Here is a 71,120-nt window from a genome sequence, read left to right as displayed (position 1 = left end):
GGCCATCAGAGCTATACATGTACTGTGGTAATGTCTGTTCTTGTATAGACTGAATCTCAAAAAATTGGTGGTGCTTCCACCCACAGCTCTGCTGAGTGACTAATTAGGCTAAGTGGACTGCTGCGCTATGGGAGTAAATGCCAAACTCAAAAGTATGGAGCTTCATGGAGCTTTCCCTTCCAGTGGCATTTCTCTTAAAAATGAAGGGAGTATCTACTCAAATTGGACTCTCAGGCCAGAAAGGGAGCAATGTCTAAATGCAAATACAGGTAAAGACACCTGGAACAGCCATCTGGAACTAGTCAGCATCAATTCAGTCAACATGACAGAGTTCTTCCAGTCTGACAAAGTGTTAAGTACAGCCATATTCTCTGTCAAGATTTACCTTTAAATGGTTCCAAGTGTAGCCTGAAGTGAACTGCAGCACAACTGTGCTGATGAAGCTGAGGCAGGGATGAGAGCAGCAAGCTTTTCAGCCAGGAGGAAAGAACACAGCTACATAGCCAGATGCCAGTAAGAACACCACAGTCACAACCAGAACACATGGTCATCACAGGCCAGCCAGGTGTCTAAACAGTATAGAAAGCACTTCATGAAAATAATCATGCTATCAAAAGAGCACAAATCATATTTTCTGTTTATCCCCATGTACTGGTTTGAAGGCAAACCAGCAGGAGGAATTAACTCCACACAAATATGTTGTGAGAGATTCCAAGTCAGAATGACAATTTAATAGAAAAAATTACAATAAAGGCAATAGCACAGAAACAGTGGCTTATACCAACAGAATCAGAATACGACCTAACACCCTGTTGGTCAGGGTGGTGGCAGCAGTCCGATTGGAGTGATGGACATGGTCCTGTTGAAGCAGTGATCCTGTAGAAAGGTCTGGTCCTTCTCTGGAGGTCCAGTGGTGGTTATTGCGAGCTCTTCTCCTCTGGGAATCCAGTGGTGGTATGTGGCATATAGGTAAAACCTTATAAAATTAAGGCCTTGTTGTCTTTGTAAAATCATGGTCTATTTCTGTTACTTTGGCTAAGTAGAAAAGGATTCTGGATAATGACTCAGCTGAATTAGGGGTAGAAAAACATGCTTCGTGACCATCGTGTGCTCACATCGTGGTGTATGGTGGGTGATTGAATTATGCTTGTTATGCTTTAAAACTATGTAAACAGGTAACTGGCTAAGTGCTTTAAAAGGCCAGGTTTTTGCAATAAAGTGCTGATGCTTGCCACCATCTTCAGCACCACTCTTTTGTGTCCACTGTCAAATGGTTGATAGAGTTGATATAGAGGTATGGGAATAAGGGGGGTGTTTACTGTGCTGAAGATCTATCAACCAGGCTCTCCTACCGTATTCCTAATCACTGCTGCATGTTCAAAGTGTATTAATCTCAGAATCTGCAGTTCTGAATGTAATATAGATTGGAGAGAAGTATTTTAAAAGACTAAAATGGTGATGAGGTGTTAAATACCATTATCTACCAATATTATCTTAATTTTAAAGGGTACACACATAGGGACTGTAAGAATCCCTTTGCCCTTGGAAAGAATTGTAACTTGCTTTAACATTACAGGGATTTTCTTAATCTCTCCTCAAAGCGTTGGAGCAATCCTATAAATTTCCTGACTTATCTTGCAAATTAATTCTGCAAATACAACTCTAGAGGCTGGTTCTCCCTATGCCTGCGCTCTGTTAATTTTGCTCAAGGAATAGCAGCAGCAGCTGAGGACAGAATGCTGCTGTTCTCTGCTAGGGAAGTGTTCACCATCCCTGCCAGCAGGAGTAAATGCACTGAGGGTGCTAGGACAAATGGGATCCAGCTGCTTTAATGCCCCCCTACAAACCAGCTGGATAGGGCACTGCAAGTGGAGTGGCAGGTCCAGATACTTTTGTTCTCTAGTTATTTCTAAGTCTTGGAATAACTCGTGGAGAAGAGGCAAATGTTGTTAGGTGCCCCAAACAGTTTGTCTGACATTTTGGAGCTTGGCAGAAACCCACATGACTAAAAGCTATAATCAGCATCTTGTCATTGGACCATCCAGTCATTACATTTGGGCCCATCAGACACCATCCCTGTGACAGAGCTATGGGCACTGTAGGAGCAAAGCATCTTTTCTGATGCAACTTGCAAAGTCACCAGAAGTTTTAAATTAAGAAAACTTCTGTTGCAGGTCATCTTCCTCCATGGGATTCTGGGTCTTCAGCCTGATCTGTAGTCTGTCCCATTTCCCTCATACACAAAAATTTCAATTGTCCACATTGATCTCCTGTGCAATTTGCCTGCTGACAAATCACCCTTTCATATTAGTGATGGTTAAACAACTTCACCTGCTTCCGACAAAAGCAGATGACTGTTTTTCTTCCATGTGTTCAGTTTTTTTGGCTGCCTGGCTCCAATGAAGCCTTTTACAATCACCTATAATTTTGCTTGTTTGACATCCAGAGGCACAAACTAACAACAGGTGCCATTCTGCATTTAGATTTTTTAATTGACTGAATGGCTGCTGAAAATGTTTTTAGCTTAAGTTCTTCTCCTGATAAAAAGCGTAAGATGAAACACTGAAGCGCACAGCTTGCTTTTTTTTCTCCCCCCTGAATATAAATAATTTGCTGTCAGTACTTTTTCCCCAAAGGAAAAGAAAGCCCAACAAAGAATTAAGGTCTGAAATGTGAAAGCACAGCAACACATTTTGGAAAGGCATTTTTCTGATAGTGAGTAAATGAATATGAAGTGTAATCTTGGTGTGAGTTACTATGGTAGTGTGTTGGGGTCTCCTCTCCCCACTGTGTAGCCCTGGGAGAGGGGCCCTGAGGGGACAGACACGGGGTTTCCCTGTCCCTGCTCAGCCTCGTTCCCATTGGTTGGTTTGTGTTCCCTGCGCGGGCAGAAGGACCCTTGGTCCCGTGACTGGAACAGTTCCTCGGCAGAGCCCCGGCCATGCGGCTGGAGAAATAAACATCTCTGAAACAGCTATCAAGAATCTGTCTGTCCATATATATTTCCTTTCCACGGGACTCCTGGTTTGATATATGCATGTTGCAGTATCCCCACTGCAACAGTAGTGTATTACTAAAAAAAAAAAATACCTTAGGGTATATTACTGTGTCCCGCAGCCATACGGAGGAGGAGAGAAGATCTAGCAGGCAGGAATAGTCCCGGAAATGATGTTCTTGCAAAGAGGTGCTTACAGCTCCTCTATGACCTGACAGAACCTATCAACTGGCTAGTTTGAATATTGACAATTTTTTAAGGCACTTAAAATTTTGACCGTCTCTGTGGTTGACATTTAAGAATGGACAAAGGCCGGGGGAGGTCTTTCTCGTTTCCGGCGCTGGGACAAGTAGCTGCAGGGCCCGTACAGGGCCCGGCTGGGCCAGGCCGGGCCACAGCCATCCTGGAGTCGATGGGCCCTGTTCCACCCATGGCCCTCCCACAGCCCTGCTACGTGCAGACGATGTGGCCCCCCCCCTCCAGTGCGGCTGAAGATTCAGCTGAAGCTGCCCCGCTGTCCAGCAAAGATCATGTGACCAAAAGCAATAAGCAAAATTCCAGCTGCAAGGCCTAGGTGAGATTAACCCTTTTAGTGCTGTGAAGTGCTGAAATCCTGAGGGAGGAGAAAGAGGAGATGCTTAAAAGCTGAAATTCTGTTGTAAAGCTATGGTGGTGATAGACTATGCTATATCAGAGTACCCATTGTAATTTCATGAAAGCATGGGGGGTGGAGCATTCAAGCTGTACTTGTGAGCAAAAGCACCTGTGCTGGAATAAGCAAATGCTGAAGCAGCTGTAATTTGATGAGAAATTTGAACAGGGAGAGATGGAAGCAATGAGGACTCTTGCTCCAAATTGGAAGGAGAAGACCTCAGTTCCTAGAGATGCTTCCAGAGATAGTCCTAGAGATGAAGATGAGGAGGACCCTTTGCTCCCAGGGAAGGGGGAGGGCCTCTATTCTTAGAGATGAAAATGCTCCCAGAGATGGGTGAAGAGAACTTTTTTCTGAACAGCTCAACCTTAAAATAGTACCCCAGTAGCTCAAGATAGGACCCTCGAAAGTAGTTGTGGGAACAGCTGTAAGTCAAGGGAAGGGACTCTCACATGCGAGCAGAGAACCAAAACAGGCGGCTGTCTTGTGATACTTGAAGCCATGAGAGAACTGCTTGTGGAGATGTCTCCATAGCATGAGCAAGAGAGATTCCTCTCCCTAAATGAACTGAACAAGGTTATTATGGAAGTGGTAAACAGACTGAACATCTCAAGGGTTGTCTTTTTACAGTGGGAGAAGGGAGAAAGGTGGGGGAGGAGAAGAGTTCTGAAAGTGTGGTATGACTTTGGGTTTTTTTCCCTTCTTTTAGGTCTGTTAATAAACTTCTTTATGTTCTTTTAAGTTTTGTGCCTGCTTTGCTTTCTCCTAATTCTTATCTCACAGAAGGTAAATAGTAAAGAGTATTTTGGACCAAACCACTACACTAAATTGGTGTTTCTTCCCGGTTACAAACTGAATCCACTACAACAAGCCACCGGGCTTTCATCTGCTTCATGAAAGCCCCTGGTTGTTTTTCTTTTCCTGAGAGAAAAGCCAGCGCCATCTTGTACTGCGTGTCATGAGCAGTCATTTCTCTGGTTTTTGGGTCTTTTGTCCCAGTGTGTGCACGTGGGGTAAGGTCTTACAGTTTAATATCTAATGGTTATTTAACTTTTTTTTCCCCTTGTCTTGTGGGCATCCTGTTTCTTAATAAATCGTTGTGGTTTTTTTCACTTTCATCTATTGATATTCCTTTCCTATTGGTGGAAAGGGATTACTGGAACCCTGTAGAGGAGACGACACTCCAGAGTGTCCTCTTTTAAATTGTCTCTCAAACTCAGACAAGTGTAAAATTCAGAGCAAAATCTGCCCCCACTCACTAGCTCCTATTTGCTCAGTTTTCTCCTGAGGCCAACTGTAGTTCTCCTGTCAGCCAAATTCCTATAGCTCTTTTGCAGACAAGTAATTTGATTTCCATAATATTTTAAAAAGCTCCATGTGAATACTGTTTTCATAAAGAATAATTGGGGGGGGGGGGGGTTGCGTGGGGCAAGATTATCTTATATATGGCAAATACAATTGAACAATACTCTTCTAGATCAGTATGTCCTTGTGCGACATATTCAGCCCTGCATTTAATTCACACAGTAGTTGTTTTCTCCTATAATAGTTCTAGAAATGTGTTGTCAAATCATTGGCATTTACATCAGAGAATCTCAGCAATTTGTCATGCTACCAGGGATTGAACAATGTTTCTTCTACAAGTATCCTGTCATTGCTTCACAGCTCATTCAGGCTGATTGCAGAGGCCACTGATCATTTCCGTAAAGAAATCTCTTTTGAGGGCTATTTCAATAGAAAAATATAATTTGAAGCTTTGAAGGGCCATTAAGAACTTAAAGAAAACAGCTTCTGCAAATTTCCTTCCACAATCTTTCAAAAGCAAAAGCAGTTGCTTCTGCATATTGTCGGAACTGAACTTGATCTCAGGGACAGAATACTGTGTGTTATCATCCCAGGCAAAATAATTTTAGAAGGAAAAGTACCTGAAACATTTAGAATCATACAATCATAGAATAGCCTGAGTTGGAAAGGACCCACAAGGATTATCAAAGTCCCAACTCCTGGCCCTGCACAGGTCAGCCCCAACAATCACACCATATGCCTGAGATTGTTGCCCAAATGCTTTTTTCAACTCTGTCAGGCTTGGTGCTGTGACCACTTCCCTGGGGAACTTGTTCCAGTGCCCAACCACCCTCTGAATGAAAAACCTATTCCTGATATCCAACCTAAATTGCTCCTGACACAACTTCAGGCCATTCCCTCAGGCCCTGTCACTGGACACCACAGAAAAGAGATTGGTGCCTTCCCCTCACAAGGAAGTTGTAGACTGCAATGACGTCTCCCCTCAGTCTCCTCCAAGCTGAACAAGTGACCTCAGCTGCTCCTCACGTGGTTTCCCCTCCCCTTCCCTTCACCACCTGCTGTGGGGCCAAACTATTAGAAAATAAATGTTAAATCATCAATGCTTGCTTCCTGCTACGATGCAGCATTTGCCAAACTAAGAACTTACCAACAGATTCCTGTGTTGATCAGTGTTTGCCTGATTCAGCATATCATCCAAAACTGATACCTCCTTCTCTGATATTCCAGATCCAAAACCGTGATATTCCAATCCAGAAACTTTATTTGAATGTTGGTCTCCGAGGCATTGACAAATTTGACCTTGTTTCACTTACACTGCTTCCCAGCTCATCTCTTGTGTCCTGTGGGTAATGGAAGTCAACCACTTACCATTTGCACTCACACCAGACCAAGGGTTGCTCAGACCTCCCTTATTTTCCTCCACTAGCCACAGACTTGTAATGCAATTACCTGAGGTTCCACATTATTGCGGCTACTACTGCCTTCCCAATGCAAACTGGTCAGGCTCAGTTACTCTCTAAACCCTGAACTTGTAAACCTCTCAGTCTTAAATATTACCACCACTGGAATGATCCATGCATTTTAAAATGAGAAGGCAGCGAAATGTGTAAGTTAAACCACAGTTACCCACTAAGTCAATAGCTAAGTGAACAAAAAAGACTTCTTTTAATTCCAGTCCCAAACTTTACATATGAGAACCCAGAGATTATCGAAAATACAATTTCTGCAACCTTTAAATTCTAATACTAATGGCAGAACTAACAGCATGGCCATCTGAGCCTCTGTTCCGTGCCCTTAACCAGATACTGGATTCATACATCAAGCCACAGAGTAGCAGATTTTTCTAAACTTCCTCTCCTTGTTGTGCAGACTTTGGAATTTATTTGGGAGGAATTTTTGCCTCATAGCAAAATTACATGCCAGATTACAATAACATCAAGTAATTGTGTATTACTGAGCTTCCTTTGAGATTTAATCATGTTTTTTGTTACGTCTATCTTGAGAGTAACTATTAATTTCCAAGCATCACAATTCTTCCATCAGAGAGTTTTGTTACCTGCCTATTTTAATACTATTCCTAAGCCCAGCATATACATGTGACTTCACGTCGGCTTATCATCATAGACATCAGACCAGAGAGCACAAGAAACTGCTTAGGAACTAAGAAATACCTGAAATTTTCTTGAGCCCGCAGACAATGGAATTCAAATAAAATCCACCTTTTTGAAGCACACTTCTCAAAGCAACTGTTTTAGCAAGGGTGGTTTGCTAGACAAAAACTCAGATCCATCCAAAGGAGGAAGAGAGAGATTCTAAAGCAGGGCTGGAAATTCACATTTGATACATATTGGAGGTGTGGAAGTCTTCAGTCATTTATATACAGTTCCATCCAATTCACTGAAATGATCTATCAGGAACTAAGTGGTATTATCACCTAAAAAGTAAAATTTGACCTTTAGGAAATAGATTTAAATGTTGGATCCAGTATTGACAACTTGCAAAAACTTACAGGAAATTCAAGGGTTTGGAGTTTTTTACTGTTTAGGTATTTGGTCACATACAGAACATCTGAATCACTCTTGAAATCCATTGCTTGGTATTTGCTGGAAAAGAGTAGAAATGAATTTTCTCTAAATTCTAAAACACCAATTTTCTTTTTTAAGACAGATCTTGTCTCTTCCTGTGATGGGCACTGTGTGACACTGGCATTGACAGACAGTGAGAGCTTCAATGTGGTTTCAAATACATCACTCCATAATATAAATTTAACCACGACAAACATCATGAGTGCTTCAAACAGAAGAGCCCCTTTCCACCTCCCTCTACCCCAGCCATCTTAATGGTGCCTCTTTTATCTGCCAGTGTGAGTTCTAGAGAAGTTTATCATCTCTGAGTGATCCCAGACCATCCAATCAATGTGATTAATTTTTAATCTTTTTCAATAGTTTACCTTTACAAAGCAAAAACCACCAGTTTTAATGACTGGCAATTTCTGCTGCCTGTCATTTTAATTGCAGAATTTGTTTCAAACTCTTGCCTGTCAGTGTCAAGGCTCAAGCCTTAGACCACCCCACCAGCACCAGGAGATGTTCTTTCAAAAGCAGCAGGTCAACATTATCATAGGGTGGCTTTGTTCTGAACAGACCTAAAGAATAAGAAGTGGCACTGGTTTTAGGACCTGTTATTAGTAGAGCTGAGGGTTCTCAGTATTTTCTTGTCATCTCCTGCTGCCTTGCCAGCTGTATCTAAATACTTTCCTGGGGCTGGTACAAATACAGCTGAGGAGAAGCTTCCATACAGCTGAGGAGGAGCTTCCATTCCAGGGAGCCGACTTGGCGCACTTCCATCTGCCTGGTGTTAAATTTCCTGACTTAAATCACTTTAGTCAGGTATACAGGAGCTGAAGGATGCCAAGTCTTACTGTAAAAAACTGCCAGACACTTGAAGTCTTCTGGGTAGCACTGGTTCTTTGACTTTCAGAGCATGTTTTGAAATTGCCCTTTCTTAGGTGGGGACACAAGCAGGCTCCTTGTATCCCACAGATCTCCTTCACACAGCGTTTCACACCATCATGTTGGTACCTTTCTCACTAAGTGGGCTGAAATAAATTTACACATGGGGTAGTTTTCTGTGGGCTTTAGCAAACGACCTCTTAATCACCCAAACAGAACAAAAACACAAGCAAAAAATGTTCTTTTGTCCAGGAAACCAATACAGAAAGCTCAGGAAAATCCATTTGCCTTGGCAGAAAGAACATTTCATAATGTCCCTGTGTACTAGGGAGGGGGTGACTTGTCATCATCTTTCCTTAAAGGCTGTCTCAGGTTCAACAGGGGGCTACAGATCTTGAAGATGCAGCTGGCTCCAAAAGCAACAAAAGAAAATAGTACGGTAAAAATCTCCAGTGGTAATGGATCAGGTATTGGATAGAAAATAATCTGACATGATTTCAGACAGCATTTGCATGAGAAATGAGCCTCTAAAAAACCGTCTGAATTGTACTCAAATATCCAGTCTGTCCTCTGTTGCTGTTGTACCAGGGACAGCGAGAAGAACGACACAGAATTCAAGTCCAAGGAGAAATGGGCTTATTTAATTAATTATAAATCCATTTCTATAACTCGGTTCGCAAGAATGGCATGATATTATTGGTTCCTTGATCAACCACCTCCCAGAATGATTGGTTGAGACTCTACAACACCCATTTCAAAATAACTTTCCAATGTACCATAACAATACTGGAAAACAAGTTTGCAGGTGTTAGATGAAGTCTTGGTTTACAAAAACCTCCAACTGTTTTCAGCGAGCTTGCGTGAGAAAGGAAAACTTCACAGGATGCTGCAGAAAGTTGGAAAATTCCTCTTCTAGCTTTTCAGTATCCACATGCCCTCCTTTTCTCTTCCAAGTGAACTCCCTGCAGCAAAAATACCTAAATTAGGGTACTGGAAAACTGTAAATTTTTTAACTAGTGTCTTTACAAGTGCATTTCCTGGTGGCTAATAACAACAAATCAGTTAATAAAGAATTTGATTTTAAAAGGCCAGCTGGGATCAGATTAAATATTTCTTCTGGGAAAACTTTGGTCTTAAAATTTAAAGCTCATTTAAATGAAAGTTTGCTCATAATAGTGGGAGAGAGCAGGCTGCCCATCAGCAAGCCATCCTGCTGCATCCATAGCATGGGAGCTAACTCCCAGTCTGGAAGGCGTGATCTCCCTTGCCTCCCTCTGCAGTCATGTGGACAGAAACACCCCCAAAGGGTCTCTCACAGCAGGTCAGTTATGCACTGGTTCACAAACAGCATTAGATCCACTATCCTGATGTAGTGGTTTAGTTCAAAATATCCATTACTTACTTATTTTCCTTCTGTGAGATAAGAATTAGGAGAAAGCAAAGCAGGCACAAAACTTAGAAGAATATAAAGAGGTTTATTAACAGACCTAAAAGAAGAAAAAAAAGTCAGACTAAACCTTCAGAACACTTCTCTTCCCCCCGCCTTTCTCCCTTCTCCCACTGACAACATGAGAAGACAACCCTTGAGATTTTCAGTCAGTTTACCATGCTATAATAATCTTTTTTTTCAGTTCACTTAGGGAGAGGAGTGTCTCTTGCTCATGCTATAGAGACATCTCCACAAGAAACAGTTCTCTCATGGCTTCAATGTTACAGCAAGACAGCCACCCGGGTTGGTTCTCTGCTCGCATGTGAAAGTCCCTTCCCTCAACTTACAGCTTTCCCCACAACTGCTTTTGAGGGTTCAATCTTTAGCTAATGGGGTACCATTTTAAGGATGAGCTGCTCAGAAACAAAGGTTCTTTTCACCTATCTCTGGGAGCATCTTCAGCTCTAGGAACAGAGGCCCTCCCCCTTCCCTGGGAGCAAGGGTCTTCATCACTTTCATCCCTCTCTGTTCAAGCTTATCATCAAATCACAGCTACTTCAACATTTGCTTGTTTCAGCACAGGTAGTTTTGTTCATGATTGCGGTTTGAACGCTCCACCCCCCATGCTTCATGAAATTACAACGGGTATTCTGATGTATCATAGTTCATCACCGCAACTTTACAACATAATTTCAGCTTCTAAGTTTGAAGCATCTCCTCTTTCTCCTCTCTCGGGGTTTCAGCTCTTCCGTCTTCACTGACTTTGGTGTCTTTGTGGTGTTTTCTTCACGTGCCTTCACCTTTCCTCTTCCTCTGACTCAGGAGAGTATTGATGTCTGCAGGCTTCATCTGTTCTGGAGGAATCTTATAGCACTAAAAGGGTTGATCTCGCCCGGGCCTTGCAGCTGGAATTCGCCTCTCACTGTTGGTGACGTGATCTTTGCCAGGCAGTGGCCTCAGATGAATTTTTGGCTGCACTGGAGGAAGGGAGGGGGGCCGGCCTGGCCGAGACGCGCCGCGGGGCCGCCTGCACGGAGCAGGGCCGCGGATGGAACAAGGCCGCATGGCTCCGGGGTGGCTGTCTCCCAGCTGGCCCAGCCTGCACTGAGGGGGCTGGGCCGGGCGTCCAGCAAGCAAAAGTGGCCGAGATCTTCAGCCAAGCTGTGCCGCGGCCGACTCGGCCAGGGCGTGCCGAGCAGGGCCTGGCCCAGGCCTGCTGGGCCACGCTGCGAATCCCTAGTGACCTGTCCGAAAGCAAGAGAGCTTTCCCGGGCTTTGCTCGTTCTTAAATGTGGATCACAGAGGCGTGTCAAGCTTCTTAAGTGGCTTAAAAGAGTTGCCAATTTTCAAACTAGCCAGTTGATTGGATCTGTTGGGTTATAGAGGAAGCTGTAAGCACCTCTTTGCAAGAGAATCACTTCTGTGGCTGAAGCCCGCTTTACTAAAAACGCAAACTATGCTAAACCATGACACCTGGCCTTTGTGCATTACATGCCATGTGATGACTTTTTCCACAGTGAGCTCCTACCAGTTTACTTTGGGATCAGTAGTCAAGAGATACAAATGACCTCTGAACAGCTAAATTTCTTTCTAAAAAATTCTGGAGATTGTATTCTAGGCTGATTCATCTTTTGTCCTGGTTTTGGCTGGTATAGAGCTCATTTTCACCTTAGCAGCTGGTACACAGCTGTGTTTTGGATTGGGATGAGAATAATGTTGATAACACACTATTTTGGTTGTTGCTGAGCAGTGCTTCTCCTGAGTCAAGGACTTCTCAGTGTCTCCTGCTCAGCCAGCAAGGAGCAGCACAAGTGAGGGAGCATGGCCAGGACAGCTGACCAGAACTGGCCAAAGGGATATTCCATACCACAGAGCATCATGCCCAGTACATAAACTGGGGGAAGTTGGCTGGGAGGGGCTGACCACTGCTCAAGGACTGGATGGGCTTTGGTCAGCAAGTGGTGAGCAGCTGTTTTTCTTGGGATTTAGTTATCTATTCTTCTTGCTGTTATTGTTGCTATTATTATATTTAAATTTGCTTCCATTATTAAACTGTTCTTATGTCAACCCACTAGGTTTTTTATTTTCTTCCTGATTCTTCTCCCCATCCCACTGGGAGGGGGCAGGCAGTGAGTGTCTGCATGGCGCTTTGTTGCCAGCTGGGGTTAAACCATGACATCCCCAACGCTGAGAGATACGAGTTTGGCGGAACAGTTAATTCCTCCTGAGCTAGTTTTGTGGCACTGTGTCATAGCCCCTGTACAGGGGGTCTTTTAAGAAGGTCACAATTAATGGGGTTTGATTTCATAAAGGCCATTCCCTGCCAACTTTGGTCTCTACCAAATAGAAACAATTTTAAGTAGGTCCCATAGAAAAGGCTGGGACTTAGCGTGCATTTTATTCCTCAAGGACTTGCAATTCTGGAATTGAGGGATGCCCATTCCCACACAGCTGTAGCCATGCTACATTCTCCTATTGCCTCTAATTTGTTCACATAATTTCTAAATATTCCAGGAAAAGAACCATCACTGCTAATTCATTGTGATCCCAGTAAGCAAGGCACTCAAATTTTGTAAATTATCACCTAAAATGTCTTTCATTACAGCTAATATGACAAAGAGGAGAGCATGGATAATCTTACCTCCCTCAGGTGGGACCCTTGAGCTGTACCTTATTCAATGGGTCTCCAAGCACACCATCCTGGTGGACATCCATAGAAAGGTTACCCCACTTTGGTGTGTCAAGCTTTGACAGGATTTTCTCAAGTCCTACTCATCAATCCTACTATCAAACAAAAAGGATTTTTACACAAGAATTTGTGGCTGCACTTTTAAAGACAAGAACACATGGGGGTATAATTGTGTGGCCACTGTGACCACCAGCAGAGAGAAGGAAGGGTTTTCCTCCTCACCACTACCAAACGGTAAAGAGGTTCCTTTTGCAGTGTGGGGGCTTTGTCACTCCTGCCCCAAAGTATTTAGCTCAGTCTATGTATCACACCAGAAGGGAGATGCTGAGCCCTTGGCTCTGACATCCATGCCCCTGAGCTGTCCCTCTCAGACAAACCAGCATCTGTCTCCTTTTGACTCTAAATAACCTGTATTCCACAGAGTCCTGGACAGGAGCCTGTTCCACCACACTGCCAGCCACATGGTCAGCAGTCAGCCCTGGAGTGCCTGGGGGGACACGGACTCCAGCCCAAAACATGTATGGGCATCTTCTGGCATGGATTTGCTTCATCTCCACCTAGTTTGGGGAGCATGGACATGCCTTTCATCTCCTGTTCCTTCAATGCTACTCTCAGACTTCAAAAATATGAGAAGCAAGCTGATCAAGCCCTGCACTTTTGACAACATTATCGGAAGTACCACAAGGCCTTTTTTAATGTTAGAAATAAGGTGACACCAGCTTTTCATGACTCATCCTGACACCAAGATTGTGTTTTCATGCTCTGAGTAGCTTCCAATGAAACTACCATTAAGCATTATTCTGTTGAATTAGAATTCAAGTGTGTACAGAAATAACCAGCAATATCTAATACCTGCAACAAGGTTTTCACAGAATATTAAACTCTTTCTCAGATTGATACTGAACTCCAACAGCCCTTTAAATCTCAAATAACTTGGCAGAAATAAAAGAATTTACAATAAACCACCAAAAACTGTCTCAGGCAGTAGAATGGGACATGAGTTTTAAATACTTCATATCTTGCTACAGGAGAAGCTGAGGACCTGGACCTGCCTCCATGTAGGCACCAGAGCCAACCAGACCTCTCTGAGTCATTGCTGGAGGTAAAAATGCTCATAGTGACTGTTTATTTATGCTGAGATGGTAGAGATAATGAAAAGAAGGGTTATTTTTAGGTAAAAATGGGGTTATGGGAACTGCAGAGAGAAAATCTTGGAACCATTCTGCCTGCCATGGTGAAATACCAAATCATCAATGAAAAATAGCAATGGCAGATCCACCACAATATTCCAAAGGAGAGATGTGAAGGAGCAGGATTCTGTCTGCAGCAGAGAAACAGAAAGTAATGATCACTGAATACAAAGAGCAGAATAAAGGAGATGCTGAAGTGATGATAATACAAATTACATGGCTTTGTTTGTAACAAAGAACAGCAATGGCAAAGGAAAGGGCTGACAATTGAGCTTAAATTTGAGACTGTAGCTGGAATGGATAACACTTAAATTTTTTAATAATGCAGCATTCAATTTTTCCTACTTAGACCGCCGAAGAAGTTGGCAGGTTTTTGGAAGGATATATCTCCTACTGACACACTTCTAGTAAAAAGCTGCTTCATTTCCAAAAGCATTCCAAAGCTCATAACACTCACTGAAAGAGAAAATGAACCAAGTGTTTCTCTGAGTGAAATCCAAAGTCAACAAGACTATCTCTGAAAATCCAGAGCAGTGACAAGCCTGAATGAGATATTAAGCTCCTTTTGGATGTTTCTAAATTCAAAGGCTTTTGAAGATGGGGTCTGCATAAACCTGTTCTTGAGGAAGAAGCCAAATGCAGACTTCAAATCTGGATCAGAGATAGTAAAATAAGGAATTTAAAATAGGACCATTAGTTCTGTGTAGTGCAGCTAAGAAACATTTAATAATTTCATATAGAAGACATGAGCTCTACATTAAAAAATTTCTTTGCCATCAGGCCAGGAAAGCATTTTTCATAAATTATTTGTATATATGTAACACAGCCCAGAAACAGCAGTATGGATTAGATGATAATCCTGAGATTTCTTAACATTTGCTTTTCAGAGGCCTCTGCTCAAGAGAAGGGTTTGTGCTAACAGATATTTGCTCTAAGGCAGGCAGATTAAAAAAAAAAAACAAAAACAAACACACAAAGCCTAAAAAATACATCCCAAAACCCAAAGGAACAGTTAATAATTAAATAAAATGTTGAATGTTCAAAGACTGATATGTTTTTCTTGTGGTCATTCATGTCATATACTGTGGCATCAAGACTCATGCACAGTCTGGCTGGTCTTTGTTTCCCACCCTGCCTCAAATACCATCATTTTTGCTTCTCTAGTGAGGGTGACAAGTGCCAGTCACAACATAAGCTTCTTAGAGCTATTTCTACGTATTTCATACACTGTTGTTGAGGGCAGGGGGTGCTTCTCACAGAATGGCATGCTAAGCTGAAGTGAGCAAAATAAACACCATTTTCCTACACAATCACAAAAGGATGAACAAAGATGAAGAAAATGAGAAATAGACACTGATAGAGAATTATAAAGTGGGGAAAAAACCCCGCAGATAAGTGAAAACAAAGGAGCTTCTACTTGGAAAAGTAGATTGCCCCTGGGTCACCTTGCACATGAAGTAAGCTCTGAGCAGCTCAGCTAAATCTTGGTGTCATTCGGCTGTGAGAGCCACCTGAATGGCGTTGTCCACAGAAACCTGTGCTGCTCTGAAAGGGAAAGACTTTTTGGATGAAAGTGCCACATCTGCTGTTCTAGCAGTGCTGACAACCATCTTGGCAGTGTCACTGTGGTTGTTGACAGCCTGCTCTACGGTTCCTACACATGCTTTGTGCCTTTTCCCAAGGCACAAAATGATACATGCTCAGTAAGGACGCAGAAAAAGGTGGTAAGAGGAAACTAATATGGTTTCATAATCCAGTAATAAAGTAAAATTCTTCTCTGCTCACTCCTTTCCAGGACATTTCCACATCCCAAGTCACCATTGGAACAGCTGAGTAGGGTGGGATTCCTTCTGTGTGGCAAATATTTTTGCCAAACTCTATTTAAAAGTCACTTTCCTCTTGTGCCACAAGGCATATTTCCATGTATTAAAAGTATATATATATACACTTAACTTTCTGCAGGCAAATGTAGTGTTCATTAGTATCAGTTACAGACTCTCAGATTGAGTAAAACCCCTGAGCTGAATGTCTGGTGGGAATACTGAGCAAAAATACACATGGTTGTAATCCATGTGTGCTTGCACCATCTGTTTGCTTGTTTTCCCAGGAAATCATAAGTCTGATGCTTTGTCCCACTTCACTGCCTGATTTATATTAGCAACCTTTGGAAAACCCCATCTATACTTTATGCAAAGCTTAGGTAAGTTTAATTACCTCACTCAGAAGCAGGAGCTCAGAACTTCTGAACAACGAATCAATACGATTTCGCAGAAGACCTTTACTGTTTACATTACATTCTACTTATGCATTTTGCAACCACTGCACACAACCCTCTGTCTTGTCCATGTGCTCTGCACCCACTTTTCAGAAAATATGATTGCTTCTAGTCCAGTGCCGCACAGTCCTTCTTTTTCTATTCCATGCTGTCTTGGTATTCTGCTTCCCAGCTTCTTCTTACCCAATCCAATTTAGTACAGTTTACATTTCAGTAAGCTTGATGAATTCCTGGGGCACACTGTCAGGGTTCACATACATTACAACACTCAGAGTCCAATTTATTTAGCAATTAGGAAAAACTAGACAGTAGGTAGTGAGTTTGCTGTTTTGAAATGTAGGGCCAGAGTCCTCAGGTCTGTTCCCAGGCTAAATGCTGGTTTTAGACCTTCATGATTTTAAAGTCTCCAAACAAGTACTTTACACTGCAATTGTTTTTGCATCACTCAACCTCCAAATGACCTCCCTGTTCAACCTGTGAGCATACTAATGACCAAAACAAATAAACAGGAATGTGAATCTTTGTCGTGGTTTGATGCTGGCCAAATGCCAGGCACCCATGAAAGTTGCTCACTCACCCTCCCCTGCCACAGTTGGGCAGAGGAGAGGGAAAAATTTGATGAAGGCTTCATGAGTTGAGATAAGGACTGGGAGAAAACACACTCCAAGGGCAAAACAGGCTCAGCCTAGAAGTACAAAGTGAATTTATTACTAACAAAATCAGAGGAGGAAAATGAGAAGTAAAACAAGCCCTTAAAACACCTTTTCTTCCCCCAGCCTCTCCCTCCTTCTCACCAACAGTGCAGGGAGACAGGGCATGGGGGTTTTGGTCAGGTCATCACCCGAGTTTTTCTTCTGCTGCATGGGGAGAGGAGTCCTTCCCCTGTGAGTCCTGGGGTCCCTCCCACAGGAGACAATTCCTTCTCCATGGCTCCAGTCTCACGAGCAGTCCTCCCAAACCTGCTGCGGCGTGGGTCAGTCTTCCGCGGGGTGCAGTCCTCCAAGGACAGGCTGCTCCAGCCTGGAAGCAGTGGCCCCCCGTCTTTCCACCGGGTCTCCCACTGGATCACAGCCTCCTCCAGGCATCCAACCACTCTGGCGTGAGCACCTCCCCCACGGGCTGCAGGTGGATCTCTGCATCCCCCATGGGTCCCCATGGGCTGCGGGTGGATCTCTGCATCCCCTGTGGATCCCCACGGGCTGCGGGTGGATCTCTGCATCCCCTGTGGATCCCCGTGGGCTGCGGGTGGATCTCTGCATCCCCCATGGATGCCCATAGGCTGCAGGGGCACAGCTGCTTCACCATGGTCACCACCATGGCCTGCAGAGGAATCTCGACTCTGGCACCTGGAACACCTCCTCCCCCTCCTTCTCTATGAGACCTTGGTGTCTCCATGTTGTTTCCCTCACATGTTCTCACCTCCTCTTCTGTGGCTAGGAAAAAACCTGTGCCCCTCTTTGTTTTGATTTTCTTCTTAAATAAGTTATCACAGAGGCGTTACCCTCATCTCTAATTGGCCCAGCCTTGGCCAGCAGCATGTTCATCTTCAGAGACATCAGGGATTGGCTCTGCTGGACATGGTGGAAGCTTCCAGCAGCTGATCACGGAAGCCACCTCTGTAGCCTCCCCCACTACCAAAAACCAGGCCGTGCAAAACCAACACAATCTTTTACATGATAGTTTTCAGTACCAACTTTTCTTTCTCAGCCTGAATTTATCACACTGGTAACACTGGTCTCAGGAACTGCCTTGTGAGACTGTGTTGAGTGTTGTGACACCACTGGGGAATCACCAGTTAACGTTATTAACGAGAAACCTAGTCCTCTGCAGAAATCGTACACCAGAATCATGTGCATATGCTTCCGGCATATACCCCTTGGATTTGGAGCCCTTAGACTACTACCACACCAGCCCTTGCTGCAGTGGGGCAGGGTACTGGGACAGTCATTGAGGCGCTAGGTCCACCCCTGAACTTCCATTCTGCCCAAGGACTGGTTTTGTTCTTTATTCAGTGACTCCCAGTCCACAGCTACAAAGCACTGCCTTGCACAGCAGTAAATCACATTGTTTCACAATGCTACTGGTGTTTTCTGAGAATCGCTTGACACATACAGCACAATTCCTTGGAGCACAGGAGATGAACTGCTGTACAGAAGCTCACACTGAGCATGCAGTGTTCAGTGAAAAACCTTGGAGTTATCAAGGTTCTGATGCGAACTTGCCTTGAGTCAGTCAATGGGGAGAGAGAGTTCTGCAGCAGATGAGGTTTTGGCCTAAAGGAATATAAATATCTGGATATCATATTGCTTTATTAGCTCACTAGATAACTTCATGTGAGACAGCTAAATAAAGTCTTAAAGAGATCATGAACATTCTGAATGCAAAACTCCCTTTAGTGTATCTTTTCTTCAGGGACATTTAAGGTTTATGTGGCCCATTTTAGGGATCTTTTTGACATGGTTCTGATGTACACACTCAGTTTCCTTTGTCTCTCTCTCCATACTTACTATATTTATATTTTTTGTGACAGAATTTAACAGATGAACTGGTTCTGATTTCATCATTGTTCATCTGGTTGCACCCTTTCAGGAGATTAAAAATCCCTTAATGTATTTTCACCAATTACACTGGCTGTTCAAAACAAAGCCAAGCGAAGTATTTACTGGGAAATTCTTAACGCTCTGTGCAGACATTGGGGACTTTCTGATCTTCAAGTTTTCTGGAAGGAATGCCACAGACATCTTTTATCCCAGACATATTTTATACCCACAGGTTTCTTTCCTTACCTTCTTTTTCCAGAGCTAAGTGCCCACCAGCTCACAAGCTGTGAATGTGCATTGATGGCATACCATTTTTTTCTGCAAACCTCCTACACTCTTCATGACGTCTGACAGCCTTTGATGGTCTCATCTGCTAGGGACTATGTAATGTATCCCAACTATGCACCTTGGAAAATGTCAGCTAAGTGAATAAGTCTGGAGGTGAAGAAGAGGAGAGTCATGTGCCACACATTTCCTTTCCTTCTGGAGAACTGCTCTCTCAGGTGTGAGTGCTTCAGAGCAGTGAGAAGGCAGCATTAACAAAGGACGCCAAGTCTTTAAGGATTCACTGCCACTTTTCTGCACTGAGTAATTCCTTGAGAGGGCAAGGAAAGCTGTGAGGGGTCCTCTGATTTATGGCTATTCACTGTGTGACCCTCCTTCTTCTGGAGCTACTGCAGCTGCAGTCCTAAAGACAATAGCCGGAGAGAGACACACAGAGAAAGGTCCCTGGGAAAGCACATCATCCTCCTTCCTCCCCCTCCTTTCCAGTGGGAGGTTTGTATTTTGCTTCTGTGTCACATCAGGTGCAGGCAGCTGCTGCCCAGCACAGGCAAAACCCAAAGGGCAAGGGCAGACTGGGGTTTATATATTCCATGTTCAAGCTTGCTAACAAAGCCACTCTGCCAATTCCATGCATTCAGAGGGCTTAAGGCAGAGGAACCCCAAAAGGGCTGTGCTCTATTGTCTCCAGATCGCGCTGCCTCTTTAAAATCAGAAATGCATGGACAGCGTCAAGGTGCCTCCCACTGAGCAAAGGCTTTAGATGCAGGCACAGAGACAGCGGAGCCATCCTCCGCTGAGCACAGGGCAAACCTGAGTGGGAGGGAAATGAGCGCTCAGTGGAGTCCTTGGGCTACTTCCAGTTATCCTTTCTCTCCTCCGGTAAGAGCAAGACATGTGCAGAGGAGAAACCTGGCGGCTCTCCGCAGGGTGCCTGAGACCTCCAAGAAGATGAGACCAACTGCAGGTATGCTTTGCCAATAGTGTTATGTCAGTTTGTGGATGGTTGTGTTGTCTGTATTTATTTTATAGCTCTCTTGGTATTTAGCAGTGAAATCTGACACAGATACTGCCCCTTGCTTTGGCCAACAGACTTTGCATCCAAGTGTTTATTTAGCACTTCTCTTAAATGAATGTTTACCTTTCCAGGCAGCTGTGGAGATGTCTCCTAAAGCAGTCCCTTGTCAGAACTGTTTAGTTTCAGGCTTTGGCTTTCTGTTACTCTGTTCTGCAATGCTCAGTTTGAAAAACAATGTGGTGACCAAAGTTGTAAAACAGAGTTCCTGTCAGATATTTGTTAAGTGTCAGTATATCAGGGTCTGAGGGTGGTTCCAGGGAAAGAAGGGAGCAAAAGCTCCATGACGCAGATTATCCTTTGTAGCCAAGACTGCTATTGTTCAGTAGCGTTTGACACCCTGAGGACTTACTGTTGCAGGGCAGAAAAAGCAGTAATGCCCCCCGATCCTCTGCTGGAATGAGGTGGGACTGTCCTGACAACGAGGAGTCTGACGTGAAGATTCCTAGATAGACCATGGGAAGATGCCCTCTCAGCATTTTGATACAGAGAAGCAAAAATAAGGAGTAGATGAGATTTTTTTTTTCCCTCTGTGTGGGAAAAAATTAATACTTTTTTAATATTTGGTACAACTGGCAGTACAAAGAGGGGAGCCTGCTCCTCCCCAGCATCAAAAATTCAAGGCACTCTGTCTTGTTTATGGAAGATTTTCCCTTTCACCTTAAGAGCCTGTCTGTAAAAACACTTTCCATGTGAATGGCAGATTTGCCTTCACAGCTAAGCTCTACAAGCTTGTTCATGGGACAAAATTCATGTCTCTGCAAATTGGCAGAGCTTCACCTGTTTGACAGAAGTGATAATGGATTATGCTGGCAGAAAATTTTGTCCTGTATTTAATTAACGGCTGCCAAAAGTGAAGTGCTGGCTTTAGTATTTTCTTGGGTCTTTGCAACTCTTACTTCATTAAGAAATGTATTTAGAAGCAAGGACATCAGTTCTCTTTTCGTTCTCCTCTACCAAATCACTCTGAAACAACCAGAATAAAGCACAAACTTTGTCCAAAAGCACATCAGATGTGCTCAGCACACTGAGTTGTCATTTTAGTGTCTTTTACCTTGCACAATGATGACAGCACCGTGGATTTGCAGGCCAGTGGAGGTTTAAACTAGATTTTACATTCCTTCTTTATTTTCATTTCACTGCCTGATGAAAATTTCATTGTTGGTAAATAAAACTGCTGGTGTAACAACCAATGCATGAAGCAACTCAAGGCATTTATTTTGTGAGAACAGAAGCATCCCTTCACAGGGTATTTCTTCCTTCCATGCACATGCAGCAACAGAGCTGTGGGGCAATAAGGTGGCTATTTCTTTCCTTCAAGGTCAGTACTTTTGCTGTCATTTCCTTTCAAGAGACATTTTCCACTTTTTTTTCCCACAGAAGGAGATAAGTGAGGCTGTTGTCCTATAATCTTCTGGGGACAAAGACAAGATTACTCACTGCTCAGAAGGAAGCTTTGGGTAAGGTCTCTCACCTCCCACTCTCGTGCCCTGCCACACTGCGCTACTCTAACACAACACCAAGGGCCAGCCAAGCTGCACATGCCAAAAGAAGACAGACATGGCCACGGAGCAAACTGAACGCAACCTAAATGCTACCGCCCGCCTCAACTTTGCTGCAATCTACAACCTCCATGATGGGGATTTCACCTCTTTGCGAAACTTCTCTTTCCCTTTCAATTTCACTTACAGTGATTATGACCTGCCACTGGACAGTGAGGATGACATGACCAAAACCTGCACCTTCTTTGCAGCCAGGATTGTGATCGGGGTTGCTCTGGTTGGCATCATGCTGGTCTGTGGCATTGGCAACTTCATCTTCATTGCTGCTCTCGCCCGCTACAAGAAGCTGCGAAACCTAACCAACCTACTGATTGCCAACCTGGCCATCTCAGATTTCATCGTGGCCATCGTGTGCTGCCCCTTTGAGATGGACTACTACGTGGTGCGGCAACTGTCCTGGGAGCACGGCCATGTCCTCTGTGCCTCAGTCAACTACCTTCGAACCGTCTCCCTCTACGTTTCGACCAATGCTCTCCTGGCTATAGCTGTTGACAGGTAAGTGGGATGCTACAACTGCACAAAGATGTGGCCACAGCTTCCGAGGTTCTAAAACATGTCCTCAAATCCACACTTTTTGTAAACTATTCCCTGGGCAGCTTGTTTCGATGCCTGACCATTCTTTCAGTGAAGAAATTCTTTCCAAGTGTGCTGGAGTCCTGAGAGACTGCCTGCCTCTTACTCCAGGAATTTTAACAATATAATTTAATTGTATCCTTTCTCATGCTGCTTCTCTCAGTCTCATGCACCATGGACTGACAGGCGAAGGCACTGAGGATCAGCCTTGTGCTGACATTAAGTCTGACATGACTGACTCGCAGAAGGCCAGAGAGCTGCTCAGTAAACTCTTTACAGAAAGGCCATCATCGCAAGCCCTCTTTCATGTACAAACATAATACACATCTCTGTAGACCCTTTGCATATATATATGTGATTCCCACCCCTCCTTCCTCTTCTTTCCCCCAATTTCTCTCATGTGCCATTTCAAACTTTAGTATAGTGTTGCAGTTTTCAGTCCTTAATGCAAAAGTCAGCTCAGGAGTAGCTAACCTTGCTGAAGGGTGTACAGATACAGCTTGTGGGGCTGATTCAGCAGTTCCTGTTGTCAACAGAAGTCTGTGAAAAGACTCTAGAGAAGTTCAGAGATGTTTTGCCTAGCGTGGGCAAGGGAATGATCAGCTCCTACAAAACAAATCCTTAAAAGCATCTAACAGACTATCCTTTCAACAGCAGCTGAGGACTTGGGGTAAAGCTTCTAAACACTACCATGTATGCATTACCATTTTCTATCAGTTTTTCAGCTCCTACAAGGTTTTCTTGGAAAGCTCTGCTAGTGCATCCCAGGTTGATGAAGTAACATGGGTCATGGCGCCCTTATGTCTGCTAAGAAATCAGATTTATAGCATATCTTCCCACATATCTTTAAAAACAAGCCTGGCAAAGATTAACCACTGAAGCTTGTTGTAAGAACACACTGTTATAGTTTCATTGCTTTCGTTTTTTCTTGCAAGCTTTTGACTTGGTAAACAGAGAGAAACATCATTGTTTAACAATCACCTATTCCATGCTGGTTATGTCATACAGATTGTTGACTTCTGTCTCTAAACAGAACAGGCTTTTAACAAAAGTCTTCCCATGTTTAGATAATTTAAAAAAAATCAGCCGTGAAAAGCAGGTAAGTCTGTTCCACTGAGGGTTTCCTTTACAGAGGGCTCTCTTTTTTCTTCCTTCATGTCTATTCACATGAAAAAATAGGAATTTCAGATTTTTAAGGCCACACCTACACCAGAAAAAATACCATATCTGAAGAGGAAGAGCGTGTGATAAGGGTCCAATGTCCACACTGCAAATATTTAGCTGGGTCCCCTGGACGAACACCCATGGGCACTTGGTGTGTTTTATGTACACTTTTGGAGCACATCTTCCTGGACAGTTTCATCTGACTTCATTCACAAACTGCAGGACCACTCTACGGTAACAGCCCACGTGTGGTAAGCAATGACGATCAGGAAATCCACCACAAAAGCTCCCTCCTGACTCTCTTGGACAGATTGATCCCATCCAGTCAAATGTTCTGCTGAGCAGATATGCTCAGATATATATATATAAATACATACACATATATTATGCCACAACATGCTTCCCCAGGATCCAATCTAAAAATGTTCACCTATCTGCTCCACAATGAGGCTGACTCGTTCTGAATTTACCCTGCACTATTAAGAGCCATGAACAATTTATCTGCTTCCAATATCTGGCTGATGAAAAGCGCTGCTGACTTTTTAACTTTAGAATGAATATCTCTTATGAATGCTATTCTATGTATTGAATATATAGAGATGGAATATATTCCAAAGGAATGAGAAATTCCACTTTTTGAAACAATTCTTTAGGTTAAATATGGTTGTACTGGGACCTCTGATAAAAATCTCCTCCTAGCAGGAATACCACAACCTTGCAGCTTTATAGTCCTAAGCAGTACAAATACCTAACTTGAGTTTTCTGCTTTGCCATATTACTTAATACTGTATATTTAAGATGAATAAGCAATAGTTACCTCCAGAACACACACAAAAAAGGTTTCTATGGGCAGAAAATAGATATACACTCCTCTAAGGTGTGTATCTATAAAATAGATACACATTCTTTTGGTGGCTTAAAATCATGTTTACCTGTAACCATACATTAGCATCATCTTCAGGTCTTTGGTTTTCTTATTTCTGTGGTTATCATGGGGTGCACTGTGATGTATATTTGACCTCTTTGTAAAAAGAGCTATTTAAGTAGCTCTCTGCCTAAGGAAAACATTTTCCTGCTTCTACATGTTTGTCTTTTCTTTCCTGGACCTGACTAGATGCATAATACTGCACTTTTCAAACTCCTGCTCCTGTTAAAAAGGAGAAGGTGTGATACAAAATTATAACTAACTCAGCTCCAGGCTGCTACTTCACAAAATGTTCTTACAGATGATTATGTTCTTACAGACGAATATTGTCAGGCTCTCCCCTCAGGAGTGACAGCAATTTCCTCCTGCCCAATTCTGTTTGCTTGTAGTCAGTGTGTTCTGACTAACAGTGTTTTCAGACCATTTTGAATGTATTTTTCTGTTCTAGGTATCTGGCCATTGTTCACCCACTGAAACCACGCATGAATTATCAAACAGCAACCTTCCTCATTGCCTTGGTCTGGATCGTCTCCATACTTGTAGCTATTCCATCTGCATACTTTGCTACTGAAACTGTGCTATTTAAAATTAAAAACCAGGAGAAAATTTTCTGTGGCCAAATTTGGCCAGTTGACCAGCAGATGTACTATAAATCGTACTTCCTCTTCATCTTTGGCATTGAATTTGTAGCACCTGTAATTACCATGACCTTGTGCTATGCCAGGATCTCTCACGAGCTTTGGTTTAAAACCGTCCCAGGATTTCAGACGGAACAAATCAGAAAGAGGCTTCGGTGCAGAAGGAAAACTGTTATGGTACTGATGTGCATCCTGACTGCCTATGTTCTCTGCTGGGCACCTTTCTATGGCTTCACAATTGTCCGGGACTTCTTCCCCACCATCTTTGTGAAAGAGAAACATTATCTTACTGCCTTTTACATAGTTGAGTGCATCGCCATGAGTAATAGCATGATAAACACCATGTGTTTTGTAACCGTGAAAAACAACACCATGAAGTACTTCAAGAAGATCATGCTGCTCAGATGGAGGTCAACATATAAGGGAAGCAAATCTAGCACAGATTTGGACCTGAGAACAAGTGTAATGCCAATCACAGAGGAAGTAGACTGCATAAAACTACAATAAATTTTCTGCAGTTCTAATCTCACCTTTTTTGGAGAGGGGGTAAAGAGGAAATAATACCTTCTCAGAAGCTTCTCCCTTGTCTGTGGGAATACCCACCACTGGTGAGAGCCCTCAAGAAGCAGCCTACTTTGCATTCCCACCAGAACTCTTCTCACTGGACTACTGGATATTCCCCCAACTTGAACTGATGCTGTGCTTCAGTTCACACAGCTGTAAATTTGGGATGTAGACACTTATTTTAGAGTTGTTTAAGAAGAACAAAGAAGTCTATGAATGTATTAGAGCATATTACAATGATGGAAAATTTGAGTGCTGACTCTAGCAGTGATGCTTCCTTGTTTCTTAAGAGAAACCTCTAAACCCCTTTGAGCTTATGACTTGTATATTTAAGCTATTTGGTGTCCTTTTCTTTCTGCTCAGAAGAGAAAGGATGGCAAAAAAGCCCATTTTGCTTCCTGTCTCTCTTTAACCTCTCAGTTTAGCCCCTCATGATGAAGCTTCTTGAAGTCTACAGACCACCAGCTTTCTATTGTCCAGTGCACAGCATGCTCTTCTGAAAGGCACATGCTCTGAAAGCTAAAATCTGCTTCACAGTCTAGTGAAAACCTCAAGTCTCTTCCTGTGACACCTTGTTTAAGAATGCTTTATCAATATTCCACTCTTTAGTTTGATGGGGAGTGTTACTCTGTTATGTATTTGGTAATGCCACAGATGCATATGAAAGGGACCTCTTCCCTCACCTCCAGGCACCCTACGGCCAGCTTCTGCTGCCTTGAGATGCTGAGCTCATCACAGAATCAATCGCAAAATTGTAGAAGTTGGGAATAACATCTCCACATTGTCTAGCCTACCCCTCTGCACACATTGCCCAGGATTGTGTCCAGCTGGGCTTTGACTGACTCCAGGGAATGCTGACAGTCTCCCTGGATCACCAGTGTCAGTGTTCAACAGCTCTCACACAGTGAAAAAGTGTTTTCTTATGTTCAAATGGAATTTCATGTGTTTTAGCTTGCTTGTCAGTGGGATCCATATAAAACTACAGCGTGGTGGTGGGAAAAAACCGACCAGATATCATACCAAGTCTGTGTGCACCTTCACAATAAAGGACAAATGAAGCCAAAATACCAAGGAGATCCCGAGGTGATCCATCTTTCTGGGAGCAAGACAGGCTTAGGCTTCAGTGAGCCAGCCTCTGGCTGAGTTGAGTAGCTTGTTGTCTGCTTAGACATGAGGCAACAACTCTAAATGAATTCTGCATTTCCTTCTGCAGTGCTTCTTTTACTGTTCTGATTTAGTGCAACTCCAGTTTGGATGTTTCTTAACTGATAATTGTGACAAGGCAGGTGACAGTAACAGTAATACCTACTCATTTCAACTACACATATCATGGACTTCTGTGTATGGAAATCAAATCTTTTCTATTGTGATGACAAATGCTTCCTGTTTTAAAGTATGTGGTTGTGCCTACTTTTGGAGTAAATGGTTTTGGTAAATAACTTGTCTGATCGTGAATTTAAAGTGAACCGCAAATCCTGCCAATAAAACAGTAAACATGGGCTCAGTATCAGCATTCTGAATTATTTTTTGTCTTTTTCCCTTAGCCATCACTTTCTTACCCAACTGAGTAATGTGAATGATCCCATTCCTGCTGAAGAAAAATTGACCAATTAAATTTAAGGGCAAAAGGATATTCAAATCCATTAAAGTGCTCAAAACCTCTCATCATTAGCTGCTCTTAAATATATGTTGGAGAGTATTTCATCATTTGCTGTTAGGCAAAACAATTACTGAAATCATCCTTCAAAATGTCAGTTTTGAACAGGGCTACATTTGTTTTCCAGCTTGCCACAGAAATTTAAAAAAACAGAGAGCTGAAGTATTTCACCATCAAAAAGCTTAATCTTGTAATCTTGCCTGAAATTTTATGGTTCCTTCTGAAACTATGCTCCCATATTTATCTCCTGAAACCTGCCCTACTTATTGGGGATTAGCTAGCAATACTACCTGTTATTAGAGTGTGTTGATACTCCTTCCACCTGTTTTCCCTACATGATTTTGGTGCAACAAAGTCAACTGATAATTTCCACACTAGGGAAATCCATCTATGGGTGAGTTAATAAAAAAATCCTTCAACCTCCACCAAGAAATAGAGTACTAAGCAAAATCTGGGGGAAAGGATTGCTTTAAAACTCTGGAAATCACTCTGAGAGCTTCAAGAGAGCTCTTCTGGTCTGGCCTGACCACTGTTCTCACCCCCGTGGCCTGACAAAAGTATCAAAGCAGCATCCTCCACAGCCCCTGCTGAGTTTAGGTTTTGGGATTGCTGTATTTTTGACATTTTGAGGTCTTCCCAACAGCAAAGTGGTGTTGCTGCCTGAACCTCTGGATAGGGCAGGAGAAGTCATGCTTTGCCCTCAACTGAATTTGTTGTGAATAGCATCCACAGAGCATCCACTGAAGAAGAGTGACAGTTCTGTTCCCTGATCCAAGCACAGATCCCACATTCCCTAGGACTTAAGTAAGGTGTGCAGGGAAGAAAAGAACAGAAAGACTTTTTTGTACCCACACAGCTTACTAAAGGACAATATTTAGAGAGGGAATTGAATATGAACTGCACCTATCTGGAGCTCTGCTTGCAAGAGCCATGCGTAAACAGAGAAAGACAAGCACAAGCTGGGAAGAAGGCAGCATCTGTCTCAGAGGAGAATCAGGCCTTTCCAGCACAACTCCTGCCTACTGGAAAGCAGGAAAAACTCCAGCAAGACCTCTGTGGCCAGCAGCTACCTACTGTTAGCTCTAGGGGAACAGCTGCAATAAGGGATCCATCATGCAAGAATTGTGGGATGTGTCATGGATGAGGAGTGGATGGGAGTGAGGCATCCTCCTGAGAGCCTTTGGCAGCAGTTAGATAACCACGCAGTGAATCAACCAGATGCCACCATGTCTTGGTTGTGGATAGCTCCAATTTTTACTGCCAAATGCAAAACTGGTGCTACCACACCAGATCACTGCTTAGCTGTCCTCCTGTAGCACAGCTCCAAAACCATAGGCTCACTTCCTTCTACAGCAGCTTCTCCAAGGATAACTTGAGGGTAAAATCCAGTCTCTGCTCCTTCATACTGAAAAACATAAACCCAGGTACACCTGGAAGCTAAAATAGTGACTCCAAATGGCTAAGAGAGCAGTAAGAGACGAAAAACAGCTATTGTCAGCAACAGGCACTGAGAAAACAAAGGCTGTGTCATTAAAGCAATTGTCTCTCTACAAAAGGGGGATGACCTGCAAGATCCCAGGCCAGCGTACATCAAAGTAGCCAGCACAGAAAATGTCCTTGAAGACTGACTGACTCATTTCAGGAGCCAAGACTTTGCTTTGGTCCTTCTTCTCTGAGCCTCTCCTGTGGCAACAGCACCCTCCAGCTGCTGCCCATGCAGCACAGCATCACCGAAAACTGCATCAGCTCATGTCAAACACCTTGGGAATGACATCATGCAGATAATCCCAGGATTCCCATTACTCCAACAAGTAGCAACAGATGCTTCAGCATTTGACAGCTGGGTACCCAGGCACTTATCCAATGCTTGTAGTGTCTGCATTCTCCCTCTCCCTGTGTTGGCAGGGCTGTGAATCGTCCCAAACCGGGCCAGGAGACACTTCAGAGACAGAGTCAGAGAAGTGGGTATTTGCTTTATTCAGTGCACCGGGTGTGGGGGATCGCTCCTCCAAACACACACACACAGACAGCACTTCCTACAACACAATATTATGGGTAAAATTCATGAATAGTCATCACATTCCTTGGGATAGGAGTGATTATACAAATTAGTTCTTGGAAGTCATTAATACCATTAGCACATGTGTCACAAATGCGTGGTGTGTCCTGGTGGTTGCACTGAGGAAGGCTCCTCTTCTTCCTCGGGGGTCTTTCTGATGAAGATCAGTAGTCTTCATCACAATACACTTTTCACCTTTCTTTCTGGGGCATGCATAGTCCTTTGTAGGACAGCAGTTTCTGTGTTGGTCTCAAGTAAATTCTTGTTCCTCTTGACAAGATTAAGGTGAATCCTGCTTCTTAGGTTTTGTGATCAACATTTGCTGTCTCCCAATAGCTAACTGTGCTTACATGAGTTAACTATTGATCAGTCTTATCAGCTGTGACACGCTGTGACACCTGTTGGGTGCTTGGGCTGTTCCTCTTCCAAATACTGTGTACTTCCTGTGGGGAAAACCACACACCATTGAGCAGAAGAAAGCATAATTGAGGCAGGATGGACGCTTGTCCCTCAGACTCACAGAGATCTCTCATACACTCTATTAGGATCCTGTCTTACAGGCTGCACCATAACACATATTGCCAGGAAAAGCCCTAAATCACAGAATCACAGACTCAATTAGGTTGGAAAAGACCTCTGAGATCCTTGAGTCCAGCCTTTGGCCAAATACCACCATATCAATAGACCACGGCACCGAGTGCCAGTCTTTCCTTAAACACCTCCAGAGACAGTGACTCCACTACCTCCATTCCAATGTCTAATCATCCTTTCTGTGAAGGAAATTCCTCCTAATGTTCAACCTGAACCTCCCTTGGTGCAGCTTAAGACTATGTCCTCTTGTCCTGCTCCTGGGAGAAGAGACTAACCTCCACCTGACTACAACCTTGTTTCAGGCCATTGTAGAGAGTGAGAAGGTCACCCCTGTGCCCCATCTTCTCCAGGCTAAACACAACCAGCTCCCTCAAAACCACCGATGAAGCAGGAATTCCTGCAGCTTCAAAAGTGACCTTCAAAATGCCAACCAGAACAAAAGAACATGGTACAAATCCCAGCATAAAAACCACCAAAAAACGATGGATACTAAGAAACATCCCTGAGCACAAAGTTGCTCAAAGCATAAAGTCACCTTCTTCAAAACCAAGACTAAGTGACAGAGAACACTAAGATGGTAACATTTCCTGGAAAAAGGTACCCCTGAGCTAAAAAGGAACATCAAAACTCCATGAAAACTCCTCTACCTGCTCATCTGTTGATTCAAGAAGAAAAAAATGTGCAAGCTAACACATGTAAGGCAATCACAGGAAGCAGGTTGAGGCAAAGCAATAGAATCTGGGCACATAGCACTCTGGAAGAGCCAGGGATAATGCACTGCTCCAGGATGGCTCTGTAAAGTGCTCCAACATATGCCAGGCACTGTAGAAATCAAGGAAAAAGCCACAGGGTGAAACGCCCCTAGGAAAGGTGGAAGCTTCTCAAAAAGCCAAATGGGAAAGCACTCCAAAAAACCAAACAGGTGTGAACTCCTCTGGAGCCATGTGGTGACACTCTCCAAAAAATACCAGGTGAAGAGGAAACCGGAAGAGTCAGTAAGCAGTATGCAGTGAAGGACTCCTCTGTGAGGCTGTGATTAGCAACTCCAGTAAGAGTTGGGCAGTGGCGTGGTGAAGGAATTGAAGATAATTCAATATAAGATTCCAAAAATATCTGGGCCTCGTGGCAAAGGGATCCTGAGGGTCAACAAGGAGAAGGGCTCCTGTGGGGCTGCAGGCTAAAGGGCTCCTGAGAGGTGGCACTGTAAAGAACTGTGGGACTGCACCGTAAAGGGCTCCTGAGGGTTGACAAGGGAAAGAGGTTCCTAAAGGGGGGCATGGGGAAGACCTTCTGTAGAACAGAACATTGAAGGGCTCCTGTGGTGTGGCAAAGAACCGGCTCCTCTAGGGTATAATGAACACAAGACAATAAACACAAAATCCTACAATGCATACAATGCAAAATACAATACAGTACTGTACCATATACTACAATAGCTAGACAAGAAACCATGATATAATGCAGTACATACTCTGCAATACATTTACAATGCATAAACTATAATAAACATGACAGCACATAACACATGTAGCACCATAATAAAATGAATGAGAGGGATGTGTCTTTCCAAACTAACTGTGGGCCTGCTGGTAGATAAAGCCAGATACTAATAGGTGAAAGAAGCAGTGAGAGGAACCATAAATTCCAGAGGAATTCCTCTAATTGACACAAACTGTTGCTCACCCAAGACTGTGCTAAATTCCTGGACTTAGAGAAAAAGAACATAGATACAAAGAAAAACGGGGGTCTGTATTAGGTGATTCGGGAACTCTGTACCTCTCAAACACCTCAGCCAAGGGGGAAGGAGAGAGGGAAATGCGGGGAAGTTAGGATAAAAAGGAGGCTGCATCCTCCAGCAATTTGAGAGACCCCAGAAAAAATGCCCGGGAAAACGGGCTGTGGGAGGAGTCTTAGCACATAAATGCAGTTAACTGCGCCGCAATACCCGCCCCCCCCCCCCCGCCGCCGCCATTTTTTGGTTTCTTGGAGGGAGGGTGGGCTTGCTCGGAGATTCAGCTCGCTCAGTCCCCACCCCCTCGCCTTCTTCTGCCTTCTGTCCTGCTTCTTCCCTGTCTGCGCCTGTCCCTCTGCCTTGATTTGCCGCTTCCCCGAGGCAGCCCGTCGCCGCGACAATCTGCTTCGCCTCCGCTGCCGCTTTTCCCGCGCTGTGCGGCAGCCGGCCCGCAGCCGTCGTTCGCCACCGCCGGACACCGGCTGCTCGCCGTCGCTTGGAAGTCGCGCCCAGCCGGTGAGAAGAGCTGCGCAGGCTCGCCGCACGCCCGCTCCATCTGCCGAACAGACGCCGACGGGGCGCTCCAGTGTCCTGGTGGTAATGCTGTCGTTGTCTTCCATTTCTCTATCCGTCTTTTTCCCTCTCTGCTCTCTTTTCTATCCCCCTCCAGCCGGGTCCATATCCTTTCTTTATCAAAAAACAGTTCTCAGATATAATATTGCCGCGTTTGAGCTTTATTTTTATCCGAGAAATCTAGCAAAAAGAATCCTTCCCAACTCCTCTTACAGCGGAACTGGAGAGGATCAAGATTACCCTTCAAGTTTCCAAATGCCAAGGGGGTGTGTGTAATGAGGTTTTTTTGATGTAGAAATGGGCAGCAGCTGATGTCCACTCCCAGTGCCCAGCCTCTGAACTGCTAGGAGCTCAGGCTCTACAGCCCCAGCTTGCCTCCCATAGCCTGGAGCACCACTCTTCCTGGGCCCCAAAGGAAAGCGGCTTCTCCCCTTGCCAACACCTTGGCACATGAGGCCAGCTCCCCCTCCTCCTCTTCCTCCAGAAAGCCCCGCTCCAGCCTGTGGCAGCTGCATGCACCTGCTTGTGGAGGTGCCTCCTGGGCAGGGCGCGCTGAGACAGTTCCTCTTTGACACAGCCCAGCTCCAGCCAGGTCCGGGCTCTCCTGCCTCCTGGCCATGAGGGCAGCTTCCCTTGAGGCCAGCAGCTTCCTTCACAGAGCAACTTCCCTGCCCAAGACAGCCCCAGCCTGGTGGGAGCAGGAGGTCTCAAGCCTGCTGAGAGGGCTTAGCCTGCACACAGCTCAATGCAGCAGTGGCAAGGCCCAGGCAGTGCTTGGCTTGACTCCCCCTTGGCAGTTTTTCCTATAAGAGGAACCTCTTCACAACAAGACAAGCATACAAGTTGAGTCAAAAACCAGGGCATGGGTGTTGTAGAGGGCACATCCACAAAGTCCTGAAAAGTCTGTAAAACCAGCTGCAGCATATTTGGATGCCTACATGAAGCCACACAAGAATGTTTCCCCTGCTGAATTTCAGGCCTTTGACCAAAAAACGTGCCAAATACACAAGGCTTCAGTCATCTGTCCCAAAATATAGTAAAACATTTTAACTTGCTTTCCAGGAAGCTCAGGGGAGTGATGAGCGCACTGAAGGCAAGATTTTCAAATGCCTTTAGAAATCACACAGTTACATGCTTTTTCCACTGTATGTTACAAGTTTAATTGTGCAAAAATACAGTCATCAAGACTTCAGCTTTGCTGAGAATTTGACAAAAATGGCTTAGACTTCCCTAATGCCAATATTTCTTTTTCAAGCATAGGAAGATGAACTTTTAAAAACTTTAAAATTGTATTTCAAAATACGAGCCACCAATGTGTTCTAAAAAAAAAAAAAAAAGCAGAGAGAGAGGAAAAAAAAGAAAAATCAACCAAATATTTTCAGGGCTCTATCCTCTGGGTCCACGACTTAATAAAACAAACACCACACCAGCCCCAAAATAATACATGTGAACAAGAAAGGCATTGCAGAATCCCCTTGCCCCCATTAATATTTTCCTGTAGTGCCTATATCATGGAGAAATTTTCAAACAATTCCTCTCCTTGTGCAACCATGTTTTAACACAACTACACTGGATATTCATAAGGCTGTTCTGAGCAGCTATTTTTTGACCCTAACAAATCTACGTGTTTCTTGCACAAGTGTCTCAACATCTTCGTTATCCTTTTCTTCTGAACTTGGTTCCCAGTCTGAGTCTTCATCAGTAGGTTCGCACTCCTCCTCCTCCTCTATGAAGCTGTCATTGAGGTCATATTCATTGGCTTCACCATCATTGACACCATCTTTCTCCACAGCCCTTTTTCCTGTAGGGACAAAAATGCCATGTGTTCATGAATAATAAATACAGAGCTCAAGATCCCTCCCAGAGCCCACACAGTTAAACCTCTCTTCTCAAGAGGAGAAAGAATCACCTAAACAACACATCTATCTTCCAGTTAGGCCTCTAGCTATTGCTAGATGGCTACTTTAACCCTAGATTTTCTTCCTCCATCCATCCATCCATCCATCCATCCATCCATCCATCCATCCATCCATCATATTCTTAGTCTGTGGAAGCTGATACGACTTTTAATTCCTACTCACTTCTTTCTGAGCTTCACATTAGAGAAGGAAATCTAGATCACTCACCTCCTATGTTCTCCACTTGCATTCATGCTAGATAGTCTGTGTTTCCCTTCTGAAGGTCATTTCCACTGCATTTTGGCAGATGTGTGTAAGCCTTGCTCTCAACATCTGCGACATCTTTTCTTAAATGCCCAAAATTCCTAACTAGCCATGGCCTCTTAATATCCCAGTCATGTCTTAATTCTGTCCTTAAGTCACATCTCTGAGTAAAATCATGTTCATTCCTCTTCCTCCCACCCTCCCATTTTTGCATTCTTACCTTATCTAGAAATGGTATCCGTTTAGGTAACTTTTTTGTTGAGCAGTTGTCTCCAGCTTTCATATGAAACTATGAGTATGCATTTTTTCTTTAATTACAGAGCACAGTCCAAATCCTAACTCTATATTAACCATAAGCACTTCTCAGCAAACTCTTGAAACCTCAGGTCAGAGCTCCAGGTACAAACACCACCACCAGTATGTCACATAGTCAGACTACAGCCTCTATCAGGCTGTCACACTTGCCTATGAGTGGGAACACTCCTATTACAGAATTACCTTCCTTTTTATGCTTGCTGGCTTATTGTTTAACAGACTTCAGAGTAAATTAATCATGCCCATGTTAGCCCATAACCAGCAGAATTTCTTAGCAGAATCACAGACTATAGTCCTGCAGAATTAATTTTGTCTTGGAGGGGAGGGGTCAAAATGAAGATGCTGAATACAGTAAGAACAAAATCCCCCTTCTCAGACTAAGGTTATTAGAAAAATAAGCCCAAGAGCTGCTTATCAAAAAAAAGCCCTTTGTCACTTTCACAGCACTGTGACTTCTATTTTACAACAGAAGAAGGAATTCTGGCAAAACACTGATGACTTTCATATTCTTCCTACAAATGTAGGAAGGGCATACTATGTTCTCCCTCCCCATACATCAATTCTTTGATTTTAGCAGTGAGTGATGCACTTCCTTTTATGCCTTTCCTCTCCACTTCTTTCCATTTAGTTTAATTCCGTCCTAAAGCTGATGATTAAGCTCAATTTTGCCTTTTCTCTAGCAGCGTATCTATAAAGATGACCTTGAAACTTTCTACAAAAGTAGCTTCTTGATGTGGGGAAAACAAGCTTGCTGACCGCTCCTTCCAAAATGTTCTATTTTGATGTGAGCTGATCAGCTTGCTAGAAAACCTACAAAAAAGTGTGTAGGAGAATACTGCATATTCCATGGTTACAGGGTGTTATTCATCTCAGTAGCAACAACTTAGTGAAGTCATTCAGCAGTGACAATTTAATGACAGCATAACACTGACTTTTTTTTCAATTCCTTCCCTACAACTATTCCCCAGTAATTTGTGTCAGATTATTTCTCAGAACATTCTCTACAGGCAATTCTGGCAGCAATTAGACTTAAAAACTGAACATGTTAAATGTCAGGTGGAGGGCACCCCTCTTCTCTTGGCTGGTGGAATTTAAATTTAAACTTGTAGGGAATTTAATCCTGCTGTGTCTAACGGTGCAGTTGTGCCAAATATGATGAAATAAAAGTTAATGGAGCCCTGACTGTCTGTCTGACCCTGCAGGACCTGGTATGATGGCCTCAGGTGTGAACTTGCTGAGCACCACGTTTTATAATCTTTGCCCTCCGCAGAGCTAAGTAAGCCAGTCAACAAGACATTAAAAATCTTTTTAAAAATAGTAAATATAAACAGAACTTAATAAATTCCCTTCTTTCCTGTATGTGCAGAATATAAATTCTTTCGTGGTTCTTACTTAGTAAGAAGAGTTTGACAGATTGAATTTCACTTCTGTGTGCAAGTTTTACATGCTACAAGAGCAGCACTTTTTCCTTCAGTCACCCCTGCCTGACCATCAGCTGCACACACAGCACCTACTATTTTGGTAGGAAGGTGCTCTTATGAGAGCTACAGCTACAGTTTAAAACCTTCAAGAAAAGATTTAGACTTTTAGATATGCACACAGCCCAGCCTGCTACATTGTAAAATCTTCACCACTCAATGCATGCCTCAACACTTTGTAACACAAATTTCTAACCCGGACCTCTGATCAAGATGGGTACTTGTATCACAGGATGCACCAAAGCACACAGGTAACAAACATGCCTCAGAATATGCTGGTGCACAGATACAGTATACAGATAGTAAATATTTGGTGATAGCCAAAGTGCACACAAACTTGATAAGGAAATGGTATGGGAGAGAGATTTCTCAGTAGAAAGTTTAAAACAACCTCCTGCATTCACCCACAACAGAAATGAAGGCTGAAAACACTTTGCCTAAAAAGCTAACTACAGCTATTTGCACTTTTATTTATTTTCTCTAGAAGGCAGATCTGTTTTGAAGATTTCTTTAGGAAATTCCCAGCCACTCCTTGGTGATCTCAAGGAAGGCAAGCCAGTTCCCACTCCCACTCAAAATGCAGCAGTTCCACACCCTCGTGCCTTACTCTGGCCACTGAAAGTGAAGACTGCACAGCATCAGACTTTCAGACTGCTCTTTAAAGCTCCCTTTTAATTTTAGAAAGTATAGGAAGCTTCACATTTGGAACATGAGACACAAAAGAATCCTGGAAGCAGACCTAATCATATTTAAAACTTGAGTCTATGCACCCACAACATATATAAACTTCTACACTTCCATCCTAACACGCTCTGAAACATCAATACCTCACTGTAAGTTTAAGAAAGTTCATCAGCACATGCAGATTATCACCTGAAAGTTATGTAAAGGTCAATACAATGCAGAGGGAATTATCTCCCATGTTGCAGGAGTAATCACTCCTTATAGGGCAACCTTAACTAGCTGTGCATGAAATACTGGATTCCTTTCATCCTATTATGGCCCCTGTGTAAGGAGTGAAGATGAAGACACCTTTTAGCCATATGGGTCTCTTCTTAAAATACGTTTGCTTTCTTGTCTGCTTCTAGGGAACTACAGATATGATTATCCAGGAAGACTGGCACAAATTCAATGGAAGCACTATTACTTGTAAGAAAACAAGAAGGATTTTACTAAAATAACTACTACTTTCTCCTCAGCTAAGTATTATCAAGCATCTCCAACACTATTAAATGCCAAAAGAGCCACAGCAGACCAACTGCGTCCCAGGCTGATGTGCCCACTCATAACTTTAGAATACACTCACCATTGCTTGAAGTTCGTTGTTGTGTTCCTCTTCCAGTTACTAAAGAAAGGGAAGTTGTCAGTCAGGACAGAGTGAACTCTGCCATAAGGGTTATTCTTAGAGCTGCTACAACAGAAAACTGACCTATTAAACAAATGCTGCAATGGTTGTGCTGTACTTACAGATATAAAAGCTACTTTGCTGCCCCAAAAAAACCATTTTTGTCTTGAATCATTCCCAACAGATTACCCAGATAAACTGTTCTTAAAATTATTATCCCTGCCATCTGTAGACAAATGATGTCAATTCTGATTGAGACTTTTTAAGCAGAAAATTGGAATATTTTAGGGCATTTAAATATTTTACACTACTGTTTCCATAAATGCTATTCCTTCTTAATAATGTCATAGCCTTGCAACTTCAAAGTAAAATGCATTATCATGTCATTTCCATAACTGTTCTGCTCTAAATTATCGTTTATTGCATTGTGATTTCATGTGGAAAAACTCAAAATCCAATAACCAAGAGAAAGCACCCCAAAAAACCAAAAACAAGAAGTATCTCTTTCAATTCTTTAAGAGCTGACAAAATGCAAACAGCACATTCCCCTGTATTTTTTCACCAAGTCAAGTTAATGGAATATAAAAAGACTACAAAATGTTAGATTGGGAACTCAAATTCAGTTTTAGTTACATTCCCTTCAGGCCTCAAGAGAACATATATGCAAAAATTAGTTCTCACAGTAAGAAAATCACTGATTAAAAAAAAAACCAGCACAAAAAGATGACAGACATGGTTGCAATATTTTGTTTAGAGCATCAAAATACTTCAAAATTGTATCTTACCTGAGAACTTCTGATTAAAAAAAATCCCAGAAAAAAAATAATCCCAATACAAAGGAAGCTATAAATGCAACATTATTCCCTTAAAGGAGATTAAAGCATTTTACTGAGTTGGACTTGATGATCCTTGTGGGTCCCTTCCAATTCAGAATTTTCTGTGATTCTGTAATATTGAACAAATTGGCCCACCTGGAGGTGCACTGTGCTTGTATTCCAACTTGTGCTGGGGGTTCTTCCTGCAAAGAAGAAAAAAGTAATAGCTTGATTCATCACCTTGTTGCCACATTTAAAAAGTGCAGAATTCCCTGGTATTTTATGGATAATTTTCAAGGCACAGCATTTAGATCAGTCAAGTAATAGCCAACAGATAAGGACAACAAAATTAACACAAAAACTCTTCAAATTATATCTGTTGCTTCCTTGAAAGAATGATCAATTTTTTGTGAGTGCCTCCTTTATCCCCAAAGAATGAAACACAGATTAAGAAATGATCAACTAATACAACACAGAAGTTGTCTTATCTGGAAGGAGAGACAGTTTGGGGTTTAGATAAAGCATCCGCTGTACTCCTCAAAAGTATGTTGGCAATTTCATTACTCATATAAGCCTATATTGGTCAGCCTGATATGGGAAATTCATCTCGTAGGTGTTTTTAAGAGAACCATTTTTTCTGCATTAGCTGAGTATCACCAAGGCTTTTTCTTAAGTGCTCATTTTGTTACATTTTGTTACATTTTGTTACATTTCATGGAGACCATGTTCTTTAGGATAACTCCACACTTTCCAGGAGAAAATGTTTCTGTGCAGAAACAATCTTTAACAGCAGCCAGCAGTTTCAATATGCTCCCATAGAAAAGCCATTGCCTCAAAATATATCTTCTTGTCCACTGTGATAATTATACAGTCTGATAAATATGTAAAACCTACGTACTGAAAAACAAATGGAATACAACAATATTTTGAAGAAAATCAACAGTGCTTAAAGAAACAGCAGTCAGCCATAAACTGGATTTTATTGCTGTTACCTCCGTTATGCTTTCTAACAAATCAAATGCTGATTAAAATAGTTTTTGTACAAAATCCCAACAAATACATTATCAAAATAACTAAAAGTTACAGATCAAGAACAACATGCAACAATAAATTGTTCATATAAAAGAACAATTTACTGAATGTTGAAAAGAGATACAGTGTTGATCTCCAGGTCACTGAACAGGTTCATTGAATAGTCAAGTTTTTCATCTCTGACAGCTGATATCATTAACAAAACAGTGATTTTTACTGTGTCAGTGTTAAAAATATGCACAGACTTGGGTGCTTTAAGGGTAGCAGTCTGACTGCAGTAAATTTCAGAAACCTACAGTCAAAGTTAACATCAAGAATTAGTCATTATTCTATTGTCATTCTGTGACTGCAGGGGAGAACATTCTTAACCTGTAAATAAGGAAAGCCACTTTGCACAGTGTTTCTCACCTATAACAAGCTGTTCCGTATGGACACTCAGGCCGGTTGTCATTGTCATCCTGAGCCACCATCTCCATGTCATCATAGTCATCATCAGTAGGATGACTGAACTGCTGGAAGTGAATGGGATTCTTCCTGCAAGAAACAAATATACACCAAAACTGACTGTTCCATTTCAACACAAGAAGCAGACATATAAAATGTGTTACTAAATCACTGACAGCTCATTTTTCTGTGGTTACATGAAGAGGAGCTTTTAATGTTTAACTTGATGCAGAATGTATGACCTACTTTCAGCATAACAGAAGAAATTTTGTCTTAGCACCTGCTGCAACAGAGGTTAAACCAGGAATTTTCATATTGCCCATCAGCTTTAAGTTTCCAGCTTCCAGCACATACACAATAGGTTTTATTTGAAATTACGAATTAGCATGCTGACATGCTGACATGAAGTTGTACCATAAGTTGTACCATAAGACAACTACACATTAACAACTCCAGTGTTAGTGAGGACAGCACATGACCATCATCCATGACTTCTTGCTCTACAACACTTGAATCCGAGGTGAATAAGTAGGGAACATAAATTTATGCATAACTGAAAGAACATTTCTACCGCTTCTAGGCAAGAGTTTTGTACACACACCACTCAAGACTAGGCAGTCATAAACATCATTTGAAGAAAAAGTTTTCTTCTTTCTAGAACTGTTGTAAGTGGAGTTAAAAAGAATACAAAAAAACCAAGTTCTGACTTCAGGAGCAATTCATGTGACAGATCAAAATATGCTACGAAAAATTACATCAATATTAACATACTGGTAGCAAAAGCAAATTTACGTTTTCCCTATAATTTCTTAGAGACTTTTTTCCTAAGCATACCATTGAGAAGCAAGAAACGTGAGATTTTTTAATAAATTATTTTCCAAAAGACATCTGCAAAATACTTTAGTGATTACTGCAATTATTCCAAGAGTACATAACCTCTAATGTGTTTGTGCAAATTATAAAAGTGAGCTGCCTGCCTCAAGCAGGAGGAGGAATGACGATTTTCAGCTACGAGTACTTAGTGCTTTTACTTACACTTGCTACAGCTGCATTGAGAAGCAAGTATGGAACACCCCAGGGACATGTGTGCAGCCACCTCCATACACAGCAGCTTCCTCACTGATCACAGAAACTCCTTTAAATTCACAAGTACCTCTTCTGAACTTCATAGAGGAGAGTCAATATTCATTTTATCATTTCAACTACCACCATAAGAAAAGAGCATTTGTTACAGCTCTTACAAAATGATGACTTAAACACTGTGAGCTCCACTGGCCATTCAGGCCTCCTTTTAGCATTCGAAAAATACCAGATATTTAGTATTAATTCTTTAAATCTCCATTTGCCAAATATCTTTCACTCAGGAAACTCCACAAGCAAACTAAAGATAAAACTCTTCTATAAGCCACTTATCAAAGACCTATTTTCCCTTGGATCTACTTACCTGGGTGACAAGCTTCTTGTCCTGGTCTTTTGTTGCTTCTGCAAACTGTAGGGTAATTTAATAATGTTTCACTGAAAACTATTGCAATATTGCAGTCCGTAACAAATTCTCAGGAAACATCACTTGTTGTGACAAATTCAGATTGGCTGCCTACTTCCTTCCCCATTAAAAATAAATGGGATGAAACCAAATAATTTTAGAGGCCATTTGCTTTGTTTTCTCAATGCATGGAGCTAACATACTTGCAGTAATAGCAAGAATTCTTGGTCACATGAAATACAATTTGTCTTCTCAAAGGGACACAGCAGCAACTGATGTTCTTTGAACTAATTTTAATCCTTATTCCTGTATCAAGATACATATAGCATCATAGTTCCCAAGGAAAGAAGACCTAATACCTTTCAATTAGCCAATCTATTGTATTTTAGGAGATACCCATTTCCTTTTAAAACATTGCTTCAAGACCTACTTGGACAATACCAAACAGCCATTATTGAAGGAGAGGGGAAAAAAAGAAAGTATGGGAGAAAGGAAGAAGAGCAACAAATTGTGATGTACAAGTCCTTATCAGTAGGCTTCAGGAGTCTTTCGGCCAGTAGATTATACTCCTCAAATTATACATTACCTGGAGCACCTCAAACATGTCCTACCTCTTGAATATGTCCTACCTCAGATGCTCAGGACTAGTAGAAACATCCTATTTTATCTTACTTTTACCTGGATAACTTGTACTTATCCTATGTGTAGTGCAACGATACCCAGCAAAATAAAAGGAAGCAGAGAAGTACATAGCTAATAACCAAACATCTTCCCTTTTTTTCAGAAAAACCCTAAGGCTGCTTCCTATAAAGGTTTTTTTGATTTTTTTTTTTAATATTTATTTGTAGAAATGAGATATTTGAGTTACAGGAGCACATCTATGACACTGTAAGTTGCACTCCAAAGTTAACTGTTTCACAACAAAGCCTCAGTGCACAGGAATGTGTTAATTCATTTGATCAAAACAAAATCATTAGGCTTTACTTGCATGAAAAGTAACTAATTAAAAAGCCTATTTTAATAATGAAGTTTTATGACCACTGCCTTCATATAAACATACTGACACAGTTACTGCAGCTTTGCTTTCACAGAAGCTCTAAATTTGTGTACGTATATTTCATGGTCCAGGAAACTATGTGAACAGAAACTATGCAAATAAAACTTTAAAACTTCTTCAGAATCAATACAATCATCTCAAGCAGAAGTTGAGTATTGCTCAGTGAAATATTTAAGACAGTTGTTCATCTGTGTTGTTACCAAAAGCAACTTTAAAAACTTTTTATAAAGTAAATTTTACTGACCAGTTCAGAATCCCTGACTCCTCATAAACCCATGCAGAAGACCCCTTTCCATCTCAAGGGCTTATTTTTTCACCTACTGAAAGAACCTCCTAGTGAAAATGTAATGAATTACCAGCACTACTTACAAAGTCATAAAATTAAAGTGTGAAGTTATGCCGTGACTGCACATAACATGTTTATAAGTTCTATATTTTAATTCTTACTAGAAGACACAACTCAAAAAAAGGACAGATGCGGGTGTTTAGCCGCCAGATTTACAAGCTTAAAGTGAAAGGAAGAATACTTATTTTCATAAAAAAACCCCAGCAAAGTATTTAGAAGAACCCACAAACAAATCCAAACACTGATTCAGCACCCCCTGCTCTGACAGTTCTGGGAGAGATTTACACACCCCCAGTCAGCAGAGAACTGTATCCCAGGCTATGGCGAAAGGATTGAATTGTGGAAGAAAGACTGTGAGTTCCAGTTTCAGAGATGAGAGTTCAGGTCTACTATACCCCTTCTATGTGGCCCTTGAAAAGATTTATTTTAATTCCCTATTCTGCTAACTTCAGAAAAGCAAGCAGCAGACAAGAAAACGTGACAGTATTCAGAGGGTGAGTTCCTCGACAACAAATATAGGCATCTACAATATACACAGAGTACTTTGTCTCCTAGTGATAACAGCAGTTCCTTTGAATTTGGCCACCTCAGAAAGTGACACTGAACGAAGGTGACAAGAAGACTCCTTGGGGCAAGAGGTGTATATCAAGGTTGATTCTTTCAAAAGTAATGTTTTCAAATTCATAAATGAAGAAATTGAACTATGGGTTACAAATTTTCTTCCTAAATGTCTAAGACAGGCTAAGAGAAATGCAGTCAAATAACTAGAAGTAACATGTAATCTTTGCTCTAACACACTTTTGCCACTAATGCAGAAACAACTACTTAGGGGCCTTGAATTAAAAGCAAATACAAAGACAGACTACAAAGCACATTTCTTTTGCTGCAAGCAAACAGGCTGAGTTTCATAGTATTTCCTGAAGATCAAAGCTGACATTTTTGATGCTCCCTATTTACAAATTTCTCTGACAAAGACTGCTATTTGTTATTTCAGAACATTCTTTTCTTTTTATAAAGCAGTACCTTCCAAAAGTATTGCTGCCAAATGTTTCACAATCAAGAGACCCAGGAAAAAATGTGCACATACAGACTCCTACTCCCTATTGGTACCTAAGATTTGCCTTTCCTGAAGATTAGGAATATTTCATCATATCAGAGCATTAAATCACCTTAATACCCATACAGGGCAAAACTTCTCTCAGCAAAATCCAAAGTAGCTGGAGCAAACCAGAGGCTGCATTTCTACTACTGGATCAATGGAACTGTCTAATAAGACATGCTTTCGTTAGAATCTTTAAGGGGAAAAAATGAGGTGTGTCAAAGCTACATGAAAACCGCCATGTGATGTGCACATGAATACAAAAGCTTTACAATTTTGATATACACAGTTATCTCAGCATCAGGCCCACCAAACATACAGAAACCCAGTCACTTGTGCTTGTTTGCTTCCTAATCAAACTCACTGTTTTTATTATTGTTGAAGCCCCTTGGGGGAAGAAAAAAAAAAGGCACTAGATCCCCTGTTTCCTGGATTAGCCTTATCTTTTGTATTTACAAGGTACATAGGATTATCTAGGGCTCAAAATCTTCTCCTAAATGTAGTTCTCAGGTCATTGGGCATTTTCTAGACTCAAGAGCACCTCTAGATTTCAACCTTCCCTTCAGTGTAACACCACAGGACACCACAGATCTCTTCTGGGCAGAAAGAATTAGCAGGAGGCCAGGCACCCAGCACTGGTATTTTGGAACTTCTCTGGAACATTTGTATGACAAATCTTCCACCACCTCCATCCTGAAAGGATATGAGTGGGTGAAAAAGAAGAGGAAAAACCCTGTTGTTCCTCACTTGCAGTATTTCCAAAGACTGTCCAAATAACGGTTAACCTCAAGTTCCTAAGTAAGCTTTGTTCTGGTTTTAGGGGAGACTGAAAGCTTGCAAAAAATTGCAGAAACACCGATTTATAATAAAAGAAATTCTCAATTATTTAGGGATGACAAATAATAAGTATTTTAAACATTCAGATCACAAAGCACGGAGTAACTTCAATAAACACAACAGTCTTTCATGTAAGTCTTACCTGCTAATAAAACAAACCTACAGGTTTGTTGGGTATTTGAACCTTTTAAATCTCTTCTGCCTGCTAGTACCTCGTACTGTACACGCAGGTCTTTTTATTTTCTTTTTATAATGGACCTTTATCTTTTATTTCCTGCAACACTTCATCTTTTAATTTGCTTGAATACTTCATCCCTTGTTTGGGTTGTATTAGGAATTAGCAAGACATCCCGGCTCCTCCTTTTGTCCTTCTAAAATTATTGTTCTGCCATTTGTTTCTCATCAGTCCCCTGTTCACCGGAAGATTTTTTCTGAATCAAAGCTTCTAACAACTTTATAGTTTTCTCTTCCATAGCTAATACATTACTTCTAAACAACAAGCTACCCCAAGCTAGTTTTAATTTTGCTTTACCTGTAACAGCCACTTCCATACATGCAAGGTGTCCTCTTATGCTGGATCTGTTTGGAGTTTTCTGAAGCATCTGCACTTCTGGTTGAATCAGAAATCTCAGTGTTGTAATCCAGATTTGCATCAGGCTCAAGAATCCCTTCCTGGGCACCAAAATATTTTGAAGTCCTGCCCCAGTGAGCTTGTTGGCTTGTAGAACCAGTAATCTGCTCTTTGTTTTTCTCAATTCTATTGTCTTTACTGGAGATCTGACCTACTGTTTTAGACCATTTGCTATGCAGCTGCCTATCATTTTTTTCCAGAGAAATTCCAGGGTTTTTTGTTCCAGTCTTGCCATTTCCTTCCATATCTCTCATGGAATTCTCAAGAGGAAATCCAGATGTATTCTGTGGAACAAGGTTACATTTTGAACAACCTGAAAATTTACACTCCTCATAATTAAAAGCTTTGAAGTCAAACTGTGCCTCATCATTCCTGCATTCAGAATCAGTTGTAGAACAGCCTGGGTTAGAAAGAACCTTGAAAGATCGTCTGGTCCAGACTTTAAAAATCTTCTACTCCACTTCCCAAACTCAAGTTCACTGCTTAACACAGCTGCTGAATGAAAAGCTCAAGTTCAGTAAACACACAGAGAGCACACACTCTTAAAAGAAAACTTATCCAACAGCTTCCATCCTCAGCTTCAGTTCCCTCACAACATGACCTCTCACCACCTCAGTTTGTCAACAGTCCAAGGACTAGTTTAAATTAACTAAAAATTAAAAGTACTGCTCCTGAAAAACTAATGGGTGTTATACAGGTGAAGATGTAGTAAACTGTAGAAGAATGTAGACTCCTACCCAAGAATCAATTTAAATGATTAATGAATTACTTACTAACTTAATGAATTATTTAATAGTTTAAGCACCAAGATATATGGAGCGTATATATATATATTTATCTACATAGAAGATATATGGAAACTGAGGATACACACCCTGAGGTTAATCCCACCTTGCTACATCTTAAATGCTTCAACTCATGACTCTAAATCATAACAGTCTGTCATAGACACCATTATGCAAACATTTCAGTATTGTCACAATCTGAATTTTAAATTTTGGAAAAAATGTACATTTAAAATAAGAAATGTGTTCTTTAGAAAAAAAATATGAGATACACAACTGAGGAACAAACACTGTCCTGACAATTGAGACATTCGCTGGAAGCATATCTACATTCAACGTTGAACTACTTTGATACATCATAGAACTATTAGAAGGTCTCTGCTCTCTACAGATTATTATCTATGTTTCCACTCCAGTAAATTTATAATTAGTTTACACAGGTGTGTTTGGCAGAGCCTGAAAATCAGCCAGTGATTTCCTACTTGATTTTGCTCCTTTCAATGCAAGTTTCATAAAATGTTGTCCAAAACCAGAAACAATTACATTTGAGCAGCAATGTGATTAAGAAAGGGCAAAGTCAGCATTAATATCAGATGATCCTGACCAAAGCATATTTAATGACTCAACTGGGACACAAAGACAACTCCCAAAATACAGCTCAGCAATCAACTGCAATTTAAGAAGTAAGCCTTCCTTTGCAAAAGAAAGCATAAACTACTGCAATTTGCCACTACCACTTGTGAGTTCTCTACCACGTATTTCAACGCACTGCCTGTGTTGTACATGAAGAGCCAGAACGCTCACGTTGATCAGGACCAGTTACACAGCAGGCTGCGATCCAGGGAAACCAAAGCCACCAGCGCTCAGCACTGAGACAGCACGCGCGGGGCCTCGGCGCCCTCTGGCGGCTGCTGCCGACTACAACAATTCAGATCTTTTTGCTTTCTTCCTTACAGAGCATTTTCTCAATCGCTTAAACACGACAGCAGGACCGTGATTTAGGCTCTGATATCCAAATTACAGTCTTTCAGAGCTCTCTTGCTTGCCCTAATACATCAGTTTTTCTGCAAAGTCCTGAAAGCAATTTCTTACGCTGTGCTTGAGATTAAAATGATTTATGAAATTATTAGGTGAAAATAAGTAAGGCTTCCTACTTACAAATTGAAAAATTGAATAATTCATTATGTAGTCACTCATTTTATAACCTGGCAAAGAGAAAATAGCTCTGCAGCTGTTATTAATGCACCTAGTGGACCACTGTTACACCAAAACCACTCCGAAGACTTTGCACGGTTTGTTTCAGTTAACCTTAAAACCAAAGCCCCAATAATTTTCAGTGTTAGAAGCATTTTAACTATTTTATCAGATCCTAGAACAGACGCAGGCAATTCTAATGCTAGACATAAAAACCATCTCCTCAGGTGGTTCCCTCTAAGGAAACAAGTCAGTGAAATCCTCAGTTTGCTCTCACCAGAATATGCTTTGTTTGTCTTTAGCAATGATCGTTCTCTTTTCACCACTTGCAGGATGTTGTTAGTAAGGATTTAACTGCCTGTAAATGCAGCTGTACTGTGAGGTCACAGAGACACTGGACTAGCTGGGCCAAAGGGTCTGTTCACTCACTGCCACAAATCCTTTCAGATTACTTTTTTTTTCCCCTTTCCTTTTTTTAACTCAGATTTTGAGATGGTGGCACAAGCACATTCCATGCTACCTTCCTTTGAAACACAGCAGTTGCTGAGCCACATACCATCCTTATCTGACCATAAACCCTCACTACTAGAATGGCAATAGCTTGGGCGAAGCCCAGTGTCGCATTACATCAGTATCACACCATCAGCTATCCCCAAAGGTTCTCAGGAAGAAAAACCACACGCAACAACCACTCCTTAGGAGCAGTGCTCTGGCCGATGTCTTCCTGCCTCTTGCTGTAAAGCTCAAAGTCTGGTACTTCTGCAGGACAATTGGGGCCCAAGTGATGCCATGATCATTTTTTGCCTTTTGTTTTATATACCCTTTTATATAGCTTTTATGTATCCTCAGTGCTCTTAGCATGCATACCTGTAATGCCTTAAGCCCAATAATTTAGCATAGTCCTGGTATTCTGTTAAGCCAGGAGACCAAACATCTTGGAGGCCTCACAGCTGGGGCCAGAAAGCCCTATGCTATCCTGAGAAACCAAGGTCCTTTCTGGAACACATCCCGTAAACTAAAATAAGCCCATCCAGGGGGGAATTCCTCGGGATGCGGGGATATCATGCTATCCCTTCAAGCCTCTAATTGGGGAATCTATGATAGATATGCTAATTTGCAAGGTCTATAAATTGTATATGCAATCTATCGTGGGTGTGCATTTCAGCGCATTCCACCTTGGCAAAGTGGTGCACCATAAGGATCCTTATTAAAAACTGACATAAAAACCCTTTCTTCCCTTTACTGTGTCTGGCTCTTAATTTTTAAGGCCAGGAAAAGGCATCACAAGTCCCAGATCCATTTCCTTGAAGGAAATGCAGAAAACCAAATCTTTGAGGCTTCCATGATCCTTGCTACAGAGCTATCCAATGGACTGGTATTTCAAAACAACAAATCATGAGCAGAACACATAGAACAAAAAGTTATGTGGTAGACTCAACCTTCAACATGACATTGCCAACTACATTCTCATTTTTTGCAGTATCATGGTTCTGCCCTGAGCCAAAAAGTTACCTGAGATGAAGGAACAGGGATGGAGAGGCAGCTCCTTTTCCATTGATCTTGCTCTCCACCTTCAAAATCCTCTATAGTTTCTTCAGAAGCTAATCTTTTTTTCTGCTGCACATGTACTTCTGATTTTAATGACTCTGTATGGCCTTCTCCCCTTCCTTGGCCTTTTTTCTTTCTACTACCTTAAAAAAAAAGAAAAAGGGTACTTTTGGAATGCAACTTTTTCAGTGAAATCCTGAAATCATTAGAAATCATTAAAGCAGAACACTGGGCACATGGCATGAGAAACAGCAGCAGTTGTGAAAAGGAATTTTGAAACAGCTCCAGTAATGTTTGCATGTACCCCCAGTTCCCTCAAGATCAGGCCTTCAGATATGTCTCACCCACACAGCTCCAAATCTCAACACCAACACAGTCAAGGAATTAAGTCTTTGAAATAAACATTATATTCACACATATAACAAATGTTATAGTACTGGCAGAGAAACAAACAAATAAAAAACCAAACCCCACTCTCCCAAAAATACAAAACAAAAGCACAAACATAAGAAAACTAGTACAGGACTCAACACAGCCAGTTGAAGCCCATGCAATTTTTACATAAATAAGGCAGGACGGACCAGTCTAGACCTGGAAAGGGGATGAAAGAAAAAACCATGGAAATACAGATTTTCTTTTGCATCTTACAATTTTTTCCAAACTAGCTTTTGAGGAAAAGAAGAGGCAGTGTGGTGGATGGCACATGACTGAGGTGTTCAAAGCCAGAGTTGTCCTCATCAGTGCACAGAGACACCTGTATTTACAACAGGATAGAAGAAGCAACTGGCCAGACACTGCATAAAATACTCCTGTGGGGCTGCTTGGGCATTAAGAGCCAAATCCATTAACAGCATCTCAGCAGAAACAGCAGCTGGAAAGAGACTCGCTAAAGCCGAGCTGCTGCACACAGGGGAGCGGACACAAAACGCCAGCCACAGTTCATACATCTGGACTGCTTAGCAAAGGAAACTCAACGGTTTGCACCCAAACCACGTAACACCTCCCCACAGAAGGGAAAGCAGGGTGGGGTGTGCTGCGTTCAGCACAGGGAATGATAGAAACACTGTTTCCTCCTCTCACTTCTTTAGCCTTCCTGTACCATCAATAAAAGTCACAAGGGCAATAAATGCTGTGTAGAAAGTTTGTCTAATGGCAGTTTTAGACGCTCCCAGGACCAAAGTCAGACACGTTGGAAAGTTTTCTTGAGCTCTTGCCAATGCATAGGCACTTTGTGTGTCCCACTGGCAGTGACTGAACACAGCCTTCTGCTCCTGTCACTGCTGATATGCAGCAGCAGCAGTACATGACACATCCAGCAATTTCTTTTTCCCACAAGAACAGGAGGGAATGTAACACTATTTTAGCCTCATATTGGTAAGAAACTATCACTCTGTAATGAACTGCTCCTGCTAGGAATTAACTTCGGTCTAAATAATCAAGCTTGATTCAGTAATGATTAAAAAACTAGCATGCAACACCACCCAAACCCACCTACCTTTAAAACCTTTGAAATCAAGAATCTAAATTTAGAAGGGCAAAACATCAGTCACTTAAGTGTGGAGAACGCTAGGAATTGAAGAGACAGAAACTACCTAGAATTTACATACAAAATAGGCAAGTTTATAGGAAAGGGCTCTAGAACATCCAATGCTCAGCTGCACAAACAGAGTTTATTATCTGGCATTAAAAACAAAAAGAACAGAAAGACAATTAACTGATGAAAAAGAGCTCTATCACACCCATAGGACTGATGACAAAGGAGACAACAGAAGTCAGTCTTTGTCAGCTGCCCCACACGGAGCATGGAAAGAAAAGTAGCAAAGTAATACTTTCTACCACAACCATTATAATTTTAAAAATTGTATCAAAGCACAGAAATGCATATGGGAAGGCTATCATTATCACACCGCAAACCTACCTCCTGTCATTACAGGCTTGGAAACCCTCTGCACGAGGAGATCTCTTTCCAGCATCCAAGATGGAAGCACTCTCTTTCTTTGAATAGATTTTGACTGTTTGCTCTCATTATCCTCAGAAAGAGGAACCTGAAACAACATTTACTGTTTAGTGCCTTTATCCAGTTACAGAAGAGGAGGGGAAACTAGACCACAGTTTGTACTCAGTTATGCCCTTCAAAAGCAGCCTGGGTAACCACCTACTTTTTGTATGGGGACCATTGCTCAATTATTTTACTTTTTTTTTCAGTTTCTACGCATTCAGAAAAACAACATGTGTAGGAACCTCCGTGCAGTTAAAAAAAAAACAAAACCAAGAAACAAAACCAAGAAACAAAACCAAGAAACAAAACCAAAAACTTCTTACATCTTTGGAATAAGTATCTAAAAGGCTACAAACTGAAAAATTCATAGAAGAGCTTTACCATCATCTTGCTCTAGAGTGTCCACACACAGATATAACAGAAAGAGCAAGTTTAACAAAAGCCTATTTGTCCAAGAAAAATAAACCCCCAAACCCCACAAACAGAAAAGTCTTTCTAGCATTCCTACAATTTCATTCTCCAGGAAGTAACTAGACTCTAAATCTCTGTAAAAACAGTGCAAATCAAAGTCACATTCATTACTTACTGAAAACAGCACTATCATTTTGAATTTCCTGAGCCAGTCCACCCCAGGGATCTCAGCTACAGCAAAGGCTGACATTTCATTTGTATAGAAAACACAACACCTCCTTAACTTTTAACACATGCTTACAAATATTAAATTTCATTAAAAACTTAAGCACCCACCAAAAGTCTAGAGGCAGCATCATTATTCCTCATTTTTCCAACTCCCTGTACCTCAGAGCTGGAACATGCTGGTTCCATTAACAATGGAATACAGGACATCTCCATGAACAGTTGGTGCTTCTTCTGCCTCAGCCTCCTGATTTTTTTCTGACAAAACAGAATCAATTTTAGCTACTCACATACTACAAATATAAACATATACTTTCGACTCAAACACAAAAGTTGGACTGAACGTTTGCAATTAACAAATGCAGTTTGAAACTAACCATCAACATCCTCTTACATCAACTTACAGAGGAAATAAACACGCCTTCCTTTTACCTCATACCTAAAGGGTTTTGAACAAAAGACTCTCTAATTAAACTGCTGACCATGACTGTGGTATTTTGGGGTTTAAATACATACACTGGTTGCTGCCATGACAAAACTTAGAGAAAGCTGAAATTACAGAATCACAAAACGAACTAGGTTGGAAAAGACCTTTGAGATCATCAAGTCCAACCTATGACCTAACCTAACACCTCCTCATCAACTAAACCATGGCACTGAGTGCCACGTCCAGTCTTTTTTTAAACATGTCCAGGGACGATGACTCTACCACCTCCCTGGGCAGATGATTCCATTTCCCAATCACTCTTTCAGTGAAGAATTTTTTTCTGACATCTAACCTAAACTTCCTGGCACAGCTTAAGACTCTGTCCTCTTGTTCTGTCAGTTGTTGCCTGGGAGAAGAGACTGACCCCCACCTGACTACAACCATCTTTCAGGTAGTTGTGGAGAGTGGTAAGGTCTCCCCTGAGCCTCCTTTTCTCCAGCCTAAACAACCCCAGCTCTCTCAGCCATTCTTCATCTTAGTATTACATCTTAGAATTTGCTTTATGGTAAATCTGCACAACTCCCCAAAATCTGATCCCATCCTAAAAGTCAGGCAATGATTTTAAGATGCAGTTTTCAGGTCAGATGCCCAATGAATCTAGCAATTCCCATCAAATATTCACTACAGGCTACCAGTCTGCAGCTCTGAGGTGACACCAGGTACTTGGGTACTGGTTTCAAAAGCCTCAGTTCAGAGCTGCTACATCTAAAAAGCTTTTTAAGTTGTGAAAGTGCACCCGAACTGCAATTGTTTTTCCTTCAACACACTGTCTTTCCACTACTCAATTCACCAGCACAAATAATTACGGAAAAAGAAGTTTAATTGCTGCAGTACTCCCTGCACAGAAGCACTGGGGAGTCTCTGCCAAACCTTCCAGAACTTTCTGCACTGCAGAGACGGCACACTGATCAGCTGAACTTTCTCTTTGTTGCCCCATGAAGAGAAACACCAAAGGCCAAGCTCTGCCCTCATCCCTTCAGCTCTGCAGGGGCTCACAAAATCCCAGGATGGGTGAGGTTCAATGGGACCACAGTGGGTCATCTGGCCCCACCTCCCTGCTCAAGCAGGGTCATCCCAGAACACATGGCACAGGACTGTGTCCAGATGGTTCTGGAATATCTCCAGGGAGGGACACTCCTCAAACTCTCTGGGCCATCTGTTCCATGTGCAGCTACTACACAGTAAAGAGATTCTTGCTTATATTCAGGTGGAACTTCTGTGCATCAGTTTCTGCCCATTGCCTCTTGTCCCATTGTTCTGCACCAGCGGGCACAGCCTGGTTCATCCTCTTGGCACTCCCCGTTTAGATATTTATAGACATGGATGAGGTCTCCTCTCAGCCGTCTCTTCTCGAAGCTGAACAAGCCCAGCTTCCTCAGCCTTTCCTCCTGAGAGAGATGCTCCGCTCTCGAAACCATCCTCGTTGCCCTCCCCTAGAGCCGAGCTTTCCCCGCCCCTTCCACCGGCGGCGGAACCGGCTCGGGGCCGCAGGGGTCCCCTCTAACCTCTCGGCTGCGGACACGAACCACCCCGGCCCTGGGGGCGGGCGTCGCTACCACGGGCCGCGGCTCTGCGGGGCCGGGTCGGCCTCACCTCGGGAGTGCCGGAGCCGCCGGGAGAGGGATGGAGGTGGTGCCGAGCCCGACGAGGCCGCCGCCGCCGCCTGATGACGCGCAGCCGCGCCGTGACGCGTAGCTTCCTCGAGCCGCGCGGCGGCGCCGCCTCCCTGGTCCCCAAACTGCGAAGATTCGCCCCGGAACCAGCGCCCCACGCGCACACCCGCAGCGGGCGGGCGACAGGGACATGTCAGCAGGCAGGCACCCAGCCCAGAGCGCTGCCGGCGGCGGCCGCCGGCGCACAGAGGGGCCGCGGTGATGCCTCCCTGCCCCGAGGCCGCGAGGATGGACGGGGAGCGGTCTGCCGGCCGGGACAGCGCCGAGGGAGGAAGAGGAGGACTGGGTGACTTCGTGTCTGCTCTTCCTCCCGAGGTCAGCTCCCGGATTTTCAGCGGGCTGGATGTCGAGAGCTTGTGCCACGCGTCCGTGACGTGCAAGGGCTGGCATCGCGTTATCGAGAGCAACGAGCGGCTGTGGCGGCACCACTGCCTGACCGTGCGCGCCGTCTGCCAGCGGGAGATTGACTGCGACCGAGGGAACGGGTATTCCTGGAAGGTAAATCCACCTTCAGCGGCAGAACACCGTCAGTGACATAAACGAGGTTGCTAGGAGGGGCAATAGAAGTGTGTAAGGACATTGCATCAGCGCGTCGCACCCATCCTAGGGTTGTGGGGGGAGCAGCTGCGGTGACAGTGCGCCTCGGTAGCGCACCCCGGCAGACGGACATCTGCTAAAATACACTGAGGGATAAAGCAAGGCTGTCTCTTTTCCTACCCAGGACACAGCCTGTCCAGCTCGGCTTTAGTCCTCCTGCGGCCCTGCACAGCCTCAGCTCTGACCTTCATCATACACAAGCTCTAACACGGGACAAAGCCCACGTTCCCCCAGATAGTGCTGGCAGGGAGAAGGTAACAGGCATTGTGTGCTCTCTGGTTGTATTTTGTGGAAATAGGTCTGCTGGTTAGGAATGACTCCCTGAGAAATCATCCTGGATAGCGCTCTCTCGATACACCTCAAGTGACACACATTCAGGAGAAAAAAACAAGGGGAATAGAAAAGGAAACGAGCAGGAGCTTTTTATAAACTGTTTAGAAAATCTGCTCACAGCCGTACTGCTCTGGGGAGTTTGTAGCAGGTTCAGCTCCAGAATATACTGAATGATCTCTCACTGTCGAATCCAGCCTGGAAGTTGAGGTAGATCAGGACCTGGTCAGGTAGATCAGGTAGACGTGATAGCTGGTTCCACAGATTACTCTGGGCCAACTAGAGGGTAATTCCTCACCTTATTTTAGCTGGAGTGTTTGAGAGCAGGGGGACAGTGGAGGGGTGAAAAGAGAAGCAGCAGCAAAAGAAACAAGAGCAGCCACTGTTCTGGGCTCTGATACTTCAGTACTGCAGTGTGAGGCACAGGCATGAGCGGATAGTGGTTGCCCTTTCAGTGCATAGATCTTACTACCCTTGCACAGCAATTTCCTGCAGAACTTCCTGCACTGATTGTCTGTTTTATCTGGAGGGGATTTGAAATAGAAGCAACAAACACACCAAGTCTGCATTTTCTTGCCCTAAAAGGCTGGCAGAAGAGAAGAATCCAGCTAGCTTCCAAACAAGAGTTAAAGGCCACAACCCTAAAGAAAAAGTGAAAGGTGCCTTTTTAAAGGAGTAAGACGAATTCCTGGCTTGGGTTTTTCATCTTGACCATCAAAGAATTGAGGCAGGAACAGAAAAATTGGAAGTGGAGCAAGGTCTTCTTCTTGGCAGCATTGCACCTTCCTGGGCTTAATGTCTAGATATCCAAAGCCACATTCCAAATCCTTTTTCTAGCACTACTCTTCCAGTGCTAAACTTAAGTTGCAGTTTAAATGGGTTCATTTCCAAGATCTGACTATATGTTTTTCCACCAGATCACACTGTTAAGAAACTACTGGAAGAGCAAAGTGAAGCAAGAATGGCTTAGTGGGAAATACAGCAACATTCCTTCACAATTCAGCTTGCCAGAGAAAAGCATGTATCCAATGGATGTCGACACGTGGGGAGAAATCTTGGAAGCAGAACTTGAGAGATGAAAACCAGTGCTGATTCTTTCAACTCAAACAACTTTTGCCAATATCACACACTGTTTGGCAGTTGTGAAACTGATTTTGAATGATTTTGGACTATGAATTTATGATGAAAGCTTCTCAAAAAACTTAAGGGTGTCTTAATTTGCAGTTAACTGTATTTATGTAAAATTCTAAAGACAACTAAATATTCTGTTGTAATTTATATTTATAAATTCAATGTTCTACTGCACTGTCAAAAATACACTGATTATAATTTCAGTTTGCACTTTTTGTTTTGGAAGAGATGATTTTTATATTAAAAAAAAACCAAAAAAACCAAGGTGTGTTTGACTTTTTGGCATGAAGTGTATCGTGAGAGCCCACAAAGGAAGGTTGGGGAAGGGAAAAATCTAGACACTGGAAATAGACGACAAGGTGGCCACCTCAGGATCAGCTGAACATTCCCAGTGCCCATTTCAAGGGACAGAATCCTCACAAGGATCTCTGAACTTGCACTCACAGAAGTGTTAGTATTTGGCAGTGCTGAATTTCAACTACCCAGCTGTGGAATTTTTGGATTAGGACTCTCAGATCCAGGACAGAATGGAAGCAGACTGGTAACTAACAGTTTCTCAGCCATTAGCTATGCACATTAGTCATTTGCATGTAGTAGGGAAAAATTTAACTACTTTAAACAAGATAACTTGAATAACCATATGAGGTAACACAGCTTGATGTATTTTTGTAGTCACGTTAAAACGCGTTGAGAAACTTAGTTTTTTCCTATATGCTGATCTTCCACCACACAGGCCTTGCTTTACCAGCACTGATTTTTGGCACCAACTTGAAAAACTGATGCTAGTAAAACAGGAGCTGCTTGTCATATTACTCAATATAAAAGCAATCATTTACTACTATTCTGAGTATCACCTTTCCCTACCTCCTTTGCACTAAAGAGTAAAGTAAGTGAGAAAATGCTGGGAAGATCCTTGTTGCTTGAGGCATTCCTGCAAAATTCAGTCACCAATCTGGCACCAATTTTCTATAGGAAGACTTCTACCATGCTTGGTTAGATTTGAAATCCCTTCATACAACTACTGCAAACATTGGCATAGGACATTCTGACAGTATAAGGATAGAAGTGTCCTGTGATGAGCATGAAGTTCAATGGCACTAGATCAGGCCCCTATTGGATGTGGTGTTTACTCAAAATAGGTCCAGCCCTTACCTTTATCAAGGCCCAGTAACAGTAGATTAAGCACAGCAGTTTTACTCTGAAAATACAGACTCTGGTCATTTGGGCTAAGAGCCAGTAGCACTTTTTTTCAGTGATGCTGACATTTAAACAAACCATTAGTTTAAACTTGCTTTCAATTTACACTTTATTTTCTCACACTTATTTTACCATTGCAAAATATCTGGTGAAAATATCTAGTATTTTTTACTCCCCTTTAATGTAGGTGTCTGGGCTCACAGGCTTTATCTTGTATGTGCTGACATCTACAGGTCAAGGAAGAAACAGATCAACCAGGTGAAATGGACAACTCTAAAGTGCTTTCAAGAACAGAATGTTACCTGATCCTTTTTGTGGTTTAGAGCATTCAACAGCTTCCCTCAAAATGGGTCCACTTCCCTCAGCCCATGCTCCCCATTTGAACAGGTTTTCATTCCATAAGCACTGGTACCTTTTCTAAATCATGAGTAGCGTATCTAATTTAGACAGCTTTCTCACTAACAACATTGTATGATATGATGCAAGGACTGCATAATGTTTTTTGTCAAGAATGAGACCACTCTTGATGTTAATTAAAAATTAACATCTGTTTTATTAAAAGAATAATTTAAAAAATTAATTAAAGTTAAAATAATCCAGTCCGGGAAAATCCACAAGTAAAAATCCCAAAACCCGGGTCCACAGCAATTAGAGACCTTTAGGCCTAACCAGCACAAGACCCCAGTGCAGGAAGCCTGCAGTGCTGGGTTAACTTTGGCTAGTCCAAAGTTAGATAACTAAAATGGTCTCTCTGGGAGATAGAGGCCTGAGTCACCAGCGTTGGGCTTCGCCCACAGCTAATCCGAGGCAAAAGCAAGCTCCAGAGCTGTGCACTGGGTTTTATAATGTCCATGCTCCGCCCAGGTCCACCCACAATCCAGCCCCCATGGTCAGGTGCGATTGGTGGAATCTTGAAGTGAGGTCATTTGATCCTGCCAATGGCTAGCTTCTTGTCTAGGGTGCTTGAAAGGCGGGAAAATGTCCTCATTGAAATTCATGGTGCCATGGAGCTGAGTTGCAACTTAACGGACAGGAGACTAAAAATAGCCCTTGACAGTTAAAAAGTCTGCTCTTTGAGCTGGGCTTAGAAAGTTGTAGAATTTAAGGACAATTAACAAAAGCATGAAACTGCACTACAAACACTTTAAGGAATTTTTAAAACAGAACAATCAACAAACATTTTAAGGAACTTTTAAAACTGAACCATAAACACTTTAAGAGTCTTTTTAAAACATACTAATTAACTTGGATAACTTGAGTATGTGTATGAAATAAGACATTTGGAAGTTTAAGGCTTAAGGAATGGATTAAACTTGGGAATATTTTCTCAACAGGGATTTTTAACTAGGAACTGTGTGATTAAGTGGTTCTGAAAATTAACTTTATATCTTTAACTAGTTTGATGGGCATTTTAAGTATGTAAATACTAATTTGGCAATTAAAACTCTTGATATGCAAAATGTAAAACTAGGATATTTAATCTTTTATCATGCAAAATCAGGGCACTTAACATGCAAAGGCCAATTTGGTGGATTTCATATGTAACATTTTTCACACGGCCCCATTGCACTAGGTTTTAAAAATCTCCCTTTACCCACTGTTCTTGTAGGACAACTACTACATTATCCAAAACAGATGTAGTACCTAAAATTCACTGAAGCTTCTGCTGTCAACCTGCTGCCAAACATGACTGAAGTGTGTCCTGGCTTGAAGGAGAGGTGTGGGCCAAGGAAGGCAGGAACCTCCCTTGGTATGGAAAATGTGACCTCCTTCCCTCCAAATTTTTATAACTTTGAAATTATGGGGCTTTGTGGCAAAAATATGGGAAAAGGAATAACAGTTCTTTACTAAAATATATATACATATGACAAGGCAACCAAGCAACCACAACAGCAGCAACAACAAACAGAACAGAAACCCAGCACCAGCCTCTCAGCCGCAGGCCCTTTCCCCTTCGGTGCAGTTCCATTCACAGCCGGCAGGGGCGCTGGTGGCTCCCGGCCAGGCAGGGTGGGTGCGATGATTCCCCCGCGCCTGCAGGGGGCGCTGTGGCGCGAGCTCGGCCGCATCTCCACATGAGGTAATGGCAGGCGAGACGGCGGGAGAGATAGAAAAGGGGCTCCCTTTGCAAACCCCCAGGAGCAGCTGGTCCCAGGGTCCCTCTGGATGGCAGAATGAGCTGTACAGTGTTCTGGTTTGGCCAAATTTAGAAATACATCCTCTGAGAGAAGGCAGGCTACAGTCACCCCTCCCCCACCAGGTTCGGGAAAAAATAAATTTTCCTCGAAGGAAAGTGAAAGAGATAAAAACTATTTATTTAACAAACACACGGGAAAAGAATAATAACGCTAAATAATAAAATCTCTCGCTGTGGAGAAAAAAACTGGGAAAGTGTTAGAGTCCTCCCTTTGGTCTCCTCGGAGCTGGGACTTGGCCCAGGGCCAGGCCCTCTGTGGTCGGTGGAAAGTCCTCCCAATGTGTTCTGATATTGAAGCAGTCCAGCAGAACAGGGAGAAAATCTGAAATTCCAGGGAAGAAAAAAGAAGTTCAACTCTCAGTCTCTCTCTGGAGAAGAAGAAGCTGAAAAACTGACCAAAAGCTGACTGGAAAGCAGCAAGCCAGGTGCTTCCTCGCTTCCCTGCCTCAGCTGAAAAAAAGTCTCTATCTCTGTGTGACCTTGAACAAGCTGCAAACTGCTTTGAAGTTTTGCTTAGGGTTTCCTTCCACCTCTCAGGCTCAGTTTAAAGGCATAGAGAGGCACTAAATTAATTCCTGGGCATAGGGCAACGATATGGGGATACACATTATAAAGTAACCCCTAGACTAGCAGGAACCTTGGAGCAGTGTCTGGAGTGGCAGAGGTGGGCACACCTGTGGTGACAAACAAAATGTAGCAGAAACTCTGCAGACCCGCAGCGGGTCAGGTAGGTGTGGGATGTTGGTTTAGAGTGTAGTGAAAAAGCCCCAGGCAGTGGCAGAAAAGAGCAAGGCTGGGCAGCGACAGCCAGGCTCCCAGAAAGCAGCCAGGAGAGGCTCAGGGTCCCGGGTTTTTCCCTAGGGTACCCGAGTAGATGGTGAGGGTCCTTTCCAGTGAGGTCAGGTGGTAATAAGGTCTCAGTTCAACAGCTGCTCTTATGAGCAAAGGCTCACCCATGGTAGGAGAAGCAGTGGGAGGACAAAAGCTCCGTAGTGGCAGCGAATCCTCCAGGCAGCAATGGTCTGTTCCCCTCCAACCTGTCCGTTTCTCGCTTTCACGTGTCAGAGGAAAATAACTTTAAGGGATAGGACTATGCAACTACACGAATTTATTGTTTAAAATAACAAACGCATCAGTCGAGGCGTGAGATTTTACAACACCTCCAGGTAACGGCGACTAGTCACAAGATTTAGGGTTACATCGTAATTTATAACTTTCTAATCCAATAGATACTTAAAACGACACTTTGTTTTAGATTAATGACCTATCACCTGTGGCACTTCTCACTGCAATGCAGCTATGTCTTGACCAATAACTTCTCATGTCATGTACACACAGTTGTCTCTCTTATACCATCTACATTCTTAACTTAAACTATATAAAACCACACTATTATATTTTAAAACCCTTCACCAAAACACCCAGTGTACAATTTTACTTATAATGATAGGAACACAAGTTTGTAATCCTTTTGCTTAAAGTCCACAAATCTCTGTCAATTAAGCCAGACCTAGTCTCTTCCAGGGTTGTAAATCAAAGCCTCCTTTAATTGCAGGAGTTTCTACTCCTCTGTCTCCCACACCAACCCAAGAGTGAGAGAGGAGCTGAGCCCAGCCCCTCACCCCCCAGCCAGTATCTTGCAGTATCTCTGCCCTTTCCCAAGGAAAAAACCCCTCAGCTATCAGAGTGCAGCCAGCTGCACCCCCTCCCCTTTGGCCACATCTTTTGTCTCTCTTTAGTACCCATTGTTATAATCTCTTAGGCAACATATGGGACAAAATTCCCTGAGAGAAAAAAAAAAAAAAAAAGAGAAATCCTAACCTACATCAAGTGTAACTCAGAGTAAAGAGCATTCTTAAATATAGAAGATGTAGCACAAAGGTCAATGAGTTGCAAACACTGCTTCTGCTATTGTTAGGTATTCTGCTCCAAAACTATATCTAGTTACTGCAAATTAAAAAAAGAAATAAAACCAACACTAAAACCCACGCTCAAGCACACTGAAGGTACTTGTTAAAAACGGGCTCAGGATTGAGCTTTAAAACAAATATATTAACAAGAACTAATTTAAAAGACAATAAGAGATCTCTTGTGGTGATTTGCCTTACACGAGACTAAGTGTACAGCACCAGGGCTTGAACTGGAAGAGAGCAGACCAAAGCCTCCCCTGGCAGCCTTGGGTGATATCTTTTATACCCCTAGGCTCCGCCTCCCAGCCACCTCTTTCCCCGCCCCACCAGAGCATTGCGATTGTCTCGCTGATGTCTAGAGTCCTTTTATCGGCTCATTGTCCTCTGGCTGTTGTCTGGGGTCTTCTTACTGGTCTGGGGAACATCCAGTAATAGTCTCTTATTTCCACCCTTACGTAAATAAGGTCTGAAACCCTCCCTCTATGATTACATCACAGAGGTTCTGGAAAATTCGCTAGTTCTTCATTTTGTACTGCAATCCCCATAATAAATTTATTTACAAGAATCATGATAAACAGTTTAACTAATAGCTTAACTTTGATAGGTTACAATAATCAAACAACTCAACTGGATACTTGACTATTTATCTGCAAACACTTAACAAGTTAATTAACAACCTCCCTTATCCCCCAATTAACAACTTTATTTTAACAACTAATTAATGACTTTAGTATAACTGTGAAAGCCAACTTTTCCTAAATTTAATCTTAACAGTACTGCTTCACATTCTGCTCACAGCATATTTTACCCCGACTCTAAGAGAGCTAGAAGTGCAAAAAGTGCATGTAAATTAATCAAGAACAATACTAGCAGTACATTCTCATCACCTCAAAACTGACCAATTTTTTTAATCATAACAAAGGGAACTGTACAATAATGGATCTCATCCCTCACCTTTCTCTTCCAGCCTCCTCTGTTACCTCCAGTCCGTAACTCCCTGCCATTTACCCCCTATTCCCGCTCCTTTCATGCTCCTATGCTGTAAGTTCTCATATATTTGTCTCAGGATACAGTTTGTAAATAGAACAATTATTCAGGTATGAATCCTAACACAGTTACTTCACTGTGCACTTAACTGTAGCTTTTCCCCATTCTCGAATGAGCATTAAGAATCCTCAGTATCTGTCGTGTCTCTGCTTCTGTTCAGATCAGATGGCTGTGCCTCTTTAAACACAAGAAATTAAACACGCAGCTATGCAATTACACAAGGCCTGATCTTTAAACCTGGAGTAACAGTGATGAAAATTTCTTGTGAAAAATCTATTACTGAGAAAAAGAAGTATTTTAGTACAAATCCTCATAAAAACAAAGTTTTCTTCCCTCTCTACTCTGACTCCTTCCTTTAAGGGTTTTAATTCCCCCTGGAGATTTCATTACATCAATTCTGGTAATCTGTTTGTAGTGGTTTGGTCCAAAATACTCATTACTGTTTACCTTCTGTGAGATAAGAATTAGGAGAAACGCAAAGCAGGCACCAAACTTGAAAGAATATAAAGAAGTGTATTAACAGACCTAAAAGAGGAAAAAAAAAATCATGCCACACCTTCAGAACACTTCTCCTCCCCCCACCTTTCTCCCTTCTCCCACTGACAATGTAAAAAGACATCCCTTGAGATGTTCAGTCTGTTTACCACTTCCATAATAACCTTGTTCAGTCCATTTAGGAAGAGGAGTCTCTCTTGTCCATGCTATGAAAACATTATCACAATGAGAGAGCCGCCCACTTCCAAATATTGTTCAGTCCATTTAGGAAGAGGTCTTTCTGCTTGCATGTGAGAGTCCCTTCCCCCGACTTGCAGCTTTTCCCACAACTGCTTTCAAGGGTCCATTCTTGAAATTACTGGGGTAAAATTTTAAGGTTGAGCCGTTCAGTAACAAAAGTTCTCTTCACCCATCTCTGGGAGCATTTCATCTCTAAGAATAGAGGCCCTTCTCCTTTCCTGGGAGCAAAGGGTCCTCCTCATCTTCATCTTTAGGACTATCTCTGGGAGCATCTCTAGGAACTGAGGTTTTCTCCTTTTCCATTTGGAGCAAAAGTCCTCATTGCTTCCATCTCTCCCTGTTCAAACTTCTCATCAAATTACAGCTGCATCAGCATCTGCCTATCTCAGCGCAGGTGCTTTTGCTCACAAGTACAAGTTGAACGCTCCACCCCCCATGCCTTCATGAAATTACAACGGGATACTCTGATATATCATAGCTTCACAACAGAATTTCAGCTTTAAGCATCTCCTCTTTCTTCCCTAAGGTTTTCAGCTCTTCACAGCACTAAAAGGGTTAATCTCACCTAGGCCTTGCAGCTGGAATGAAGCTTATCGCTGTCAGTCACGTGATCTCTGCCGGACATCGGGGCAGCTTTAGCTGAATCTTGGCCGCACTGGGGGGGGAGGGGTGGGCTCCGCAGTTGGAACAGGGCCCATCGGCTCCAGGATGGCCGTGGCCCGGCCCGGCCTGGCCCGAGCAGGGCCTGGGCTGGGTCCGCTGGCCCCCACATGGGGCCCACAGCCACCTGTCCCAACACCAGAAATGAGACAGAGAGGCTCTGCCTTGGAGTTTCCTAAAGTGTGAATCACAGAGGCGGTCACAATTTTAAGTGGCTTAAAGAATTGTCCATATTCAAACTAGCCAGTTGATAGGTTCTGTCAGGTCACAGAGGAAGCTGTAAGCACTCCTTTGGGAGAACATCACTTCCGGGACTATGCTTGCTAACCCATGACACTGTTCTACTCCTTTCTGCCCCTGCCCCATCTACTCAGCCTCCCATCTCTGCTGCAAGATGGATGTGTTCTCTTCCCTTTAAAGACACCCCAGCAGCGTCCATTGCTCCAACCAGTGGCACTCTTTGCACCACCTGGTTTGGGCTCATCTCTTGCTCCTTCTACTTGCCAACAAAAGCCACTGAAATGCCAGCAATAGGAAGATTGTATCAATGCCTAAATTAGCACTCATATGTGGGTGTCCTTCCTCAGAGAGCACCCTCAGCAGCTAAGACCACACATTTAAAGCCCACACCACCCCAGGGCGCACATTAGCTACCCTCACACCTTGGTGGCTGGTGAAACCCTTTTTCCGCTCCGGTGTTTACCTCTTACCCATACGTTTTTGCAGAAGTGCAAAGTTCTACTTTTGCAAACCCCATTGACCTTCCCACTGCATTCCCATGCCACTTTTATGCCCCTGCTTGGAAGGTGTCAGCTGCAGAAAGGTGCCCGAGGCATCCATCACCCAGGCCTCCCATTAGCCATGTGGCCTTCCTGCCATTCACCTTCCTGCCCATCCAGCTTTCCTAGGATACAGAGGCCTTTGGAGAAAGCACATTAAATTAGTGTGTGCAGAGCTGTTTGCAAATGTTTTCTGCCCACACAACTCAACGATGCAACAGGGGCTTAAACCTGCCAGGCTTCTGTGAGGAAAAAAGGCTTCCCTTCTGCACAAAACCCCGTGAACTGCTGCACGGCTGGATATCAAAAAGACCAGCACTGAGGCTCAGCCAGAGGGCCCCCCCCCCGATCAGCATTTTATTTCTGCACCTCCAAAACCACCTGTGGTGTTTTTAATAATACCTGTTGGTGTTAGAACCTTCTTTGCAACTACTCACTGTTGCAGTGCTCCATTTTTGAAGTGAGCAGCTGACAGTGTGGCTTTATTTCATCATGGTGCAGGATGTGGCTTTGGGTCATTGCCAGTAACAGACTAAATGAAAAAGCACGCACAAGATAATTAATCACCACGGACTTTTAATCAGACCACTCAAATTTCAACGCTACTTTTGTCAAGTGTTTCTGCCAATAGGCAGATACATGCAGATAGTCATGTCTTTATCCTGATCATCTCTGGAAGGTACCAAGTGACAAAGTTATCCCAGCTGAAGACAGAACAGTTGAACTCAGGACTGGGATCAGCTCATTCAGCCCACCAGAGCTGACAGGAAGACAATAAAAGCATGCAGCTGGGAGGACTTAGGTGGCGGTGGTGTTTTTTTTTTTACTTTCCCTCTAAATGAACTTGGAATGAGGTATATAGGATTCCCAAGAGCATGTTGACACTTGGCAATTGATTTTCACCATATTGCTTGTTCAGAAAAGTCCATCTCCAAAACCACAGAAGAAATCACCTGCTGCATTTAACACCTCAAGTCAGCAGCAGCTTCTGATCAGCACAATGCTACGAATTGAGTGTTGGGGGCTGGGAGGGGTTCAGGCCTCACTGCTAAGGGCTAGACCCACTTCTGCTATTCTGGTAAACCAAAAACCCAAGCTACAACTGTGAGAGAAGAAGGAGGGAGATGATGGACTGCAAACTCAGAGATGCTGGAGGACCTAACAAGATGAAACCCAGGAGGATAATACTGGCACAGTTTGTTGCAGTCTCCCCCAACTCCTCAGAATCACCCTGTCCAGCACTGCCAACCCATGCCCAGCAACTCTGGATTTACAAAGCCAGAGGGGAATAAAACCTAGTCTGCTAGAGCATGCAAACTAGGTACAACATTAGCTGGTTTTGACTCATGTTTAAAAATGTTGTCAAAACTACACATGTTGGTTTTAATGCACAGTCCTTAAAAACCTTAAGAGGCAAAGGAGCTGCTGTTTCCCAATCCAGGGGTATTGACTGCATGGACTGTTTTGTTGCTGAGATACCAGACACTTCGAGCAATACACAAAGGCTTCTCCAGATGCCACAGGACATCAGTGGCCATGAGATAATGTATCAGTCATAGCACAAAATACTGTTTTTAATCACTTCTGTGGTCTCAGAATGCCAAAACCAAAAGATGCTGCTAGCTGCCTATTGGAAGATTCAGCTTGAAGACTTGAACCAAAGGTATAGTTTGAGCAAGCTGGGAACAGAGAGAAAATTCCATCAAACAAACCAGCCATCTTAAGCCTTTAATTCTTATATGGGAAAAAGGAAAAGTTGAGAAAGATGAAGTATTTTTTTTGCAGCAACAGTATCTAACAACTAATAAATGAAATATTACAATACCCCGTAAGAGCTTTACTTGTCTGTTCCACTGAAGGAATATTTCAATAGCTTCCACTACTTTTACATGACATTGCTAAAGAACAAGAGCACTGAACAAATATAGCTGGGAGATCCTAACACCTAGGTTTCAGCAGGTACACTATATAGCTGTTTAACAGCATAGCAAATGACAAAAACATGCCTAAAGTCACCTAGTGTGGCTAACCAAACAAAACTGGCTTTTCTAATGCACCTTTATTTTTGAACGTCACTGGTCTTTAGACAATTTTTTCACAAACTTATATTGCTCTTTAAAGTCATTTTAACATGCAGCTCATCAACCAACATGTGTACTTAGAGATAATAACACTAGGGACCTGCTCAAACAGGGACATTATAACAGCACCCAATACCCATAGAGCAACCTACATATCTATGTACAGCTTGTAAGTATGAGGAGATGAGAGGAAGTTTTTACTGTTTTAAGGGGGTGACTAAAGAACACATGGTATGTTGCAGCAATTCTAAAATGACACTAGGCATTTATGTTTTCTCATCCAAGATCCACTCTATGATGCCTAAACGCAGAAACACAAGCTCTCTTTTATGATATTTAGGTCAAAATAGTTATAAGAAGAAGGATATGGGGGAGGGGAGAAGAGAAGAAAGAGAAAATTGAAGATGTAACTTGGGAAAGAAACTGTTACTTTAAGTAAAAATATTAAGAGAAACCCAAACCAACAAACCAACGTTATTTTACCAATTGTATACCAGAATCATGAAATACTTCCTTTAAGCAAAAAACTGCATAAGAGTGTTAAAAGCCTGATATGTAACTCTTCCTATTATTCAAAAATATCTCACATGTGCATTGATTTTGTTACTGTACTTTAACCATCATGTACTTTAGAAACACAGCAAATTAAGCTTCCAAAAGCAGGTCACCTACATACACATATAGCAGAAGCAATGAAGGACAAAATAGATGGTTTCTTGATTTTCTTTTGATATACTTTGGTGATTAAGAAAGGATTTTCAGACTTTTCCTTATGATATGGAAGCAGGTACATGAAAAGACAGATCATACATTGATTTATATAATTGATACTCTATTAGTCTGCAATAGGCTGTTCTAGTATATTTGATAAAGAGAGAGGGGCTAATGGCAATACTCTAAGAAGAGAGTTCTCTATGTCATTTTTATAACCATTTGAGGATGTAGGAAGATTTGGGTGTCTAGTTGTTTGGGATTTTTTAATTAAACTAGTCAATACCCAGGTCCCTTTCCTCTCCATTGATCAACCCAGTTTTTTAATATTCAAAATTTTGGTGAAAGACATATTGAAGGCAAATTTTAAAAAATACTAACATCATCTCTCTCCCTTTCAAATGCTGGAAGCAAAATTCCATTAGTTTTTTCAGCATTTCCCTTTGATTATTTTCTTCCCTCCTGCTCAGTCATCTTTTAATGAGTTGAAGAAAAGGAGGGAAAGACATCTTAAGAGACAAAAGGTTGGAGCAATCTTAAAAGAAAGGCAGAGTCTATGCAGGAAAGTGAAGAGTTTTACTGTAGCCCATTACATTTAATAATGCCAGTGAAGCATGAAAAGAAGCATTTTACTCAGCTTTCATACAGTCTTACTCTCCCTTTCACTGCACTGGAAGGAAAAAAAATATTAGGCAATCTGCAAGAACCAGAAACAAAGTGCGGAAAGCCACAGTTTTGGTTCTAAATGCAAAGCAGGAAGTCCTGTGTTCTAATCAAAAAACCCCCCCCAACCTTATTTTGAAGCGAAATAAGAAGTTCTATTTCAAGAAGTCTGATGAGTAACAACAAAAGAAGAACCTTGTTTTCTGTCAGAGTTCACCGTGAACACAGAAAATTCTCTATACATCAATGAGAAGACCATAGTTCACAAACAAAAAACACATGCACTTTTCAAAACTGAAGGCACCCACAGAAATACCAACAACCTGCAGAGGACTCTTATCTACTCATTTTGCTTTTTCAAGTTCCTCCTATAGTCTCCTACAGTTTTAAAAGGTACAAACTGAAAAAGAACAACCAAAAAATCCAACTCATCCCCACCCCACTACCATCCCCCAAAAACTCCCACCCTACTTAAATGTTTTTGGCCCCCATAAAAAAAGATTATTTAAGGAATTTTTATCTGGATTTCAGTGCTGCCCAAGCTTGAACTCAGAAAAAGTGGAGGCACATTACAAACAGTGAAAAGCACTAATCAAGAGCCCTGTGAAGCAAGTTGTTTAAACTTAAAGTAACTTCTCAAATATTTGAGAACAAATTAGGGGCAGAAAATAGGTATTTAACATTTGTAGTAAAGTGAACTCTAAGCCAAAGACAGAAGAGGTACTACTGCATTGAAGAGTTATATGTAATACTGCAAAAAGAAAATAAAAAGTTGTCTAATAGAGAGGTTTGACAGTAAACATTAGGTACCTCAGAGGCCTTAACTAGTTTTTTCATCTTTATGAACAAACTTTGATTAAATATTACTAAATAAACTGTTGTATTACTAAAACACATTTTTAGTAGACCTTTCACACTTTCTGTTAACTATTCTTTCAAATAAAAAGCAAAGACAGCACACTGCAAAGAAAAGCACCAAAATAACTACACTTATCAACATAGTTGTATCAACCTTACCCTTCAGAAGAACGCTGCGGGGCAGGGAAAGTACACATCTCTTTGAAAAAATGCTACAGACATATTAAGTCCAAACTACCTCCATATGTGTTGTTTGTTGGATTATAAGAAGTAATAATAACTGTAGCTGAAAGTTTGTTAGGCTGGGGTTATTATTTTTTCAGCATCTGTGTTGGTGGTTTGCTTTGTACTGTTTTCTTTTAAACTTCATTTTAAAATGGAAGTAGGAGCGCTGTATCTGTGTGGGTGTTTTTATGGGTGCATGGTTATTCAACATTCCCTATTAACTTTTCTGTTTCTGTTCCTTTCTTCTTTGCCTCTGTTTCGTGAGTTCTTTTACTCAGAGTTTGGATTAAAACGCAGGAGACACAGAGTTGTTCTTCAGACTCAGATGTTTATTGTTTCTTATCTATGGTACAGCTGCATGGAATGTGCCTCTAAGTTAACAAGGTGGAAATGGCCCCCGAGTTCTACTTTCCAAGGTCTTTTAAAGCCCGAATTACCCAATTATGGAATGCCGACTAATTTATTTTTACTTATAACCAAATAACTAATCACTCATGTTCTGCACTGTGGGTTTTTTGAACCAATACCAGATCACCCAGGCTTGTGAAGAAGAAGGAAGAACTAACCTACACCCAAAATCCTCCATCTTGTTACATATATATTACTATATCCCAGAAACCTAAATTTTCTGAACCCAGGGTTCCAACAATTCCCAAAAATCTGACCCTGACTGTAGTAAGCATGTAATCAGTGTTCTAGGGGAGGGAAATCTGTTCAGTGCAAGTTGTGGCAAGACAAACATGAACTTAAGAGGACATTTATATTAGATTATATTATACAAGTCTTTCAGTAACTGAAGATTATAAATACAATCTTTATCCACAATGGCTTGTTTATTTTGCTGTCCTTTAGACTAGTTCTTTTTTTATAAGTAAAAAAGAAACTGATGTAGTAATTGCTGAGGGCACAGTAGAAGTGTGATATAAATAATTAGAGGGGGAAAGTTAGAGGAAGCATGACACATGTAGGTCTGCTCTTCTGTTTTCTCCCTTTTGTTTAGTAGTTACTTGCACAAAGCTGGCTCTCTCTTCTTTGTGCCAGTATTCAGGATCTGTGCCTGTTCCATGCCTTCTGAGTTACTAGGCGGCTTCATCATCTCTGATGGACGTGTAGTTGCTTTTTAATAGTGAATTCCCTTGGACAAGATCTCACTGCTGCCAAGAAGCAAAGGCACCTACAAACCCTTAAAATGTGTCTTCTGAAGCACTACCTGTGAGATTACAGACTCAGTATAGGATGGTACAAACTTCAGAGCTCTTCCATAAACATACTGACTAGCATCCCCTGCCTGAGAAAACACCATTCATCGGTGGACAGCCATACCCTGGACTGGGCACAAGTTAAAATGATAAGGTCATAGACTGGTAAAACATTTTAGTTTTATTAAAAAGCGGCAGTCATGTCCCTCCTTTGTTAAGGTGGACAAGTTTCTGTTGTTTGGTTGTGTGGGGTGTTTTTTTTCTACTTTTCTGTGCCCCTGGGTATTTTTGGGTTAGTGAGCTCTGAAAGCAAAAATAAGCAGTGACAAGCAGCAATTATCAAGAAAGCAGGCTGAGCAAACAGTGGATCTTTTTACCATCACTCTTCCTTCCTCAGAATGACACATCAGACTTCAGTGATCCTGTCAGCTTGCATGAGAGACAGGAAATGTCTGCCAGAAGCCGATTTCTGCTGGCCAATTTAAGTGGACATGATGATGAAGTGTCCCAGCCTGCTGTTCCTGCAAGGCTGTGTTTTCTTTGGGATAAGTAACACAAGGCAACAGGGCTTCAGGCTCATTAGCTCAGCTACAGGTATAATTAAGCACAACTGAAAAGAAGCTTTAGCTCTGCATTTATTTTAAGATGGAAGAAATCCCAGTAAGAATTTGTATGGATAAGGGACCTTATGAGATCTATGAACAGAGTTTTAAAGGTTTTGAAGTTTACTTGCACTCAAACATCAGTCTGTACCAGGAACAGTCTACATGCAGGATCTGCCAGTAACTTGATTTTCAGCTCCAGAGTTTAAGACTTAGAAGTTTGTTTGATATATGGTCAGAAAAAAATGCAAGGATTAATCAGGTGAATTGACCCTATTAAATAAAAACATTTAGTTCAGTTACAAGCACAAGGTTTCTCTTATATTACTAAGGCACAGAATCAAGGACTGAGTATGGTGCTGGAAGTTAAAAAAGGAAAACCTAATCAAAACTACTTCAATCAATAGTTCAAGCAAGCAACCCATGGATCCTTTCCCCTCTCCTGCAAGATTCTTAATTCAAATAGTGTACAGTACCTGACAACCCAGCATCTGCTTTGTAGACCTAAATAAAGGGAAACAATGGTCCAAGGGCAGATTCTTGTGGAGAAATTTAGCAAGAGTTAAAACTGGGTGATACAGAGTTTGAAGCGAGATTGCTTTGTCTTTGAAATACTGTGGAAAGAGACTTTTCCTCATACTGCTGTCATGGAGTTGCACTTGGTTCCACATGGTGTTTCCATGGTTGTCTGCATTCTTTCCTCTCTTAATGCTGACAGATTATAAAGGAATGGATCAGGTTTCGGAGTTAACTTTTTTCCTTAAATCTATGGCATTATTTGTATAAGTGAACAAGCAGCAACAAGATCTGGTAAAGAAGAAAGTGTAAAACTTGTCTGGAGAAGATTGAAATACACGAAAATCCTGAAACACATCACAGGTTGAAGAGGGTGATTAATTGAGGTCCTCTC

At 42.2% G+C, this 71,120-nt stretch overlaps 4 protein-coding genes across 8 annotated transcripts in view; 2 read left to right on the top strand and 2 right to left on the bottom strand.

The window, feature by feature from the left end:
• Window positions 1-19,338: 19,338 nt before the first annotated feature.
• Window positions 19,339-26,809, top strand: PROKR1 (prokineticin receptor 1). 2 transcript variants are annotated; one of them, XM_042036663.1, is made up of 4 exons: window positions 19,339-19,776; window positions 21,265-21,344; window positions 21,576-21,941; window positions 24,557-26,809. In XM_042036663.1, exons 3-4 carry the CDS (start codon window positions 21,610-21,612, stop codon window positions 25,251-25,253), a joined length of 1,029 nt encoding a protein of 342 aa, XP_041892597.1. In that variant the 5' UTR covers window positions 19,339-19,776; window positions 21,265-21,344; window positions 21,576-21,609; the 3' UTR covers window positions 25,254-26,809. The 2 variants fall into 2 exon arrangements, with proteins under 2 accessions (XP_041892597.1, XP_041892596.1); XM_042036662.1 differs by having other exon boundaries at window positions 19,340-19,776; window positions 21,265-21,941.
• Window positions 26,810-33,057: 6,248 nt separating this feature from the next.
• On the bottom strand, window positions 33,058-53,283 carry APLF (aprataxin and PNKP like factor). 2 transcript variants are annotated; one of them, XM_042036660.1, is made up of 9 exons: window positions 53,209-53,283; window positions 51,240-51,386; window positions 50,412-50,538; window positions 48,458-48,636; window positions 44,868-45,250; window positions 39,478-39,603; window positions 38,194-38,240; window positions 37,184-37,222; window positions 33,058-33,723 (listed from the first exon to the last, which is right to left on the bottom strand). In XM_042036660.1, exons 2-9 carry the CDS (start codon window positions 51,342-51,344, stop codon window positions 33,521-33,523), a joined length of 1,209 nt encoding a protein of 402 aa, XP_041892594.1. In that variant the 5' UTR covers window positions 51,345-51,386; window positions 53,209-53,283; the 3' UTR covers window positions 33,058-33,520. The 2 variants fall into 2 exon arrangements, with proteins under 2 accessions (XP_041892594.1, XP_041892595.1); XM_042036661.1 differs by lacking the exon at window positions 53,209-53,283 and adding an exon at window positions 53,121-53,202.
• A 169-nt stretch (window positions 53,284-53,452) lies between these two features.
• FBXO48 (F-box protein 48) lies at window positions 53,453-55,549 on the top strand. Its single transcript, XM_042036678.1, has 2 exons — window positions 53,453-53,786; window positions 55,133-55,549. Exons 1-2 carry the CDS (start codon window positions 53,490-53,492, stop codon window positions 55,292-55,294), a joined length of 459 nt encoding a protein of 152 aa, XP_041892612.1. The 5' UTR covers window positions 53,453-53,489; the 3' UTR covers window positions 55,295-55,549.
• A 13,168-nt stretch (window positions 55,550-68,717) lies between these two features.
• PLEK (pleckstrin) overlaps window positions 68,718-71,120 on the bottom strand; it is a 22,065-nt gene continuing 19,662 nt past the window's right edge. For all 3 annotated transcript variants that reach the window (XM_042036668.1, XM_042036670.1, XM_042036669.1), the window contains one exon: window positions 68,718-71,120. This exon is cut by the window's right edge and continues 462 nt beyond it. The gene's annotated coding sequence lies outside the window, so the exon portion shown is untranslated.

The sequence above is a fragment of the Corvus kubaryi genome, unplaced genomic scaffold, assembly GCF_017639235.1.
Source record: "Corvus kubaryi isolate FWS band 111438036 unplaced genomic scaffold, C.kubaryi_AGA036_p1.0 37386, whole genome shotgun sequence".
NCBI lineage: Eukaryota > Metazoa > Chordata > Aves > Passeriformes > Corvidae > Corvus > Corvus kubaryi.
The sequence above is the reverse complement of the archived record's forward strand: the minus strand, read 5'-3'. Positions and strand labels throughout refer to the sequence as shown.

What these genes read in the sequence shown, in the direction of transcription:
- PROKR1 (XM_042036662.1), top strand. Translation starts at nt 21,445, where the DNA reads ATGGCCACGGAGCAAACTGAACGCAACCTAAATGCTACCGCCCGCCTC. An exon ending in CTGGCTATAGCTGTTGACAG is followed by an intron (nt 21,942 to 24,556) that starts GTAAGTGGGATG and finishes TTTCTGTTCTAG; the next exon opens with GTATCTGGCCATTGTTCACC.
- APLF (XM_042036660.1), bottom strand. Translation starts at nt 51,344, where the DNA reads ATGGAGATGTCCTGTATTCCATTGTTAATGGAACCAGCATGTTCCAGC. An exon ending in CAAGCCTGTAATGACAGGAG is followed by an intron (nt 48,637 to 50,411) that starts GTAGGTTTGCGG and finishes TTTTTTTTTAAG; the next exon opens with GTAGTAGAAAGAAAAAAGGC. An exon ending in CAAGCACAGTGCACCTCCAG is followed by an intron (nt 37,223 to 38,193) that starts GTGGGCCAATTT and finishes CCCTTTCTTTAG; the next exon opens with TAACTGGAAGAGGAACACAA.
- FBXO48 (XM_042036678.1), top strand. Translation starts at nt 53,490, where the DNA reads ATGCCTCCCTGCCCCGAGGCCGCGAGGATGGACGGGGAGCGGTCTGCC. An exon ending in GGAACGGGTATTCCTGGAAG is followed by an intron (nt 53,787 to 55,132) that starts GTAAATCCACCT and finishes TTTTTCCACCAG; the next exon opens with ATCACACTGTTAAGAAACTA.